The 72089-nt window shown below is 44.6% G+C and overlaps 2 protein-coding genes across 2 annotated transcripts; one reads left to right on the top strand and one right to left on the bottom strand.

The window, feature by feature from the left end:
- Nucleotides 1–13030: 13030 nt before the first annotated feature.
- On the bottom strand, nucleotides 13031–27836 carry LOC137325650 (di-N-acetylchitobiase-like). Its single transcript, XM_067990915.1, has 8 exons — nucleotides 27705–27836; nucleotides 23776–23958; nucleotides 22991–23129; nucleotides 19309–19517; nucleotides 17593–17764; nucleotides 17407–17504; nucleotides 16085–16246; nucleotides 13031–13444 (listed from the first exon to the last, which is right to left on the bottom strand). Exons 1-8 carry the CDS (start codon nucleotides 27834–27836, stop codon nucleotides 13259–13261), a joined length of 1281 nt encoding a protein of 426 aa, XP_067847016.1. The 3' UTR covers nucleotides 13031–13258.
- A 22936-nt stretch (nucleotides 27837–50772) lies between these two features.
- On the top strand, nucleotides 50773–67021 carry LOC137325649 (di-N-acetylchitobiase-like). Its single transcript, XM_067990913.1, has 8 exons — nucleotides 50773–50904; nucleotides 55419–55557; nucleotides 59247–59455; nucleotides 60991–61162; nucleotides 61251–61348; nucleotides 62509–62670; nucleotides 65238–65419; nucleotides 66943–67021. Exons 1-8 carry the CDS (start codon nucleotides 50773–50775, stop codon nucleotides 67019–67021), a joined length of 1173 nt encoding a protein of 390 aa, XP_067847014.1.
- Nucleotides 67022–72089: the final 5068 nt, after the last annotated feature.

The raw sequence follows: 72089 nt of genomic DNA, 5'->3' as shown, positions 1-72089 counted from the left end.
GTTCCATTCACCAATCACACCTGTGCTCGCTGACCTACATTGGCTCCCAGTCCACCAACACCTCGAATTTAAAATCTATATCTCAACCAACAACGAAATGTAAACAGATTATTTGGTCATTTATTTTATTGCTGTTTGCGGGAGCTTACTGTGCGCAAATTGGCTGCCGCGTTTCCTACCTTTACAATCATCCTTGTTTCAAATCCCTCCATGGCCTCTCCCCTCCCTATCTCTGTAACTGCCTCCAGCTGTACAACCCTCCGATAACTCTGAGTTCCTCCAATTCTGGACTCTTGCGCATCCCCGATTTTAATCGATCCACCACAGGCGGCCATGCCTTCAGCTGCCTCGGCCTTAAGCTCTGGAATTCCCTCCCTCAGCCTTTTTGCCTCTCTACCTCTCTCTCCTCCTTGAAGACACTCCAGCGAGTGACTCACCTTCTGACTCCCCAAAGCCTTTCCACCATCTACAAGACACGAGTCAGGAGTGTGATGGAATAATCTCCACTTGCCTGGATGAGTGTAGCTCCAACAACACTCAAGAAGCTCGACACCATCCTGGACAAAGCAACCCGTTTGATTGCCACCCCATCCACCACCCTAAACATTCACTCCCTTCATCACTGTGGCTGCAGTGTGCACCATCTACTGGATGCACTGCAGCAACTCCCCAAGGCTTCTTCGACATCACCTCCCAAACCCCCGAACTCTACCATCTGGAAGGAAAAGGGCATCAGGCACATGGGAACAACACCACCTGCACGTTCCCCTTCAAGTCACACAACATCCCGACTTGGAAATATATCACCGTGACTTCATCGTCGCTGGGTCAAAATCATGGAACTCCCCACCTAACAGCACTGTGAGAGAACCTTCACCACACGGACTGCAGCGGTTCAAGAAGGCGGCTCACCACCACCTTCTCAAGGGCAATTAGGGATGGGCAATAAATGCTGGCCTTGCCAGCGATGCCCACATCGAATGAACGAATAAAAAAAACCGACGTCTTTGACCGAGCTTTTAGTTACCTGTCCTAATATCTCCTTGTGTGGCTCAATGTCAGATTTTGTTTGATAATCGCTCTTGTGAAGCATCCTGGGTCGTTTTACGACATTAAAGGCGCTATTTCAATGCAAGTTGTTATTGTTGTTCACAGCCAATGAAGTGCTCATGAAGCTTAATCACTGTTGTAAAGGTAGGAAAAGCGACAGCCAATTTGCACACGGTCAGCTCGCGCAAACAGCAATAAAATAAATGACCAGATAATCTGGTTTTTGTTTCGGTGTTGGTTGAGGGATAGAATTTGACCAGGACACATTTATAACTGGTTATTTATCTCATTTGCTGTTTGTTGGACCTCGGCGGTGAACAAAATAGGTGGCTGCATTTTGCCGACAAAAAGACAGTGACTCCACTTCAAAAAGTTATTCATTGGCTGCAAATTGACTTGAGATGTCCTGAGGGCATGAAAGGTGCTATATAAATGCAAGTTCTTTCTTGAAGGTATTTCGCTCTGTTTTAACTCAGGCACAAAATAAGTGGGTTAATATCACAGTTGACTGATGCTCAGAGGAATTCAAGACAAATGTGAAGCAGTCGTACAATGTTATCAAATTTAATGTACACACAAAATAATTACAGATGAGGGAGGCCACTCGGCCCATCCAGAAAACTCCCAAATCTCCACCCCATTGTTGCATTCAGTTGCTATTTAAATGATTCCTCGGATTTTCGTCCCATCGACCGGATCTGGGAACTTATTCCATCTGTTGATCACTCTTTGAACTCCCTGATATCAGTGGCAAATTTGCCTTTTACTTTACCTTTCATCACTAAGACTGCAGATATGCTGCAGCTACCAGTCTCTGCCGAGTGCGGTACAGAGTCGCCAGACCAAAGTTATACTGATATCAGCTGTAAAGGAGTACTGTGCATGTCTGGATGGATGCTGGTGCAGAGCTCCACTTTCTCCCAGTTAATTTTTAATGATAGGGAGGGAGTGAATGGGAGTGTTTGCTTCCTCCTAATATTAAAAAGATTCCACAGAATGTTTAAAAAGATCTCGGATGTTTTAAAATGCTGTTTTGCATCAGGTGGAAATGATAGCAGCCGGTACAAACTCAAGCTGGTGCGGAACAGATTCCTGGACTGAGGGAGAGGGGAACGGAGAGGGTCTCACTTTACTGGTACGAACTTAAGCTGGTGCAGGACAGACTCCTGGATAGAGGGAGAGGGGACGGAGGGTCATTGCTTTACTTGATTTTAGTACCGTTGGGAGTCAGATTGCTGCCCTGACATCTGTCACTTCTGTGGAATTTGCTCCTACAAGGAATAGTTGGGGCAAAGTAAGCTGTGAGGAGGGCACAAAAAGGGATAGAGAGAGGTTAAGTGAGTGGGCAAGAAGGTGGCAGATGGATTATAATGTGGAGAAATGTGAGGTTATTCACTTTGATCGGAAGAATAGAAAAACAGAATATTTTTGAAATGGAGAGAAACTATAAAATGTTGGTGTTCAGAGATAATTGGGTGTCCTGGTACACAAAACACAGGAAGTCAACATGCAGGTACAGAAAGCAATTAGGAAGGCAAATGGTCTGTTGGCCTTTATTGCAAGGGGGTTGGAGTCCAAGAGTAAGGAAGTCTTGCTACAATTGTAAGATTCTCAAAATTCACAGATCTCCCAAAACTCGGAGAAAAACCCTAAAGAAAAGGACTTTGGAATTTACCTTTTCCCTGAGTATGGAAAACTTTGACCAGTGACTGAAATCCTAAGATGGAAGGATAGGTGAGAGGTCACCAGACGAATCCACAATACACACTGTGGAATGTGGGAGAATTACTGCTTCAGACATGTCTCTGTTTTAATGCAAAACCTACAGCAGGTGGTCAACACTCACTGCCATTGAAAGAGACAACTGCTCCAGACATGATGGGACCACATCTTTGTTTGAAAGCAAAACCGATCAACACCTTGGACGTTGGATACAAAAGGAAGCCTTGAGTGACAAGCTCGAAAAATTGGAATTAACAATGACCCATCGGGAGAAGCAATTGCAACATGATGAGGGACCATCAAAAAGCCATCAAAGATTCTTAAGGACTTTGTAAGAACTGTTTAAACAGGCATGAAGTGTTTTTTTTAAAGTGACGAAGACCGTTGTAAGAGAGGGATATAGAAGTGGAAACTCGAAACCTCTCTCGCTCTCTCTCTGGTTCTTGCTGGCGCTTGTGTGCTGCTTGTCTTGTTCTGGCTGTCTCTGGAAGGAAGAGCAGCTTCAGCGAACAACAAGGCGAGGGGGCAACAGGAAAGCAGTTCAACAGGGAAGGTCAGTAGCTCCAGAAGCAGGCTGACACACAAGAAGAAACCAGAGCAACAGCCCCAGTGACCATCAGACACCTTGCGGCAACAAGGTTCCTTACGAAACAACCAACCGAATATTGCCACCAACCATTAACTCTGGCCCTTTAGAGTCCAACTTAGCTAATATAGTGGGATTAGGAGGGGTGAGGTATCATTCCACTGTAATTTCCCTCGTGTGTACCGAAGTGTTCCCCATTTTATTAGAGTGTTAAGATTGTTGTGTTGTATTTTCTCTCTTGAATAAAGGTCAAAGTTTCTTGCACCAAAACCAGTTGTCTGCTGCACTTTGTCACAACTAAGTCCAAGGTTGAGAACCCAGGGAGTGGGAGCGATTCAAACCACTCAGAAGTCAGAGGCGAAGCTGACACACACCACCACCCCCTACAAATTGTACAGGGGCTTATGGAGACCACACCTGGAATACTGTGTGCAGTTTTGGCCTCCTTACCTGAGGAAGGATATACTTGACCCCTGGGGACGGTGCAGCGAAGGTTCACCAGATTGATCCCTGGGATGAGAGGGTTGTCCAATGATGAGAGATTGAGTACAATGGGCCTATACTCTCTGGAGTTTAGAGGAATGAGAGATTATCTCATTGAAACATATAAGATGCAGAGAGGGCTTGACAAGGTAGATGCTCAGAGGCTGCTTCCCCTGGCTGACGAGTCAAGAGCTTGAGGGCACAATATCGGGATAAGGGGTCAGCCATTAAGGACCGAGATGAGGAGCAATTTCTTCGCTCTGAGGGTTGTGAATCTTTGGAATTCTCTACCCCAGAGGACTGTGGATGCTCAGTCGTTGAGTACATTCAAGGCTGAGATGGATAGATTTTTGAATCGAGGGGAATCAAGGGATATGGGGATCGGGCCGGAAAGTGCAGTTGAGGTCGAAGATCAGCCATGATCTTATTGAATGGTGGAGCAGGATCGAGGGGCTGTATGGCCTCGTCCTGCTCCTATTTCTTATGTTCTTATGTTCAAATAGCATAGATGCATTTAATGGGAAGCTGGATAAACGCATGGGGGAAAGCACTAGAAGGATGTACTGATAGGGTTAGATGAAGAGGGGTGGGAGGAGGCATCGATCATTTGGGCCGAATGGCCTGTTTTGGTGCTGTCCATTCTATGTGTGTAATTCTATGTAAAACCTTGTTGATATGCAACTGAAAGTGGTTCACATTGTTACAAAATGGCAACAGATACTGAATCCACAGTTTACGGGGAAATTTTGTATCGAGCATAATGAATGAAATGTTTGTGAAAAACTCCAATGACGGCAGCAGAGAAGAGCTTCACTCCCTTAGTGACCTCATCAACCATCAAACCAATAAAGAACAGTGCTCTACTCACACTGACACAACAGTCTTTAAGAAACTCGATAATTTTTTTTCTATTTCAAAATACACTTTATTTCATCATATTTAAAGATACACACAGTTCAACGTAAAAAGACACAATTTCAATCAATGTAGTTCGAACCAATACAATGCAGATCGTACACACTATGATCTCATTATTACAATTCAAAACACAGTACATATCATCGAATACATTTTGTACAATACAAAGTGGGATGGCCTTACTCGGTGGCCTTTCCCCATAGAGCCTTTGCTTGGGCTGCACTTGCTTCAGTGCATCCCGCAGCATCTACTCCTGGACCTTGGAATGTGCCTGTCAGAAACATTCGGTCGTGGACAGCTCCTCCAGCTGGAAGACCAACAGATTTCGGGCCAACCAAAGGGCCTCCTTCACCGAGTTGATAGTTTTCCAGCAGCAGTTGATATCTGTCTCGGTGTGTGTCCCTGGGAACAGGCCATAGAGCACAGCGTCCTGTATTACCCAGCTGTTGGGGATGAATCGGGACAGATACCAACGCATCTCTCTCCATACCTTCTGCGCGAAGGAGGAAGTCCATCAGGAGGTTGACGACGGTCTTGTCCCCGCTGCATCCTCGAGGGCAGCTCGCGGTGGCACGGAGATTTCGTGCGTGTTGGAAGGACCGCACTCGGAGGCCCCTTCTCACCACCATCCAGGCTACATCTTGGTGCATGTTGGTCAGTTCTGGTGACAAGGGGTTCTGCCAAATGGTATCGACCATCTGGTCAGGGACTACCCGATCGGATCCACCCTCTCCTTTCCCTGCAGGACTCCCAGAAAGTTCCATGACAACCACCAATAAAGAACAGTGCTCTTCTCACACTGACACAACAGACTGTATGAAGCTCACCAATTATGGTACAGAGGCAGGACACAGGGATTCAACCTTTGTGGGATTCTACTCGTAGGAACACAGGAATGTACAGGAGAGAAAAAGCCTATTTTGGACCATCTGGTCATTTCTCGAGTTTAAAAAGTAGAATACACAGATCCCTCAATTGAATTACCCACCATCTGACCTGCTCTTGTAGCCACGGCATTTATGTGTTATTTGTGACTTTGATTAGAGCAGATTCTGTGCTGTGGCAGGAGTGGAAACCTGATTGAAGGGATTAAACCATGGAGTTGCGTGAAAGGTGAGTTGAGATTTGAGAGGCAACAACACGCTCAAGGAATTTGGAGATCAAGCAGGGGTTGGAGATGGGGTGGTAGTTTGCAAGGACGGAGGGGTCGAGGGTGAGTTTTTGAGAAGGAGGAGTGATGATGTTGGTTTTGATAGGGAGCGGGGTGGGGGCAGTAAACTGAGGAGAGGGAACCATTTACAATGTCAGCTTGCATGGGGGCCATGAAGTAAAATTGGGTGGTCAGCAGTTTAGGGGTAAATGGAGCAGGAGGTGGGTCTCGTTGACAAGATGGGCTCAGAAAGGGCTTGAGGGAAGACAAGGGAGAAACTAGAAAAAGATCCGGGGTCATATTCAGTTGCTGACAGAATACTTTCAGTAATTGTTTATTCCTATCGACATAAATGATTCACAAACAATTTGTTGCTAAGAAATAAAAACTTATTGGCCTATTTGAAAGAACATTTCAGAATGTTGAATTTACTGGACAGTTAGTCCATCTTGTTATGAACACTGTAGTTCAGAATTTTCACATTATTCTAAATTCACAAATGAATATAAAGTTAATGTATACACTTTGCATCCTCCTTAAAGACAAGGTAGCCGTATATCTTTATGCTTCAGTACACCTGCACAAACAATCACTCTGGGAATCTACTGAGCGACTGAGGTCCACAGAATTCTTATTGAAGATCGTAACGTCAGGCACGGTGAAATCTGTAAATAGAAAAATATGGGATTAATGACAGAACCACGATGGAAAATGGAGATATTTTTAAAAGTGATGATTTTCCCCTCTGCATTTCAATACCATTGTTATGATTTTCACCTCGAAAGTATCTGGACAGATCTGTACATTGAGTGATGTATGGAGGAAAAAACTCAGACTCACAGATTGCAGTGATGTGTCAGCAGGTGATGACTGTCTATTATGCTGTGCTTTTAAAAAAATGTTTGTTCAGAAAACTTTCCACAGTCAAAGTGGACAGTTGTTTACTTTGGCATTGACTTGAAAGAAATGCAAGGAGAGAGGCTCAAAGACATCTGCCATGGCTCTGACTGAATGCTTTGCGTCTGTCTTCACAAAAGAGGGGGACGATGCAGACATTGTAGTTAAGGAGGAGTGTGAAATATTGGACGGGATAAGCATCGTGAGAGAGGAAATATTAAGGGGTTTAGCATCCTTGAAAGTAGATAAATCACAAGGCCAGCATGAAATGTATCCCAGGCTGTTACGTGAAGCAAGGGAGGAAATAGCGGAGACTCTGACCATCATTTTCCAATCCTGTCTGGTTCCAGGCCTGGTGCTGGAGGATTGGAGGACTGCTAACGTTGTAACATTGTTTAAAACGGGAGAAAGGGATAGACCGAGTAATTACAGACCAGTCAGCCTTACCTCATTTAGAAAGGCACGGATTAATCGAGGACAGTCAGCATGGATTTGTTCAGGGAAGGTCGTGTCAGACCAACTTGATCGAATTTTTTGAGGAGGTAACAAAGAGGGTCTATGAGGGTAGCATGTTTGATATCGTCCACATGGATTTTATCAAGGCTGTTGACAAGATCTCACATGGCAAACTGGTCAGAAAAGTAAAAGCCCATGGGATCCAAGGGACAGTGGCAAGTTGGATCCAGAATTGGCTTTTTTTTTATTCGTTCATGGGATGTGGGCATCGCTGGCAAAGCCAGCATTTATTGCCCATCCCTAATTGCCCTTGAGAAGGTGGTGGTGAGCCACCTTCTTTAACCGCTGCAGTCCGAGGGGTGAAGTTTCTCCCACAGTGGTGTTAGGTAGGGAGTTCCAGGATTTTGACCCAGCGACGATGATGGAACGACGATATATTTCCATGTCGGGATGGTGTGTGACTTGGAAGAGAACGTGCAGGTGGTGTTGTTCCCATGTGCCTGCTGCTCTTGTCCTTCTCGGTAGTAGAGATCGCGGGTTTGGGAGGTGCTGTCGAAGAAGCCTTGGTGAGTTACAAAGAGTAATGGTCGACGGGTGTTTTTGTGACTGGAAGGCTCTTTCCAGTGGGGTTCCGTAGGACTCAGCACTAGGACCATTGCTTTTTCTGGTATATATCAATGATTTTGACTGAAATGTAGGGGGTATGATTGAGAAGTTTGCAGATGACACAAACGTTGGCCGTGTGGTTGATGGTGAGGAAGAAAGCTGTAGACTGCAGGAAGATATCAATGGACCAGTCAGGTTCACAAAGAAGTGTCAAATGGCATTCAATCCGGAGAAGTGTGAGGTAATGCATTTGTGGAGGGCAAACAAGGCAAGGGAATACACAATAAATGGGAGGATACTGAGAAGTGTAGAGGAACAGAGGGGCCTTGGAGTGCATGTCTACAGATCCCTGAAGGTAGGTCAGGTAGATAAGGTGGTTAGAATCAGAGAATCACAGCATCATAGAAAGGTTATAGCATGGAAGAGGCCATTCAGCCCATTGAGTCCGTGCCGGCTCTACATAAGAACAATCCAGTTCGTCCCACTCCCACGCCTTATCCCCGTAGCCCTGCAAACATTTTCCTTTCAAGTACTTTTCCAATTCCCTTTTGAAGACCATAATTGAATCTGCCTCCACCACCCCCTCGGGCAGTGCATTCCCGATCCTAACCACTCGCTGTGTGAAAAAGCTTTTCCTCATGTCACCTTTGGTTCTTTTCCAATCACCTTAAATATATGTCCTCTGGTTCTTGACCCTTCTGCCAACCCTATCTACTCTGTCGAGACCCTTCATGATTTTGAATACCTCTATCAAATCTCCTCTCAACCTTCTTTGTTCCAAAGAGAACAACCCCAGCTTCCCCAGTCTATCCACGTAACTAAAGTCCCTCATCCCTGGAATCATTCCAGTAAATCTCTTCTGCACCCTCTCTAAGGCTTTCACATCTTTCCAAAAGTGCGGTGCCCAGAACTGGACACAATACTCCAGCTGTGGCCGAACCAGGGTTTTATAAAGGTTCATCATGACTTCCTTGCTTTTGTACTCCATGCCTCTATTTATAAAGCCCAGGACTCCATATGGTTTTTAACCACTTTCTCAACCTGCCCTGCCACCTTCAAAGATTTGTGTGCACACTCCCCCAGATCTCTCTGTTCATGCACCCCTTTTACAATTGTGTCCTTTGGTTTATATTGCCGCTCCTCGTTCTTCTTACCAAAATGTATCACCTTGCATTTTTCTGCATTAAATTTCATCTGCCACGTGTCCGCCCATTCCACCAGCCTGTCTATATCCTCTTGATGTCTATAACTATCCTCCTCACTGTTCACTACGTTTCCAAGTTTTGTATCATCTGCAAATTTTTTAACTGTGCCCTCTATACCCAAGTCCAAGTCATTAATATAATCAAGAAAAGCAGTGGTCCTCGTACCAACCCCTGGGGAACACCACTGTATACCTCCCTCCCATCCGAAAAATAAACGTTCACCACTATCCTCTGTTTCCTGTCACTTCGCCAATTCTGTATCCATGCTGCTACTGCCCCTTTTATTCCATGGGCTTCAATTTTGATGACGAGCCTGTTATGTGGCACTTTATCAAACGCCTTTTGAAAGTCCATATACACCACATCAACTGCATTGCCCTCATCTATCCTCTCTATTACCTCATCAAAAAACTCGATCAAGTTAGTTAAACACGATTTGCCTTGAACAAATCTGTGCTGGCTTCCCCTCATCAATCCACACTTGTCCAAGTGACTGCTAATTCTGTCCCAGATTATCGTTTCTAAAAGTTTCCCCACCACCGAGGTTAAACTGACTGGCCTATAGTTGCTGGGTTTATCCTTCCACCCTTTTTTGAACAAGGGTGAACATTTACAATTCTCCAGTCCTCTGGCAACACCACCGTATCTAACGATGTTTGGAAGATTATGGCCAGTACCTCCGCAATTTCCACCCTTACTTCCCTCAGCAACGTAGGGTGCATCCCATCCAGACCGGGTGACTTATTTACTTTAAGTTTCACTAGCTTCTCTGGTACCTCTTCTTCATCAATTTTTAATCCATCTGGTATCTCAACTATGTCTTCCATTACTGAGACCCTGGCAGCATCTTCTTCCTCGGTAAAGGCAGATGCAAAGTATTCATTTAGTACCTCAGCCATGCCCTCTACCTCCATGAGTGGTTCTCCTTCATGGTCCTTAATGGCCCCACCCCTCCTCTTACTACCCCTTTACTGTTCACATGCCTATAGAAGACTTTTGCATTCCCATTTATGTTGGCCGCCCATCTATTCTCATATTCTCTCTTTGCCCCTCTTATTTCCTTTCTCACTTTCCCTCTGAACTTTCTATATTCAGCCTGGTTCTCGCAAAGAAGGCAAATGGGATACTTTCCTTTATTGGCCGAGGCATAGAATTTAAGAGCAAGGTGGTTATGCTTGAACTGTATAAAACACTAGTTAGGCCACAGCTGGAGTATTGCATACATTTCTGGTCATCACATTACAGGAAAGATGTAATTGCACTCGAGAGGGTACAGAGGAGATTTATGAGGATGTTGCCAGGACAGGAGAATTTTAGCTAAGAGGAAAAATTAGTTAGGCTGGGGTTGTTTTCTTTGGAACAGAGGAGGCTGAGGGAAGATTTAAATGAGGTGTATAAAATCATGAGGGGCCGAGCGAGAGTGGATAGGAAGGACCTCGTTCCCTCAGCAGAGGGATCAATGACCAGGTGGCATAGATTGAAAGTAATTGGTAGAGGGGAGTTGAAGAAAAATGTTTTCATCCAGAGGGTGGTGAGGGTCTGGAACTCACTGCCTGAAAGGGTGGTAGAGGCAGAAACCCTCATTGCATTTAAAGGGTACTTGGATATGCACTTGAAATGCCACAACCTACAGGGCTATGGACCAGGAACTGGAAAGTGGGATCAGGCGAGATGGCTCTTTATTGGTCGGCACAGACATGATGGGCCGAATGGCCTCCTTCTGTACCGTAAATTTCTATGATTCTATATTAGGGAATTCCACTGTCACATATTAACAAATTCTGAACTATATTTTGTTGCAGCAACTTTCAAAGTATGCCTGCAGTGAGTTGCACAATAATGAATCAAGGAATATCTTGCGATGATGCCGACTGCAGCATTCCCAGCGACCTGGATATTCCCACCCTCCCAACCTCCCATCACATCAGGGAAGGCCTCCAGCAGATCCTTGGCCGCACTGCCACTGGTAATGCAACCCACCTAGCACTGCTGACCACAGAGGTCACCAGGAGAGGGGTGGTGGTTATCCCTGGGCAGCAGCTGAAGACCTGATGAAGCCTCTTTTGGAGGGTCAGGGCCCCGGTAGTGGGCAACTCTCCCTCTGCCCAGACCCCAAGAATGTACCTTGCTTAGGCCTCAGCAACCTGCCCAACCCTCGTCGACAGAGGGAAATTCGGGAAACCGTGGTGTGATATCCTTTCCTCTTTCTCAGAAGTCGGATTTTCTCAGTATTCTCACATATATATATTGCGCTATTTTCTCAAATAAATACATTTGTAGAAAAGAAATGACTCTATTTGTGCAATTCACCACTCTAAAATGATACGAACATTTATCCTAAAGTAAGTAAAAGAAGAAATTCAAGATCTGAAGTCTTTATTGCTTGTTACCTGATAAGTAATGCAGAATAGGCAAGTTAACGGGTTTGCAGGAATGTGAAGAGGTTACTGAAATGTAAATCTGTCACCAATATCCCTTTAGGAGTGGAAAGGCCACTCATCACTTGGACTTGGAACTTGCTGGTTCAGAGGTCTTTCTACACCATTAACTAAGAGTCTTATTCCATTTTGGGTCGGAATTGCTTCAATGCTTTTGTTTTAAAGCAAACGTACAAATCCTATTGAAACAGCTGGAAATGCTCGAGAGCACAGGATAACGGAAACTAGAAGAAAGAAAAGAAAAAAGAGAACAGAAAAGAAAAAGAGAAAAGATCGAAAAAGAAAAAAGAGGAAAGGAAAGAAAGGAAAGAACTTGCCTTATCATTCTCAAGAAAAAAAGGGAAAAGAAAAAAAGAAAGTTTCCTTTTCTCACCCAGCCCATGATTAACTTGATAAGATGAAGTAATGTTTCCAGCTCTTTCAGCTTTAATGATGCTCACGGGTCCTATTGAGCAGTGTGATCTCCCTGACAGCTCTCTGCATTGCCAATTCAGTGCCTGCTCTAAACTGGTTCCTGTGCCCATTGGTACAATTGCCAGCGGGCTCCAGTCTGCTAACATGGAAAGATTAGATCAGTGGACTGATTCGCCGTCCCCCATTCTGACAACTTTGCTTCCTGTTCGACGAAACGATCACTTTACCTCGAGAAATCAGTTAAAGATATTAAAGATCAAGTATGGTCTTACTTACGTATTATTTAATGACAGCACCAATTTTATTGCCTTCTTTGTCTCATCATTTTCATCTATGAGATGGTTAGACCATAATCTCACGCACAGAGTTCGTCAAACAATATTGTGAATGAAGAAAACTGTGTCAGGAATAAAGACCAGGACAATTCTTGCTGGGTAATATTACAAAGTAAATAAAGATAAAATGGGACACAGACCTCCCTCCCCCCAACACTGAGTTTCACATGTTGGCAACGAGGAGGGCAAGTGATTAACTAAGGACTACTAAATATATGTGCCAAGATTAGACTTGAGGGGAATTTTTTTAACCGGTACCACAACTGTTTTATATTTACACAAACCCCACTTTCCTGGAGCAACACAACTAAAACACTTACTTTGGAAACATCACATTTTATTTTGTGAAATACGTGTTCCCGTAAAAATTTAAATTGCCTTTCAAGAATAGACAATTGTAAAGCACTCAGGTGGAATAAAATTCAAATAGTTACATTGTCTTGTAATATTACAATTAAATAAAAATACTAGCAGTACACAGGATACTATTATCTGGTCCGTTCACCCCCCCTTAATGGAGGAAAGTTGAAAATTAAAGTTATCTTGGTTCAAAATGATAACCAATCAAAATAAAATCATCAAAATCATTGTCAAGAATTAAGATGTGCATAAAACAGACAACACGCGTGTGCATATCAGAATTGGATTATTACCCAACGGGAAAGCTGACTTGTTTTCTAAATTGTAAATAATTAGCGGCGAGATGTTTTAACCTGCACTATCATTAAGCATTATGAAAGTCAATACAGATTTGATGCATTTTGTAAACAACTTGAGATGCCTGAAGTGACCAGATCTTGGAGTACAAATTGTATTCGTACATTTTCTTTTCATTGAATAGAAATTCGTGAGCTCGACAAAATGTTAAATCTGTTCCCTAGATCTGCATTATCTTTAATTTCTAATGTTGGAAGCCAGCTCACTTTTTGCTGAGTATACTTGCAAAATTAAATGATTACATTCTGTTAAGATGAGATGGTTCAACGTCGCCGTTTTCCTCACAAAGGGCAAAGAGCATTCCACATGTCTTCAGTTTGCTTTACTATGAAATGATCATCACTGTAGTTCAGCATATTTCCATTCCACATGCCTATGCCACGGAGTCTCAATTTCTTCATGATCGCTGACTTGATTGAAATGCTCTGTGGATCGTCATACCAGACCTCATGAAATGTATTATTAACCTGCCATAAAAAAATAAAGAGTTACACAGATAGGAGCGAGGGGTTTGGGTCAATGCTCAGTTCGAGACACTATGCTGAAAATCTTCATCAGCAGAAGACAGAATGGACTGAAATGTACGATGAGAAAATGCACAATGACAAATGAGCAAAACAATCTCAAAAATTAGGGACTTACGGCTACGGCCGGCAATTTCCTCAGGGCTTCTCCTACTCCGTCCCCTGACCATCGGCAGAAACTCCATTTCCGTGCACAAACGCGGTTTTCCGCTGCACGTCCACACAAGTAACGGGAACGGAGCAGGAGCAGCTCCAAGTCTATCTTTTTTAACACCCAAACCAATTAAATCATCTGGATGCTGTGCAACATATGAACATAAGGCACACATTGAAAGCACAGATGGGACCTCAGTTTAACGTGTCATCTGAAGGACGGCACCTCCGACAGTGCAGCACTCCCTCAGTACAGCAACTTAGAAAAATCCACATGAACAGCCCAGATGTCAATTCGGATGCAACAAGTCAAAAGATTATGGTGTTTGATTGGGAAAAAAATGATTTGGGGGAAATAGAAAGAGATAGATGACTTGCAAGTCAGAGTTAGCATGGGCCTCCAGAGAAAATGATTTAAAAAAATAAATCGAATTATCCAAGGTCTGATTTAACTCAATGTGGAACATTCTATCATTTCAAAATAATCTTTTCAAATTGCTCAAAGTAACAAAATATTGCAATCGAAAGGTGGAAAACATGATTTCAATGTTACTGCTGAAAGCTCAAGCATCACAGCGTTTGACTGCAGTGCATCAAGTATCTCAGCAAACTTGGCCAACGTCAATTAGACATGTGACTAGGTATTTTTTTATATTCGTTCATGGGATGTGGGCGTCGCTGGTGAGGCCGGCATTTATTGCCCATCCCTCATTGCCCTTGAGAAGGTGGTGGTGAGCCGCCTTCTTGAACTGCTGCAGTCCGTGTGGTGACGGTTCTCCCACAGTGTTGTTAGGAAGGGAGTTCCAGGATTTTGACCCAGCGACGATGAAGGAACGGCGATATATTTCCAAGTCGGGATGGTATGTGACTTGGAAGGGAACATACAGGTGGTGTTGTTTCCATGTGCCTGCTGCTCTTGTCCTTCTAGATGGTAGAGGTCGCGGGTTTGGGAGGTGCTGTCGAAGAAGCCTTGGCGAGTGGCTGCAGTGCATCCTGTGGATAGTACGCACTGCAGCCACTGTGCGCCGGTGGTGAAGGGAGTGAATGTTTAGGGTGGTGGAACCAATCAAGCGGCTGCTTTATCTTGGATGGTGTCGAGCTTCCTGAGTGTTGTTGGAGCTGCACTCATCCAAGCAAGTGGAGAGTATTCCATCACACTCCTGACTTGTGCCTTGTAGATGGTGGAAAGGCTTTGGAGAGTCAGGAGGTGAGTCACTCGCCACAGAATACCCAGCCTCTGACCTGCTCTCGTAGCCACAGTATTTATATGGCTGGTCCAGTTAAGTTTCTGGTCAATGGTGACCCCCAGGATGTTGATGGTGGGGGATTTGGTGATGGTAATGCCGTTGAATGTCAAGGGGAGGTGGTTGGACCCTCTCTTGTTGGAGATGGGCATTGCCTGTCACTTATCTGGCGCGAATGTTACTTGCCACTTATGAGCCCAAGCCTGGATGTTGTCCAGGTCTTGCTGCGTGCGGGATCAGACTGCTTCATTATTTGAGGGGTTGCGAATGGAACTGAACACTGTGCAATCATCAGCGAACATCCCCATTTCTGACCTTATGATGGAGGGAAGGTCATTGATGAAGACAGGACATACCCAGGGATGGTGATGGAAGAGTCTGGGAAGTTGGTTGAAAGATATGTGCGTATGGCTGTGTCAGGCTGTTGCTTGACTAGTCTGTGGGACAGCGCTCCCAATTTTGGCACAAGTCCCCAGATGTGAGTGAGGAGGACTTTGCAGGGTCGACTGGGCTTGGTTTGCCGTTGTCGTGTCCGGTGCCCAGTGGTCCGATGCCGGGTGGTCCATCCGGTTTTATTCTCATTATGACTTTTCGTATCTGGATTTTACAACTGAGTGGTTTGCGAGGCCATTTCAGAGGGCAATTAAGAATCAACCACATTGCTGTGGGTCTGGAGTCACATATAGGCCAGACCGGGTAAGGACGGCAGGTTTCCTTTCCTGAAGGACATTAGAACGCAGTAGGTCGAGAGTGTGTGGTATTTGCTACTGTGCAGTTTTCTTATGTACAGGGCACGCTACCGTCAATCTTTTGTGCTAAATTGATCATCAAATGGGAGACAGGGGCACACATTTCACAAACCAAACAATCGCTAATTTTCACAGGAGGGTCAATATGGGTTGTGCAAAGTGATCGATTTGAAAAGACCACAGCTCATCTCATTTTTTGCAACTGGTCATACACAATGTCTTAACAAACGGAACTGGGTTTGGTGCTTTGTCTGTCAACTCCCATTTTCTTGGCTATTCTCCAACTACACACATTTTCTACTGTATAAACTGTACATTCTGAACTGTGCTGAATCCTGTACACAGGGAATATTGAATCATGAAATACTGCAAGGTTTGCATTCTGCAAAGAATGGACAATGCACAACTCTCCATTGTGTTTTGATTGACAGTCTTACCATGTAGATATAAGACGGGACTTTCTGCTCATCATCCCAATATCTGCCAGTAATTGATTTGTGCACATGCTGTACGATCTCTTTGTATGGGACCTGACGTCCAGCTGCATTACTGCAAGGGGCACCTCGGAAAGGAATCTTTTCCAATACACACCTACCAGTCTGAAAATACAAAAGGATGAAAATATAGTTACTTTGGGAACTTCAAAAATGCAGTAACAACATGACTGATCTCTAAGTGTAAAGAGGAACAATTGGAGAAAAATAAGTTTTAAAATTTGGACAGGAGGGTCTCTCACTGAAATATATAAAATTAAATAGTACATTTATAGACAAGGACAAGGTTGTAATTTCAAATAGACAGCAACAAGACTGAATATAGAAAATTACGGAGTGATGTAATTGACGTGTTTAAGATGATCAAAGCAGTTGATAGGGTAGATAGAGAGAAAGTATATCCTCTGGTGGGAGAGTCCAGAACAAGGGGACATAACCTGAAAATTAGAGCAAGGCTGTTCAGGGGTGATGTCAGGAAGCACTTCTTCACGAAAAGGGCCGTGGAAATCTGGAATTCTCTCCCCCAAAAAGCTGTTGAGGCTCGGTCAATTGAAAACTTCAAAACTGAAATTGATAGATTTTTGTTAGGGAAGGGTATTAAGGGTTATGGAACCAAGGTGTGTAGATGGAATGAAGATACAGATCAGACATGATCTAATTGAATGGCGGAACAGCTTGAGAGGCTGAATGGCCTCCTCCTGTTCCTATGTTCTTATGATCCCTTGTGTTAAAAGGATGAGCTTTGAGAAAAGATTAGAGAAGCTTAAGATTTACAGCCGAGAAGAATGCAGTTAAGGGGAGGCCTCAGTGGAATAAAATGTTAAATAGCACAGATAAGGTAAGCCCAGAGAGCAAGCACTGCAAACAAATAATTTCTCCAGAACAGTGAATCAATGGGATATTTTGCACAGCAACAAGACAATCATAACATCATAGTATCATAGTAAGTACAGCAAGGGAGGAGGTCATTCGGCCCATCATGCCTGTGCTGGCTCGTCACAAGAACTATCCAATTAGTCCCATTCCTCTGCTCTTTCCCCATCGCCCTGTAAATTTTTCCCCTCAAGTATTTATCCAATTCCCTTTTGAAAGTGAATATTAAATCTGCTTCCACCACCCTTTCAGGCAGTGCATTCCAGATCATAACAACTCGCTGCGTAAAAAAAATGTTTCCCCAGATCACCTCTGGCTCTTTTGTAATGGTTTACAATAGTCTATTCTAAATAATTCGGATTACTGAAAGCCAGATAATGACAAAACCTTACCTCAAAAAACTGTGTGCAAGGATAGTCATAACCATACCATGGAACTCCCAACACGAGCTTTCTGGAATCAATTCCCAGATTGATATAAGCGGAGTAACCTAAATGGGGAAAATAATAATGAGGGTCTTAGATTCACATTGATATCGGGCAGGTAGACCCTGAACCAGATGGTCTTATTGTACATACCTGATAAAGTCTGGTAATAGGGAGCATTTGCCTTTGCAAAGCAATTGTCCCACATTTGACTCTGCATATCATAGGACATCACAAATAAAAAGTCACAGGAATTTGCAATTCTCAAAAAGTCATAGCATCGGCCATCAATGCAGTCTGGAGACCAAGGCACGTTAAATGTGACCTAAGGGCCAAAGAGTAACAAGAAGAAGTTAGTTTCATCTCATACCTTATGTTGGATATCACTAGTAGTTATATGGTTTTTATATGCACTCGCACATGGTCCATGGGAACTGTGAATTTAACAGGTTAGGAGTTCGACAGTGTTCATGAATGTATAAAAAGGAACAGGATAAAGTTGGGGCAAATTGTGAGTTAGAATTAATAGGATCCTCGGTTATCAAATATTAATCAGGTTCAATTCCCCACTGCTCACTCACCTTCTTCCTCCAATTTTCTGTCAGTTTTCTCTCCTCCTCTCCAAAAGGCATTAAGTTGTAACCAAATTGTAGTCCCAAAAGGGCCAGCCACACTCCAATACCGAGTCAAAGTGGCCAAAGTTCTTTTACGCGAGGCCAGACATTGAGTGCTGGCAGGCAATTTTAACATGGGTGGGGGGACTAACCCAATTGGTGGCCATCTGCACGGTCACACTTCCAGTGGGAGGTTTCCAGATAATGATCAGATGGTTCATTTGACCTTCCCCGACCCAGTGGCACTCGGGGTAAATTGTGCCCTCCAACATCCCAGCTGAAATCAGATAACTCAGCACGAACCAGGATTTGCATGGCTCATGTAGTCACTGCCTGAACAAGAAGGCATTCGGGAGCCGAAGGTCAAGAATTAAATCACTGTAATCTGAGTTAGCAAAGTCCGTTATGTGCAAACTTCTCAGCAGTAAAAGTCTGCTTCAAACTTTACCCAATAAAAATGCAGCGAGTGATTTCCTTTTTTGCCTACTTAATGGTCCCTTTATTTCAAAGTAACTCATTAGATATAAACTGTGGGACATTTCTGAAGGGTGTTATAGGGCTTGACATTAAGACAAACATTTCTTCCTTTGAAGAAGTGTTTTGACGGAGTAAATAAGGAGAAAATGTTCCCAGTGGCAGGAGGGTTGATAGCCAGAGGACACAGCTTTCAGGAGATTGGCAAAAGAATGAGAGGGGAGATGAGGAGAATTTTTTTTACACAGAGAGTTGTTATGATCTGGAATATAAAACCAGAAATGGTGGTGGAAGCAGATTCAACAGTAACTTTCAAAAGGGAATTGGATAAATACTTGAAGGGGAAAAAATTCCAGGGCTATGTTCTTATGTTCTTATGAACAGGGGAGTGGGATTAATTGGATAGCTCTTTCAAAGAGCCAACACAGGCACGCTGGGCCGAACGGCCTCCTACTGTGCTGGAACCTTCTGAGAACCTATGTGAAAATTACAGTTCGAACTATGCCATCCATGGAAGCTGGAACTCAAGTCACTTGTATCATTCTGGGCTACAAGTGATGCAGCATCAAGTTTGCTGTATATCCAGCTTAAACTGATTCAATCTAAAATTTCTAACCTCAGCAATTGTCAAAGCAGCTTTGTAACAAGATGATGCACTGATAAACAGCAGCGAAAAATCATGATTTCAATTCACTTATCCAGAAAAATATCAATCTTCCTTTATGATTAAGTAGAAAGTAAATTGCTTATCCCCATTTAATTTAAAAAATGGCTTCTTTACCTGAGACCCAGGTATTTCACGGTGGAACACATCCATGGTTTCGGAAACCAGTTGAGGGATCTTGAAATAACCTATAGATGGTTTTTTATCAGCAATGTTCACATCCAAATTGATTCCATCCATAAATTGTCTTTTTGCCAACTGCAATTGCTTATCGACCCACTTTTCTCGGCGTTGTTTGTATACAGTGTTCCATAGTGAAAAAACTCCTGGTGAAGGGTGAAGAAACAACTTCCAATTATAGAGCATCATTCGCACAACATTGTGTCCCAAGACACTTTGCAGGACAGAATTGCCAACATCAGGTAGGAAGTAGTAGAGGAAAATTTAGCTCGAATTTGTATTTACATAGTGCCTGACACATCCTCAGGATGTCCTTAAATGCTTCATCGCCAATTAATTATTTTTGAAGCATAATCACTGTTGCTTTGTAAGCAGATGTGGTCGCTAATTTGTACCCAGAGAGGCCCCACAAATAGGAAATTAGATAAATGGCCAGTTCATCTGATTTGGTGATGTAGGTTGAGGGATGAATGTTGTCCAGGACACCAGGAGAACTCCCTGTTCTTTGAATTGTGCCAATGGGATCTTTTACATCCAACAGAATAGGCAGGTGGAGCCCTTGTTTAAGGTCTCATCTGAATCACAGCACCTCTGAAACATTCACCTGAGGAAGGAGGAAGCCTCCGAAAGCTTGTGATTTTCAAATAAAATCGTTGGACTTGGTTCCAATTTTCACTTGGTGTTGTAAAATTGTTTACAACAGCACCTCTGGCAATGCAGCATTCCCTCAGTACTGCACTTATGTGTCAAGTCCTGGAGTAAACCCAAAACCTTCTGACCCAGGAGGAGAGACACAGTGCTAAAGCTGAGCCATGCTGACACGTGAGGGAAGAGACCAAAGGCGCAGTCAAACAGGTCGGTTTTGATGAGGCTTTCGAAGATAGGAAGAGAAATAGCAAGACAAAGAGGTTGAAGAAGAAGAATCTGGAGTTCAAGAGGGTAACAGCTGAAGGTTCTGCCATTGATGGAGGAAGAGGAGAAATCTCAGCGGCCCAGAGTCGGAAGAATGGAGTGTGTGTGCTGGGCTCTGGACACAATTGGGTCGGGCTTTCATTAAACTGCATTCTTCATTCTAAATCCTGGCATCAGTGGCAGACTGCTGCTATGCCAGGGAATAAAAGTTCCACCTATCTATTTATAGGTTATTAAAAACAGTATGTCCTGTCATCTTTCTGTTCAAAAATTCTTTGTCAACAGTATCTTTTGTTTTTCTATTTTAATTGTGTTCACATCTGGTGACGCCTGTCCTGTCACCTTTGTAATTGGATTTTGCCTATAATGTGGCCTGTGGTTATATAGTTCCACACGACGGCCATCAAGTGATGGTGTGAACAGTTTTTATTTGAAGGCCTCAGCCTGTCTCCAAAGCCTGGACATATCCTTCTCCCTCATATACTTCTGCAGCTTCCCCTTAAATGCATCTATGTCATTTGCATCAGCCACTCCATGTGGTTGCAAGTTCCACATTCTTACCACTCACTGACGAAAGAAGTTTTTCCTGAATTCCCTATTGGATTTATTTGTGACTATCTTATAGTTTTGGATGACCTCTAGTTTTCGACTTGCCCACAAATGGAAAATTATGAAAATATGAACATACGAGAGCTGGGGTAGGCCATTCGGCTCCTCGAGCCTGCTCTGCTATTTGGTAAGATCATGATTGATCTGATTGTGACCTCAACCCCACTTACCTGTCTACCGACTATAACCTTTGACTCCCTTGTTAATCAGGAGTCTATCTAACTCAGCCTTAGAAATATTCAATGACCCTGCCTCCACCACTCCCTGGCAAGGGAGTTCGACAGACTCACGACCCTCTGAGAGAAAAAATTCCTCCACACCTCCGTCTTAAATGGGAGACCCATTATTTTTAAACTGGTGGCCCCTAGTTCTAGTATCTCCCACAAAGGGAAACCTCCTCTCATCATCTACCCTTCTAGTCCCCTCAGGATCTCATATGTTTCAATAAGATAACCTCTCGTTCTTCTAAATTCCAGTGTATGCAGGCCCAACTTATCCAACCTTTCCTCAAAAGATAACCCCCTCATCTGAGGAATCAGTCGAGTGAACCTTCTCTGAACTACCTCCAAGCAATTATTTCCTTTCTTAAATAAGAAGACCAAAACTGCACACAGTATTTGAGATGTGGTCTCACCAATGCCCTGTACAACTGCAGCAAAACATCTCTACTTTTATATTCCATTCCCCTTGCAATAAATGACAATATTCCATTTGCCTTCCTAATCACTTGCTGTACCTGCATACTAACTTTTTGTGATTCATGTACGAGGACACTGATTCCTGTGGCACTCGTTACATCTTGCCAATTCATAATTTTAAAGACCTCTATCAGATCACCACTCAGTCTTCCCTTTTCTAGAGAAAAGAGCCCCAGCCTGTTCAGTCTTTCCTGATAGTTATACTCTCTCAGTTCTGATATCATCCTTGTAAATCCTTTTTGCACTTTCTCCAGTACTTCTGTATCTTTTTGTAGTATGGAGACCAGAACTGTGCACAGTACTCTCAGTGTTTTCTAACCAAGGACCTATACATGATTAACATAACTTCTCTGCTGTGAATTATTTTCCTCCAGAAATGAATCCCAATGATTTGTTTGTGCTTTTTACGGCTTTCTTAACCAAGCATTTCTGCTGAAATGCTCCAGGCAAGTACAGAAGATCGGAATAGGGCGACGATGAGGGAAGCGGTGGTTCGGGCACCTAACTTGCAGGAACATGTGAGGGGTGAGGGACTGATGCTTCCAAAGATGTCAATAGCAGTTTGGTCGCATTCCATTAGACCACCCTCCTCCCCAACAAGACATGTTAGACCCTCCATTCCCCGATCTCCCCAATACTGCCAGATCCCAGCAATCCCTGACCATCTCCTGAGTCCTTGCTGGATCCCACAATCTCCCTCCTCAGAATTCTCCCCCTCCCCTACTCCTAGATCAGAAGACTCCCACTCAGTGCTCACGAATCCAGCAAGTTTGGGAGGTGAAAAGTAGAATAAAAATACATCACCAGTCAATCTCCCATGGCAATGGACAAAGAGAGTCCTGACTTGTGTAGTATTCAGACGAAGCAGGATTGGAGTGTGGGGGATAATTCAACCAGGGTGTTCAGATGTAACTCAGTCCCCATTGTGAAATCATGAATTTTGTCCTGATATTTAATATAATACTTTGATCAATTGTAATTTTTATTTAAATGGCAATTTGAGCTGAAAGATGCAAAACAGAGGTGCTACAGTGCCACCACTGGTGGGGAGGATGTAATTACAGTGCATCAAGTTTACGGAGACAGTTCCCATTATAAATGTGGACAGAGGAATTTATAAATGGAAAAAGTTGCAACAAAAGTGTGAAAAACTTGAGAACAGAAAGTAAGGTTTTGTTGACAGGAGGTGTGTGTGGATATAAGATTTTTCACATGCAATAGATGGAATGTAGAATAATTTGCGAGAGCTGTACCGGAGCTGGAGGGGAATTTCAGCACTGTAATGTCAAAAATAGCAATTCAAGGCTGTGCACTGAATGTCCTTTTATGTGGTTTTCAATAATACAGCTTGCATTGGAAGACAGAAGGACATTTGTTTTTTCTGTGATAAAATTACTTACCTCTCAGGACAACTCGAACTTGATTCGCATGAGCATAACACAAAAGCTCAGGATCGTATGGTCCAAAGGCTGCAATAGTCGTGACCTTAAACCAGTCATAATACTTCCAATCCTTTCCTCCAACATCAAAGACAAAGACCTAGTACAAAATAAAGCAGTCAATTGCAGTAATGAAGGGCAGAAAACTGCCATTTAAAAATAGATATTTTCACAATCAATGGCCCAGATTTTGTTGACAAAATAACGGTGAGGCGAATGGGGCTCGTTTTATTTATGTGTAAATGGTACAGCAACTTCAGGCGAGGGGCAGATACGCAGTTAAACTCAAACAACCACAAGTTGCTGACCGAGTTGGGCTGCTCCGCTGTTAGCTTCACGAAAACAGCATCCAGCTATCTTGCTCAACCTTAAAATGCATTGAACGACGTGAAGTTCATGTATTTGTGCAGGAGATTCAAACTGAACTCGCCATGGAAAGTTACGTCTTTTCCATTCCAGTCTAAGTAACTTTTTAACGACGGTGAATGTGTTCATTATCGGCAATCAAGATCTCTGGCACTGATAATTAACTATTACAAGAGTGGAGTCTCATTCCTTCAGGATTTAATTGCTGTTGGAGATTTTTAAAATGTCAATTTTAAAATTAAAACTTTTTTTCACTTCCCCTTTCACTCACTTCTCAATCCTTGCACTGTTAATTTCACAATCCTTCAATCTCATTGGTTAAGGAACTACCCTGTTTCTTGGCCTGTTCACTCAGCTCCCAAATGCCCTGTTTCACTCACTGCCCCGTTATCAGTTCGCACTTTCAGCAACTTGCCACTCAAAAACGTGCAAGGGCAGGTCCAAGTAACGGCAAGCACCGTTAGATGCCCTGTTAGAGCAAAATTTGGCCCATTATCATTTCCCCAGGTTACGGGGTAAGGAACGGCTGGTGAACTGATTCTCAGGTTGCCACCAATGTCGATCTAAATGCAGCCACCAGAAAAAAAGAATATGCTAAAGAGCAACAACCTCTCAGAACTTCCATCTCCACAATAGTGCAGGTGAGAGGAACTGAACAACATGAGGAAACGGAGCTCACATCCCAATACTCCATTCCAAGTGTTGGTGCTCAATACACTTCAAAAGGACAACTTAAACTAAATAAACTCTTTATACAAGGGATTTTAGTGTTCCAGTTTTAAAAATTTTGCATTCAAGGTACCTGGTGTCAAATCAAGCATTTCTACCATGAGACCAGCAAGACTAGATCAGAATATAGTTCCCGAGAAAGAGAAACAGCGCATACTGCACCAGTGTGACATTTTTCCATTTCCCACACCAACCATCCTGTGTTCTCAAATGAGACTGCCTGTTTAGTGCTGCAGTTTAGTTCATCACAGTTTTGTGATTTGGGCCCTTTGAGTTGGACTGAGACTATCAAACATGCATCATCTGAGCTGACACTTTTGTGCAGTAATGAGAGAGTGCTGCATTGTTGGAGGGGTTGTCTTTTGGATGAGATGTTAAAGTGGATCTAATAGAACGCTGGCAATATTGAAGAGCAGGGAGTTCTCTTGGTGTCCTGGCCAACAATTATCTCTCAACCAACATCAGCAGAAACACATTAACTGTTCATTCATGCAACTTGCTGTTTGTGGGACCTTGCTCTGCACATATCAGCAGAATTGTATTCCAGCACAATCTGTAACCTCATAGCCCGGCATATTCCACTCTCTACCATTATCAAAAAGCCAGGGGATCAACCCTGATTCATTGAGGAGTGCAGAAGAGCATGTCAGGAGCAGCACCAGGCGTACCTAAAAATGAGGTGCCAACTGGGTGCAGCTGCAACACAGGACTACATGCATGCTAAACAGCGGAAGCAACATGCTATACACATAGATAAGAGATTCCACAACAACCAACGGTTCAGATCAAAGCTCTGCAGTCTTGCCACACCCAGTCATGAAATGTGGTGGACAATTGAACAACTAACGGGAGGAGGAGGCTCTGTAAACATGCCCATCTTCAATGATGGCGGAGTCCAACACGTGAGTGCAAAAGACAAGGCTGAAGAATTTGCAACCATCTTCAGCAAAAAGTGCCAAGTAGATGATCCATCTCAACCTCCTCCTGACATCCCCACCATCACAGAAGACAGTCTTCAGCCAATTCGATTCACTCCACGTGATATCAAGAAACAGCTGAGTGCATTGCATACATCAAAGGTTATGGGCCCCGGCAACATCCCGACTGTAGTGCTGAAGACTCGTGCTCCAGGACTCGCGACGCCTCCAGCCAAACTGTTCCAGTGAAACTACAACACTGGCATCTATCCAACAATGTGGAAAATTGTCCAGGTACGTCCTGTCCACAAAAAGCAGGACAAATCCAATCCGGCCAATTACTGCCCCATCAGTCTACTCTCAATCATTAGCAAAGTGATGGAAGGTGACATCGACAATGCTATCAAACGACATTTACTCACCATTAACCTGCTCACCGATGCTCAGTTTGGTTCCCGCCTCCAGACCTCATTACAGCCTAGGTCCAAACATGGACAAAAGAGCTGAATTCCAGAGGTGAGGTGAGAGTGACAGCCCTTGAAATCAAGGCAGTATTTGACCGAGTGTGGCACCAAGGAGCCCGAGTAAAATTGAAGTCAATGGGAATCAGGGGGAAATCTCTCCAGTGGCTAGAGTCATACCTAGCACAAAGGAAGATGGTAGTGCTTGTTGGAGGACAATCATCTCAGCCCCAAGACATTGCTGCAGGAGTTCCTCAGGGCAGTGACCAAGGCCCAACCATCTTCAGCTGCTTCATCAATGATCTTCCCTCCATCATATGGTCAGAAATGGGGATGTTCACTGAATATTGCACAGTGTTCAGTTCCATTCTCAACCCCTCAGATAATGAAGCAGTCCGAGCCCCAATGCAGCAAGACCTGGACAACATCCAGGTTTGGGCTGAATAGTGGCAAGTAACATTCACGCCAGACAAGTGCCAGGCAATGACCACCTCCAACAAGAGAGAGTCTAACCACCTCCCCTTGACATTCAACGGCATTATCATCAACATCCTGGGGGTCACCATTGACCAGAAACTGAACTGGACCAGCCATATAAATTCGGTGGCTACAAGAGCAAGTCAGAGGTTGGGTATTCTGTGGTGATTGACTCACCTCCTGACTCCCAAAACCTTTCCACCATCTACAAGGCACGAGTCAGGAGTGTGATGGAATACTCTCCACTTGCCTGGATGAGTGCAGCTCCAACAACACTCAAGAACTCCACACCATCCAGGACAATGCAGCCCGCTTGATTGCTACCCCATCCACCACCCTAAACATTCACTCCCTTCACCACCGGCGCACAGTGGCTGCAGTGTGTACCATCCACGGGATGCATTGTCGCAACTGTCCAAGGCTTCTTCGACAGCACCTCCCAAACCCGCCACCTCTACCACCTAGAAGGACAAGGGCAGCAGTCACATGGGAACAACACCACATGCACGTTCCCCTCCAAGTCACACACCATCCCAACTTGGAATTATATCGCCATTCCTTCATCGTCGCTGGATCAAAATCATGAACTCCCTACCTAACAGCACTGTGGGAGAACCTTCACCACACGGACTGCAGCGGTTCAAGAAGGCGGCTCACCACCACCTTCTCAAGGGCAATTCGGGATGGGCAATAAATGCTGGCATTGCCAGCGACGCCCACATCCCATGAACAAATTTTTAAAAATTGCCGCTGAGTTTGCCGACAACACTTCAAAAAGTGATTCATTTCATGTGAAGTTCTTTGGGACATCCTGAGGACATGAGGTGCGACATAAATTCAAATTTATTCATTCTTGGAAGCAACAGACAGAGGAGACTTTTATCCCACCCATCTGTCAGAAGAATGTTTTGTTGGTGGGAAGGTGGGGGAAGTGGGATAAAAGCAGAATGAACACATCGAGCCTGCAGGTTATATTGGTGGTGCTCTTGTTGCTGCCACACTGCCCACTTAGTAACATTGCTCTGAAGTAAATACTGACCTCATCAATACAGTCAGCAGTTACAGAGTCATTTTGCAACCAATGTATTTTTTAAAGATCTGTTATGTTGTATTCAGTTTAATCGTGGCCAAGGTCCCAGTTTTACAATGAGTGAAAAAGTCAAATGTCATTTTTATGACATGAGATTCCAGGATTTTCAATATTCTGTGGAAACCACAAACCGGTGACCTTAACCATGGTATTAGACAGACACACTGCAGGAGTTAGATCACACATCATTTAAGACTCTGCACATTGGAGAAATATATTTAAAAAACACATTTTATGGAAGCTGCACTTGTTAAAATATCTTTGCACTGCTCAATACTACTGTTCGTCCTATTTTATACAAACTGTAACTGTACCAATATTAACACTTTAACATACGGATTATAATATGAGACACTTTGCATTTCAACAATAATCGGACATTCCCCCCCCCGACTCTACCCCCATCCCAATAGCTCCACCTGTCCCTCACCCTGACCCACACCCCTCAGACTGTTCCGAACACCCACCCACGACCCACGAACACCCACCCTCGGCCCCCAAACACCATCCCCCAGCCCCCGAACACCCACCCCCGGCCCCCGAACACCCACCCCCAGCCCACGAACACCCACCCCCGGCCCCCAAACACCCACCCCCAAGCCCCGAACACCCACCCCCAAGCCCCGAACACCCACCTCGAACTCATGCTCCACGGTCACGGGTTCGCACAGAGCCCGATCCGAACATGGACAGCCGGTCCCGGAGCCGGAGCAGACCCACAGCACGAGCACGACCAGGGCCTGCACCAATTCCAAACTCCAGCGCATCCTCTCCGCCTGAGCTCTGCCCGATATGAAGATCCACCAGATGCAGCAAGATCATTTATTGAAATCCACCCGGATGTGACTGATGATGACACCTCCTGAGTCTCTCTCTCTCTCTCTGTGTTGGTGGATGTGGCAATCGTGAAATGTTGAAACAATCTTCATACTCTGAAATGCAACATTTAAAGGGACGTTCTCTTCTCCCCCTTCCTCCAAATCTTGGCCAACAGCAAACAGAGTAACAAATAAAGGAAAAAGAAAGAACTTGCATTTGTATACCGCCTTTCATGACCTCAGAATGTCTCAAAGTGCTTCATCCCTCTCCATGACCACAGTTTGAGGCTGAACCAGACCGTTTGCAAACTTGGAGTCCTATTTGACCCTGATATGAGCTTCTGACCACAAATCCTCTCCATCACCAAGACTGCCTACATCCACCTCCATAACATTGCCTTCTCCGACCCTGCCTCAGCTCATCTGCTGCTGAAATCCTCATCCATGCCTTTGATACCTCAAGACTTGACTATTCCAATGCTCCCCCACCGGCCTCTCATCTTCCACCCTCCAAAACCTTGAGCTCATCCAGAACTCTGCTGCCCATATCCTAACTCACACCAATTCCCATTCACCAATCACACCTGTGCTCGCTGACCTACATTGGTTCCCAGTCCACCGACACCTCGAATTTAAAATCTATCCCTCAACCAACAACGAAATGTAAACCAGATTATTTGGTCATTAATTTTATTGCTGTTTGCGGGATCTTACTGTGCGCGAATTGGCTGCCGCGTTTCTAACCTTTACAATCATCCTTGTTTCAAATCCCACCATGGCCTCTCCCCTCCCTATCTCTGCAAATGCCTCCAGCTATACAACCCTCCGACAACTCTGCGTTCCTCCAATTCTGGACTCTTGCGCATCGCCGATTTTAATCGCTCCACCACTGGCGGCCATGCCTTCAGCTGCCTCGGCCTTAAGCTCTGGAATTCCCTCCCTCAGCCTTTTTGCCTCTCTCCCTCTCTCTCCTCCTTGAAGACACTCCAGCGAGTGACTCACCTTCTGACTCCCTAAAGCCTTTCCACCATCTACAAGACACGAGTCAGGAGTGTGATGGAATAATCTCCACTTGCCTGGATGAGTGTAGCTCCAACAACACTCAAGAAGCTCGACACCATCCAGGACACAGCAACCTGTTTGACTGCCACCCCATCCACCACCCTAAACATTCACTCCCTTCATCACTGTGGCTGCAGTATGTACCATCTACAGGATGCACTGCAGCAACTCACCAAGGCTTCATCGACAGCACCTCCCAAACCCGCGAACTCTACCACCTAGAAGGACAAGGGCATCAGGCAGATGGGAACAACACCACCTGCACGTTCCCCTTCAAGTCACACACCATCCCGACTTGGAAATATATCACCGTGCCGTCATCATCGCTGGGTCAAAATCCTGGAACTTCCCACCTGACAGCACTGTGGGAGTACCTTCACCACACGGACTGCAGCGGTTCAAGAAGGCGGCTCACCACCACCTTCTCAAGGGCAATTAGGGATGGGCAATAAATGCTGACCTTGCCAGCGACGCCCACACCGAACGAACGAATCAAAAAAACTACCTCATTGACCGAGCTTTTAGTTACCTGTCCTAATATCTCCTTATGTGGCTCAATGTCAAATTTTGTTTGATAATCGCTCTTGTGAAGCGTCCTGGGATGTTTTACAACATTAAAGGCGCTATATAAATGCAAGTTGTTATTGTTGTTCACAGCCAATGAAGTACTCTTGAAGCGTAATCACTGTTGTAAATGTAGGAAAAGCGACAGCCAATTTGCACACGGTAAGTTCGCGCAAACAGCAATAAAATAAATGACCAGATAATCTGGTTTTTGTTTTGGTGTTGGTTGAGGGATAGAATTTGACCAGGACACATTTATAACTGGTTATTTATCTCATTTTCTGTTTTTTGGACCTCGGCGGTGAACAAAATAGGTGGCTGCATTTTGCCGACAAAAAGACAGTGACTCCACTTCAAAAAGTTATTCATTGTCTGCAAATTGCCTTGAGATGTCCTGAGGGCATGAAAGGTGCTATATAAATGCAAGTTCTTTCTTGAATGTATTTTGCTCTATTTTAACTCAGGCACGAAATCCCCTTAAAATAAGTGGGTTAATATCACAGTTGACTGATGCTCAGAGGAATTCAAGACAAATGTGACGCAGTCGTACAATGTTATCAAATTTAATGTACACACAAGTTAATTACGAGGGAGGCCACTCGGCCCATCCAGAAAACTCCCAAATCCCCACCCCATTGTTGCATCCAGTTGCTATTTAAATGATTCCTCGGATTTTCGTCCCATCGACCGGATCTGGGAATTTATTCCATCTGTTGATCACTCTTTGAACTCCCTGATATCAGTGGTAAATTTGCCTTTTACTTTAACTTTCATCACTAAGACTGCAGATATGCTGCAGCTGCCAGTCTCTGCCGAGTGCGGTACAGAGTCGCCAGACCAAAGTTATACTGATATCAGCTGTAAAGGAGTACTGTGCATGTCTGGATGGATGCTGGTGCAGAGCTCCACTTTCTCCCAGTTAATTTTTAACGATAGGGAGGGAGTGAATGAGAGTGTTTGCTTCCTCCTAAAATTAAAAAGATTCCACAGAATGTTTAAAAAGATCTCGGATGTTTTAAAATGCTGTTTTGCATCAGGTGGAAATGATAGCAGCCGGTACAAACTCAAGCTGGTGCGGAACAGATTCCTGGACTGAGGGAGAGAGGAACGGGCAGGGTCTCACTTTGCCGGTACGAACTTAAGCTGGTGCAGGACAGACTCCTGGATAGAGGGAGAGGGGAACGGAGGGTCGTTGCTTTACTTGATTTTAGTACCGTTGGGAGTCAGATTGCTGCCCTGACATCTGTTACTTCTGTGGAATTTGCTCCCACAAGGAGTAGTTGGGGCAAAGTCAGCTGTGAGGAGGGCACAAAAAGGGATATAGAGAGGTTAAGTGAGTGGGCAAGAAGGTGGCAGATGGATTATAATGTGGAGAAATGTGAGGTTATTCACTTTGGTCGGAAGAATAGAAAAACAGAAAATTTTTAAATGGAGAGAAACTATTAAATGTTGATGTTCAGAGAGAATTGGGTGTCCTGGTATACAAAACACAGGAAGTTAACATGCCGGTACAACAAGCAATTCGGAAGACAAATGGTATGTTGGCCTTTATTGCAAAGGGGGTTGGAGTCCAAGAGTGAGGAAGTCTTGCTACAATTGTACAAGGGCTTATGGAGACCTCACCTGGAATACTGTGTGCAGTTTTGGCCTCCTGACCTAAGGAAGGATATACTTGCCCTGGGGATGGTGCAGCGAAGGTTCACTAGATTGATTCCTGGGATGAGAGGGTTGTCCAATGATGAGAGATTGAGTACAATGGGCCGATACTCTCTGGAGTTTAGAGGAATGAGAGATGATCTCATTGAAACATATAAGATTCTGAAAGGGCTTGACAAGGTAAATGCTAAAAAGGCTGCTTCCCCTGGCTGAAGAGTCCAGAGCTAGAGGGCACAATATAGGAACATAGGAACAGGAGTAGGCCATTCAGCCCCTCATGCTTGCTCCACAATTTGATAAGATCATGGCTGATCTGTGATCCAGCTTCAGAGACCTGCCTTTGGACCATATCCCTTAATACCTTTGGTTGACAAAAAGCTATCCATCTCACATTTACATTTAGCAATTGAGCTAGTATCAATTGCCGTTTGTGGAAGAGAGTTCCAAACTTCTACGACCCTTTGTGTGTCGAAATGTTTTCCAATCTCACTCCTGAAAGGTCTGGCTCTGATATCGGGATAAAGGGTCAGCCATTTCGGACTGAGATGAGGAGCAATTTCTTCACTCTGAGGGTTGTGAATCTTTGGATTTCTCTACCCCAGAGGACTGTGGATGCTCAGTCGTTGAGTACATTCAAGGCTGATATGGATAGATTTTTGGAATCTCGGGGAATCAAGGGATATGGGGATCAGGCGGGAAAGTGGAGTTGAGGTCGAAGATCAGCCATGATCTTATTGAATGGCGGAGCAGGATCGAGGGGCCGTCTGGCCTAGTCCTGCTCCTATTTCTTATGTTCTTATGTTCAAATAGCATAGATGCATTTAAGGGGAAGCTGGATCAACGCATGGGGGAGAAAGCACGAGAAAGATATACTGATAGGGTTAGATGAAGAGGGGTGCGAGGAGGCAGAGATCATTTGGGCCGAATGGCCTGTTTCTGTGCTGTACATTCTCTGTTTGTCATTCTATGTAAAACCTTGTTAATATGCAACTGAAAGTGGTTCACGTTGTTACAAAATGGCAACAGATACTGAATCCACAGTTTACGGGTATATTTTGTATCGAGCATAATGAATGAAATGTTTGTGAAAAACTCCAATGACGGCAGCAGATAAGAGCTCGAATTATTGGCCGCTCAAGACCTTGAGCCACGTGAGTAAGTCCCTCTCGTCCCCCCTCCCCGTTCACTCCCTTAGTGACCTCATCAACCATCAAACCAATAAAGAACAGTGCTCCACTCACACTGACTCGAAGAAAGTTTCCAATCATTTTTTTAAAATACAAAATGTACTTTATTTCATCAAGTTTAAAGATACACACAGTTCAATGTGAAAATCACAATGCATCGAATCATCGAAAATTAAGGCATAGAATGAGGCCATTCGAACCATCGTGTCTGTGCAGTCTGAAAAAGAGCTATCCAGCCTAATCCCACTTTCCAGCTCTTGGTCTGTGGCCTTGTAGGTTACGGTACTTCAAGTGCATATCCAAGTACTTTTTAAATGCGATGAGGGTTTCTGCCTCTACCACCCTTTCAGGAAGTGAGTTCCAGACCCCCACCACCCTCTGGGTGAAAAGATTTCTCCTCATCTCCCCTCTAATTCTTCTACCAATTACTTTAAATCTATGTCTCCTGGTTATTGACCTCTCTGCTAAGGGAAACAGATCCTTCCTGTACACTCTATACTCTTCCCTGTACACAGGGAACCCCCAGCTTCTGTCGCGACACTGCAGACTTCCTACAAAAACTCAGTACCCACGGACCAGTTGAACCAGGAACACTTCTCACCACGATGGACGTCTCGGCACTCTACACCAGTATCCCCCACGATGACAGCATCGCTGCGACAGCATCAATACTCAACACCAACAACAGCCAATCTCCAAACGCCATCCTACAACTCATCCTCTTCATCCTGGATCACAATGTCTTCACCTTCGACAACCAGTTCTTTACCCAAACACACGGAACAGCCATGGGGACCAAATTTGCACCCCAATACGCCAACATTTTCATGCACAATTTCGAGCAGGACTTCTTCACTGCACAGGACCTCCAACCAACGCTATACACCAGATACATCGACGACATTTTCTTTCTATGGACCCACGGCGAAGAATCACTAAAGAGACTACACGATAACATCAACAAGTTCCATCCCACCATCAAGCTCACCATGGACTACTCCTCAGAATCAGTTTCTTTCTTGGACACACGAATCTCCATCAAAGACGGGCACCTCAGCACCTCAATCTACCGCAAGCCCACGGACAAGCTCACGATGCTCCACTTTTCCAGCTTCCACCCTAACCACGTCAAAGAGACCATCCCCTATGGACAGGCCCTGCGAATACACAGGGTCTGCTCAGACGAGGAGGAACGGGATGGACACCTACAGACTCTGAAAGACGCCCTGGTAAGAACGGGATATGACGCTCGACTCATCGATCGACAGTTCCGACGGGCCACAGCGAAAAATCGCATAGACCTCCTCAGAAGACTAACACGGGATGCAACCAACAGAGTACCCTTCGTCGTCCAGTACTTCCCCGGAGCGGAGAAACGACGCCATGTTCTCCGCAGCCTTCAACATGTCATCAATGACGACGAACACCTCGCTCTGGCCATCCCCACACCTCCACGACACGCCTTTAAACAGCCACCCAACCTCAAACAGACTATCGTTCGCAGCACATCACCCAGCTTTCAGGAGAACAGCGTCCACGACACCACACAACCCTGCCACGGTAACCTCTGCAAGACATGCCAGATCATCGACACAGATACCACCATCACACGAGAGGACACCACCCACCAGGTGCATGGTTCATACTCCTGTGACTCAGCCAACGTTGTCTACCTCATACGCTGCAGGAAAGGATGCCCCGGAGCATGGTACATTGGCGAGACCATGCAGACACTGCGACAACGGATGAACAGACACCGCGCAACAATCGCCAGACAGGAGGGTTCCCTCCCAGTCGGAGAACACTTCAGCAGTCAGGGACATTCAGCCACCGATCTTCGGGTAAGCGTTCTCCAAGGCGGCCTTCGAGACACACGACAACGCAAAATCGTCGAGCAGAAATTGATAGCCAAGTTCCGCACACATGAGGACGGCCTCAACCGGGATCTTGGGTTCATGTCACGCTACACATTACCCCACTAGCGAACAAAAGCTATCTGTTTTTAATATAATGGGTCATTTGCTGGCTTTCTCTGCCTTCCGGATGTTTCTGCCTCTCTCTCTCTGTTTTTTTTTCCTGTTTGTTTTTTTGTTGAATGTGTATTCGGGGGTTCTGTAGGTGACACCTCTCTGTCTGAACACGGTGATTGCATTGGCAACGGGCAGTTGCAGGGGCAGTCTGTAAACACCATGTATTGTTCTGTGATGTATAAATGCGTAGGCTTCAAGGAGCTCCTGAACATTTACCTGAGGAAGGAGGAAACCTCCGAAAGCTTGTAGATTTCAAATAAAAATCGTTGGACTATAACTTGGTGTTGTAAAATTGTTTACAATTGTCACTCTATCTAGGCCACTCAAAATTTTATACACCTCAATTAAATCACCCCTCAGCCTTCTCTGTTCCAAAGAAAACAACCCCAGCCTATCCAATCTTTCCTCATGGCTAAAATTCTCCAGTCCTGGCAATATCCTCATAAATCTCCTCTGTACCCTCTCCAATGCAATCAGATCTTTCCTGTAATGTGGTGACCAGAACTGCATGCAGTACTCAAGTTGTGGACTAACCAATGTTTTATGGAGTTTGAGCAGAACCTCCCTGCTCCTATATTCTGTGCCTTGGCTAATAAAGGAAAGTATCTCTTATGCCTTTTTAACCACCTTATCTACCTGTCCTGCTATCATCAGGGATCTGTGGACATGCACTCCAAGGTCCCTCTGTTTCTCTACACTTCTTAGTATCCTACCATTTATTGTGTACTCCCTTGCCTTGCTTGTCCTCCCCAAATGCATTACCTCACACTTCTCTGGATTGAATTCCATTTGACACTTTTCTGCCCACCTGACCAGTCCATTGATATCTTCCTGCAGTCTATCACTTTCCTCCTTACCATCAACCACACGGCCAATTTTTGTATCATCTGCAAACTTCTTAATCACGTCCCCTACATTTAAGTCTAAATCATTGATATGTACCAGAAAAAGCAAGAGACCTCGTACTGAGACCTACTGACCTAGTACTGACTCCACTGGAAACAGCCTTCCAGTCACAAAAACACCCGTTGACCATTACCCTTTGCTTCCTGCCACTGAGCCAATTTTGGATCCAACTTGCCACTTTCCCTTGGATCCCATGGGCTTTTACTTTTCTGAGCAGTCTGCCATGTGCGAACTTGTCAAAAGCCTTGCTAAAATCCATGCAGACGACATCAAATGCGTTACCCTCATCAAACTCCTTGTTGCCTTCTCAAAAATTTCAATCAAGTTAGTCAGACACGACTTTCCCTTCACAAATCCATGCTGACTGTCCTTGATTAATCCGTGCCTTTCTAAATGACGATTAAAGCTGTCCTTCAGAATTGTTTCCAGTAATTTGCCCACCACCGAGGTCAGACTGACTGGCTTGTAATGACTCGGTCTATCCTTTTCTCCCTTGTTAAACAACCGTACAACATTAAAAGTCCGCCAATCCTCCGGCACCACACTTGTAGCTTCCTGACATCACCCCTGAACGGCCCAGCTCTAATTTTAAGGTTATGCCCCCTTGTTCTGGACTCTCCAACCAGAGGAATTACTTTCTCTCCATCCACCCTATCAATTCCATTAATCATTTTAAACACATCAATTAGATCACCCCTTAATCTTTTATATTCAGTCTTGTTGCTGTCTGTTTGAAGTTACAACCTTGTCCTTACCTGTAAATGTACTATTTAATTTATATATTTCAGTGAGAGATCCTCCTCTCTAAATTGTAAAGCTTATGTTTCTTCAGCCTTGACTCTTCGAGATCAGTCATGCTGTGACTGCAATTTTGAAGTTGCCAATGTAACTATATTCACAAGTACGATATTTTCATCCTTTTGTATTTTTCAGGCTGGTCGATGTGCATTGCCAAAGATTCCTTTCAGAGGTGCCCCTTGCAGTGATGCAGCTGGACATCAGGTCCCAGACAAAGAGATCATACAGCAAGTGCACAAATCAATTACTGGCAGATCTTGGGATGATGATCAGAAAGCCCCGTATTATATCTACATGGTAAGACTATCAATCAAAACACAATGGAGAGCTGTGCATTGTCCATTCTTTGTAGAATGCAAACTTTGCAGTGTTTCATGATTCAATATTCTCTGTGTACAGGATTCAGCAAAGTTCAGAACATAGAAACATCGAAAATAAGAGCAGGAGTAGGCCATTCGGCCCTTCGAGCCTGCTCCAACATTCAATATGATCATGGCTGATCCTCTATCTCAATAGCATATTCCCGCTCTCTCCCCATACCCCTTGATGCCTTTTGTGTCTAGAAATCTATCTAGCTCCATCTTAAATATATTCAGTGACTTGGCCTCCACAGCCTTCTGTGGCAGAGAATTCCACAGGTTCACCACCCTCTGAGTGAAGAAATTTCTCCTCATCTCAGTCCTAAATATCCTACCCCGTACCCTGAGACTGTGACCCCTCGTTCTCGACCCCCCAGCCAAGGGAAACATCCTCCCTGCATCCAGTCTGTCTAGCCCTGTCAGAATTTTATATGTTTCCATGAGATCCCCTCTTATTCTTCTAAACTCGAGTGAATACAGGCCGAGTCGACCCAATCTCTCCTCATACGACAGTCCTGCCATCCCAGGAATCAATCTGGTGAACCTTCACTGCACTCCCTCTATGGCAAGCATATCCTTTCGAAGGTAAGGAGACCAAAACTGAACACAATACTCCAGGTGTGGTCTCACCAAGGCGCCGTATAACTGCAGTCGGTTTGTCCGGTTTGGATGGTAGAAAATGTGTGGAGTTGGAGAATTGCCAAAAAATGGGAGCTGACACACAAAGCACCAAACCCAGTTCCGTTTGTTAAAACATTGTGCATGAACATTTGCAGAAAAATGAGATGAGCTGTGAACTTTTCAAATCGGTCACTTTACACAAACCATATTGACCCTCCTGTGAACCATAAGAGATAGGAGCAGGAGTAGGCCATTCGGCCCCTCGTACCTGCTCCGCCATTTTATGAGATCATGGCTGATCTGATTTTTACCTCAACTCACTTTCCCACCCTTTGCCCATATCCTTTGACTCCCTTGCTGATCAAAAATTTGTCTAACACAGTCTTGAATGTATTCAATGACTCATCCTCAGCTTTTTGGTGTAAAGAATTCCAAAGATTAACGACCCTCTGGGAGAAGAAATTCCTCCTCATTTCCATCTTAAACTGGCGACCCGTTATTCTGAGACTATGCCCCCTAGTTTTAGATTCCCCCTTGAGGGGTAACATCCTCTCAGCATCTACCCGATCGAGTCCCCTCAGAATCTTGTATGTTTCAATAAGATCTCCTCTCATTCTTCTAAACTCCAATGAGTATAGACCCAACCTGTTCAAGCTTTCCTCATAAGACAATCCTTTCATGCCCTGAATCAACCTAGTTAACCTTCTCTGAACTGCCTCCAACGCAAGTATGTCTTTCCTTAATTAAGGGCACCAGAACTGTACTCAGTACTCCAGGTGTGGTCTCACCAGCACCCTGTACAGTTGAAGCATGACTTCCCTGCTTTTATACTCCATCCCCCTGGAAAGAAAGGCCAATATTCCGTTTGCTTTCCGGATTACCTGCTGCACCTGTATGTTGACTTTTTGTGTTTCATGTACGAGGACACCCAGATCCCTCTGTACCGCAGCATTTTGTGGTATTTCACCATTCAAATAATATTTTGCTTTTTTATTTTTCCTCCCAAAGTGGATGACTTCACATTTTCCCACATTATATTCCATCTGCCAAATTTTTGCTCATTCACTTAACCTGTCAATATCCCTTTGCAGACACTTTGTGTCCTCATCGCAACTTGCTTTTCCACCTATCTTTGTATCGTCAGCAAATTTGGCCACAAGACACTCTGTTCCTTCATCCCACACCATGAGCTCTTATCTTGTGCAGTAATCTTTTATGTGGCACCTTCTCGAATGCCTTTTGGAAATCCAAATATACTGCATCCATTGGTTCCCCTTTATCCACCCTGCCCATTACTTCCTCAAAGAACTCGAATAAATTTGTCAGACATGATTTCCCCTTCATAAAACCATGTTGACTCTCCTTGATTGTATTCTGAGTCTCCAAATGTCCTGCTAGTACTTCCTTAATAATGGATTCTAGCATTTTCCCAATGACAGATTTTAGGCTAACTTGTCGATAGTTACCTACGTTCTGTCTCACTCCCTTCTTGAATTGGGGTGTTACATTTGCGAATGTTTAGATCATGGAATCATAGAATGGTTAGAACACAGAAGGAGGCCATTCGGCCCATCGAGCCCGCGCTGACTCTTTGTAAGAGCAATCCAGTTAGTCCCATTCTTCCACTCTTTCCCCGTAGCCCTGCAAATTTTTTCTCTTCTGGTATTCATCCAATTCCTTTGTGAAAGCCACAATTGAATCTGCTTCTCCCACCCTTTCAGGCAGCGCATTCCAGATCATATCTATTCGCTGCATCAAAAAGTTTTTCCTCATGTTGCCGTTGGTTCTTTTGCCAATCACCTTAAATCTGTGTTCTCTTGTTCTCGACCCTTCTACCAATTGGAACAGTTTCTCTTTATTAACTTTACCGAAACCCTTCATGATTTGAACACTTCTATCAAATCTCCTCTCAACCTTCTCTGCTCTAAAGAGAACAATACCAGCTTCTCCAGTCTATCCACGTAACCGAAGTCCCTCATCCCTGGAACCATTCTAATAAATCTTTTCTGCACCCTCTCTGTGGTCTTCACATCCTTCCTTAAGTGCGGTGCCCAGAATTGGACACAACACTCCTGTTGTAGCCGAACCATAGTTTGATAATGGTTCATCATAACTTCCTTGCTTTTGTACTCTATGCCTCTATTTATAAAGCCCAGAATCCCATATGCTTTTTCAACCGTTTTCTCAACCTGTCCTGCCACCTTCAAAGATTTGTGCACATATACCACCAGGTCACTCTGTTCCTGCACCCCCTTTAGAATCGAACCATTTAGCATATCCTCGCCTCGTTCTTCCTGCCAAAATGTATCACTTCACACTTCTCTGCGTTAAATTTCATCTGCCACGTATCAGCCCATTCCTCCAGCCTGTCTATATCCTCTTGAAGTCTATCACTATCCTCCTCACTGTTCACTGCACTTCCAAGTTTTGTGTCATCTGCAAATTTTGAAATTGTGCCCTGTATGCGTCTGTCTTCACAAAGGAGGGGGACGATGCAGAGATTGTAGTTAAGGAGGAGAAATGTGAAATATTGGATCGGATAATCTCGCTCCTGAAAGGTCTGGCTCTAATGTTTAGAGCCAGACCTGTCTTGGATCTGTCTTGGGGCCTCAATTATTCTCAATATTTATGAACGACTTAGATGAAGGCATAGAAAGTCTCATATCTAAGTTTGCCAATGACACAAAGATTGGTGGCATTGTAAGCAGTGTAGATGGAAACATAAAATTACAAGGTGATCTTGACAGATAAGGTGAATGGGCAAAACTGTGGCAAATGGAATTCAATGTAGACAAATATGAGGTCATCCACTTTGGATCAAAAAAGGATAGAAAAGGGTACTTTCTGAATGGTAAAAAGTTAAAAACAGTGGATGTCCAAAGGGACCGAAGGGTTCAGGTACATCGATCATTGAAGTGTCATGAACAGGTGCCGAAAATAATCAATAAGGCAAATGGAATGCTGGCCTTTATATCTGGAGGACTGGAGTAAAGGGGTCAGAAGTTATGCTGCAGCGATACAAAACCCTGGTTAGACCGCACCTGGAGTACTGTGAGCAGTTCTGGGCACCGCACCTTCGGAAGGACATATTGGCCTTGGAGGGAGTGCAGCGTAGGTTTACTAGAATGATACCTGGACTTCAAGGGTTAAGTTACGAGAAGAGATTACACAAATTGGGGTTGTATTCTCTGGAGTTTCGAAGGTTAAGGGGTGATCTGATCGAAGTTTATAAGATATTAAGGAGAACAGATCGGGTGGATAGAGAGAAACTATTTCCGCTGGTTGGGGATTCTAGGAGTAGGGGGCACAGTCTAAAATTTAGAGCCAGACCTTTCAGGAGTGAGATTAGAAAACATTTCTACACACAAAGGATGGTAGAAGTTTGGAACTCTCTTCTGCAAACGGCAATTGATACTAGCTCAATTGCTAAATTTAAATCTGAGATAGATAGCTTTTTGGCAACCAAAGGTATTAAGGGATATGGGCCAAAGGCAGGTTTATGGAGTTAGATCACAGATCAGCCATGATCTTATCAAATGGCGGAGCAGGCACGAGGGGCTGAATGGCCTACTCCTGTTCCGAAGTTCCTATGTTCCTATGTTAGGGACAGACTCCTGGACTGAGGGAGAGGGGAACGGAGGGGGTCTCACTTTACTTGATTTTAGTCCCGTTGGGAGTCAGATTGCTGGCCTGGCATCTGAGTTATCATCATAGAATCATAGAAGTTACAACATGGAAACAGGCCCTTCGGCCCAACATGTCCATGTCTCCCAGTTTATACCACTGAGCTAGTCCCAATTGCCTGCACTTGGCCCATATCCCTCTACACCCATCTTACCCATGTAACTGTCCAAATGCTTTTTAAAAGACAAAATTGTACCCGCCTCTACTACTGCCTCTGGCAGCTCGTTCCAGACACTCACCACCCTTTGAGTGAAAAAATTGCCCCTCTGGACCCTTTTGTATCTCTCCCCTCTCACCTTAAATCTATGCCCCCTCGTTATAGACTCCCCTACCTTTGGGAAAAGATTTTGACTATCTACCTTATCTATTCCCCTCATTATTTTATAGACTTCTATAAGATCACCCCTTAACCTCCTACTCTCCAGGGAAAAAAGTCCCAGTCTGTCTAACCTCTCCCTATAAGTCAAACCATCAAGTCCCGGTAGCATCCTAGTAAATCTTTTCTGCACTCTTTCTAGTTTAATAATATCCTTTCTATAATAGGGTGACCAGAACTGTACACAGTATTCCAAGTGTGGCCTCACCAATGCCCTGTACAACTTCAACAAGACATCCCAACTCCTGCATTCAATGTTCTGACCAATGAAACCAAGCATGCCGAATGCCTTCTTCACCACCCTATCCACCTGTGACTCCACTTTCAAGGAGCTATGAACCTGTACTCCTAGATCTCTTTGTTCTATAACTCTCCCCAACGCCCTACCATTAATGGAGTAGGTCCTGGCCCGATTCGATCTCCCAAATTGCATCACCTCACATTTATCTAAATTAAACTCCATCTGCCATTCATCGGCCCACTGGCCCAATTTATCAAGAACCCGTTGCAATCCTAGATAACCTTCTTCACTGTCCACAATGCCACCAATCTTGGTGTCATCTGCAAACTTACTAACTATGCCTCCTAAATTCTCATCCAAATCATTAATATAAATAACAAATAACAGCGGACCCAGCACCGATCCCTGAGGCACACCGCTGGACACAGGCATCCAGTTTGAAAAACAACCCTCTACAACCACCCTCTGTCTTCTGTCGTCAAGCCAATTTTGTATCCAATTGGCTACCTCACCTTGGATCCCATGAGATTTAACCTTATGTAATAACCAACCATGCGGTACCTTGTCAAAGGCTTTGCTGAAGTCCATGTAGACCACGTCTACTGCACAGCCCTCATCTATCTTCTTGGTTACCCCTTCAAAAAACTCAATCAAATTCGTGAGACATGATTTTCCTCTCACAAAACCATGCTGACTGTTCCTAATCAGTCCCTGCCTCTCCAAATGCCTGCAGATCCTGTCCCTCAGAATACCCTCCAACAACTTACCCACTACAGATGTCAGGCTCACCGGTCTGTAGTTCCCAGGCTTTTCCCTGCCGCCCTTCTTAAACAAAGGCACAACATTTGCTACCCTCCAATCTTCAGGCACCTCACCTGTAGCGGTGGATGATTCAAATATCTCTGCTTGGGGACCGGCAATTTCCTCGCTAACCTCCCATAACGTCCTGGGATACATTTCATCAGGTCCCGGAGATTTATCTACCTTGATGCGCGTTAAGACTTCCAGCACCTCCCTCTCTGTAATATGTACACTCCTCAAGCCATCACTATTTATTTCCCCAAGTTCCCTCACATCCATGCCTTTCTCAACCGTAAATACCGATGTGAAATATTCATTCAGGATCTCACCCATCTCTTGTGGTTCTGCACATAGATGACCTTGTTGATCCTTAAGAGGCCCTACTCTCTCCCTAGTTACTCTTTTGCCCTTTATGTATTTGTATTATGCGGCTACTACTGTGGAACTCGCTGTCACATGGAGTCGTTGAGGTGAATATCATCGAAGCATTTAAGGGGAAGCTGGATAAACACATGAGGGAGAAAGGAATAGAAGGAAATGCTGATTGGATTGGATGAAGAGGGTTGGGAGGAGGTTCGTGTGGAGCAGAAACACCGGCACGGACCAGATGGGCCGAATGGCCTGGTCCGGTGCTGTACATTCTATGCATGTAATTCTATGTAATACCTTGTTGATATTCACCCGAAAGTGGTTCACTTTGTTACAAAATGGCATCAGATATCGAATCCATAGTTTACGGGTATATTTTGTATCTAGCACAATGAATGAAACGTTTGTGAAAAACTCCAATGACGGCAGCAGATAAGAGCTCGAATTATTGGCCGCTCAAGACCTTGAGCCACGTGAGTAAGTTCCTCTCGTCCCCCCTCCCCTTCACTCCCTTGGTGACCTCATCAACCATCAAACCAATAAAGAACAGTGCTCTACTCACACTGACACAACAGACTGGAAGAAACTTACCAATTATGGTACAGAGACAGGACACAGGGATACAACCTTTGTGGGACTCAACTCGTAGAAACACAGGAATGTACAGGAGAGAAAAAGCCCATGTTGATCCTTCTGGACATTTCTAGAGTTTAAAAAGTAGAATACGCAGATCCCTCAATTGGATTTCTCACCATCTGCCTCTCCAACCTCCTCTTAAAATTGATCATGTTACCAGTCTTGGGCAGTCCATTCCAAACATTTATCACTCGATGTGTGGAATTGTTCAATCCAATCTATCCATGTATTTTCTCTTTTGAGCTCCATCCCGTAAGAAAGAAAGAACAAATGAACATTAACATCGTGCCTTTCACATCCTCAGGACTTCCCAGAGCACTTCACAGCCAGAGAATTACTCTTGAAATGCACTCACTAATGTTATGGAGACAAATACAGCAGCCAATGTCGTCACAGCAAAGTCCTACAAACTGCAGTGAGATAAATTATCAGCGAATGGCCCTGGAAATTGCACATGAAATAACGGCGAGGGTAACAGGTCTCACCGTAATTTCAGGCCAAGTAGAAGAGCAAGTTCCGGCGAGCGTACATGCGCAGTTAACCGCGGAAATCTGGAAATTGCTCTCCCGTTTGCCCTGTTCGCTTGAAAGCTGCGCGGGAGGGACAGCTCGTCGGCTGAATAAATGGACCAGCGTGAACTTGCTGCACTGCCCAACTGGAAACAAACTAATCTCTCCATAAAAAAGGTACGCTGTGTTTTTTTAGGCCTAAACTAACTTTTAGCAGTGTGGTAAGTCTTAATGTCTGCCAACAAATCTCTCTGGCACTGAAAATTAATGTTTAAAAATGAGGAGTTTCATTACTTCCGATTTTAATTGTTGTTGGACATTTATAATGTTTGAAACTTTTTCTGTCTGTCTCTTTTATCTCTGGCTTTTAATTCGATATATCTTACCCTCTCTTTATCTCGCTCTCTCTAACTGATTTTAAAATTAATTCACTGTTGGAGCTTTCACTCTCTGGTTCTGACTGCGCAGCTTGTCAAGGACGCTTCAAACTGATAGGTTGGTGGAAAAATAGATCCTTTCCCCACTCTCACACCTCAAAGAAGCCCGGGAAAGCCCACTGCACTTTTTGCAGCTCACCGTTAAAGCAAGTGGGCGAATTTATAACTAACGAGCAGTGGGCGAGGTTCACTCTCCACTCATTGCAATTTCTGGGCCAGTTTCTTTTGGTGGTTGAAGGGTTCTCAAAATTCCCACATTTTTCATATCATCAACAAGGATATGACTTTTGGACTTTCATGGCAGAGGACCCAACTGCTGGGTTAAATGTGGAACCCTGCAGACAGGAGGTTAGGCCCATGAGGGCCTGGGACTTGACATGCCCGGGCTTGTTGGGTGCAGTGTGGATTGTTGCCTGAAACCAGACAACGAGAGGAGACAGAATATGCATTCGTCCCTTTAAAACAATCAACCCAGAGAAAGACTTCATCTTACACGAAACTAAAGCCCATCAAAACCTTGCATAAATAATCACTAAGGCAGGAAGGCAACAATGGAGCAATTATGCAAGCCCATCAAGACTTCACATATACAATGGCTTTCAGTTCAAGACTAGTTCCGGGGGCAGGAAGGCAACGATAAACATTATGAGAGCCCATTAAAAACAACGAGACAACTGCCCCAAAATCAGTTAAGGTGAAAAAATATAATCACCTCAAGAAGCCCACCTAAATCAGACAAAGAACGAACCTTGATTTGGCGCTCAGATAAGAAATTTTTAAAAAACAGAATAAATGGGCCACCAGTTACGAAGGGGGCAGGTTTTAAGCAGGTTTTAAGCAGTTTTAAGCAGAGTTTAAGCAGGGAGAGATAGCTGAGCTGAGCGGAGGAAGGAGATCCAGAGGTTCGCAGGCCTGCAGGCAACATCACGGCGAGGGGCACGGTGTGGCAGGCTCAACCGAAGACAACAAGGCCGCAACCGCAGCCCTCCACGAAGATCGACCACCCACAACCGCGCCTTACCGCATCAGCGAACTCCACCCAACTGAAGAACCTTCGCAGATTCCACAGACCAGGACCACGTGGGGACGGCAGGCCCCAAAGGACACAAAGAGCGTATCCCAAAACTGCAACCGGCTTACCTGGCTGGATTTCGAACTGTCAAGGAACCCTGGTTGGTGAGCATGATCCCTGACCTCTCCTAGTTCAATTTAGTTAGGTTTTGGGGGTGGGACAAGGGTAAGGGGATTAGTAGCGTGATTTTCCCTCATTATGCCGTGTGTTCCCCATTCTTAACTAAGTGTACTTTTGTAGTTCTGTATAATCTCAGTGTAAACCGAATGTTACAAGTTTGTGACTTCAATAAACCCAGTTTTTCGTGCACCAAAACCAGTTGTCTGCTGCACTTTGTCGCAACCACCAAATAAGTCCAAGGTCTCGAACCCAGGGAGTGGGAGCGATTCGGACCGCTCAGAAGTCAGAGGTGAAGCTGACACACTGTAATGGAAGAGAGGATTTCAGATGATGTGTTCAGTAAGGAGAATATGGAAAAAAAATGGGTCACTGATCTGTTAAAGGCTGGGCGCCCGGTAGATGCTGCAGCGAAATGGACAGAAGGGAAGGATCATAAAAAATCCATAGAAAAGGCAGTCTGGCTGATGTGCTTCAAGAAACAGATCCAGCTTTTGGACAGGCTCGTTGAAGCACAGGCAGCTGAGATTCGGAAGTCAGCCCTGGAAGTCCAAACAAAGGCCCTCGTAGGGGAGAAGTTACTGTTCGCATTGCAGGCTCTGAACCAGGAAAGGGTGCAGTTAGTGGGGGAGCATAAGACCCGGCAGGAATATTTACAGTGTCAGGTCACCGAGTCCAAGAACAATGAGCTGAGGTTGCGGGAAAAGAATGCCCGCCTAGCAAGACAAGTAAGAGAGCAGGAGGAGAAAGTAAAAGCCTTACAGGCAGCCTATAAGATAGTGAGCGCACAGGGGTTTGAGGATGCAGACCATGGCCCCTGCCAGAAGCAGATAGAGAGTCTGAACCTTGCTCGAAGGACGGGAAAAGGCATGGTGTGCTTCATAAGCCCGAAGGCAGCCCAGGTCAACTTCACAGGGAACCTGGGGAGAACGGTTCAGACACCACAGGTAGTGCCAAAGGGACTACCCGGTTGAGGAGCAGGAAGGCCCACGACCAACACCCGTAGCACCAAGCTTTAGCGAAATCTGGCAGGAGTGGGGGGTGGAATTAGGGGCAGAAGCTGAGGAGGAAAACCCCCAGCAAGAGAGGCTGGGACCGGGGCCGATGTGCCCGGCCCGGCAGCAAAGGTTCGGCCCGCCCGCTGATAACGGGGATGAGGGACCCCTCCAAAACCAGTTCTTAGTTCCCCACGGCACCCAACAGTTTCGGGCCATGGTAAGCCATTTAACTAAACTTGCGGAAATGGGGACCCCCTCGGTCCACTTCAGGGAAGTGGAACAAGCAGCAAGCATCAACGAGTGTAATGATGCTGAACAGGCCAAAATGCTGCTATTCTCCCTGGAGAGTAAGCTCTTCCAGTCCCTCTCTGACCAATGTAAGATGGGACAATGTAAGTTGTTTAAATCCGAGAGAAGGGAACAGACAGTTGGGGGAAGGTCTGAGATTAAAAGTCCTCAGCCTGCAGCAGGAGCAAACTCACAGACTGCACAAGCAGGTGCAGTGGCTTGTTTTAAGGGAAGGGCCATCCCACCCACCGATTGGGACACTCCCCCGCTCATCTGGGACTCAGACGAGGTGGGACTTGAGGGCAGAGAGTTACCTGCCTCTGACACAGGTTTAGAAGAGGTACAGCCTGAGGATAGAAATCCCCAGCCATCAGCAGTGGAGATTCCACAGACCGCACAAGAGGGGACAGTGGCTCGGGTTGAAGACCCACCAGCCAGAAAACCCCCACCAGCCAGAGTCCCTAGAAGGTCCCCACGAACGCCACGGCCAAAGAAACCGTGGTCACCGGCTCCCCAGTTTAACAGGGCAGCCCCTCAAGTCAGGGATCGATCTGAGGACAGAGGTCCCCAGCCAGCAGCCGCAGGCTGCGAGGGTCCAAAGGTAAAGGACAGGGCGGCCACACCGAAGGGAGTAGTGTGCTGCAGCCCGAACAGGGATAAGCCTGGCCCCCCGGGGACGGGCGGCGGATGTACATTGCTTCTGTTATTTAATTTTGAGATTGTTAAGTTTGGGTGTTTTAGTTACATTTTAAACAAGGTGGTTGGTAGTTTCAGTATTATTGTTGAAGAGTGTTTGTATTGAGTCGAGGTCGATAAAGTTTTGTGACCGTGTATTATTTTTCTATGTGTGTACCATATTTTCCAAGTGGTGCAGGGGTGTTGGACCCCCTCCGTGCTTGGTGATGAATGTTAATTCTTACCTGTGCCTGCATCTGAACACAACACCTAAAGGGGAATGAATGTTTTGGGTCTTAGATAGGTAAACTACAGGGGAAGGTTGACTCTCGAGGATCGAGAATTTTGCTCACCCAGTATGATTCTCTAGCAAGTAAAGTATCACAGTGGGGAGTGTAAGATTCTCAAAATTCACAGATCCCCCAAAAACTCGGAGGAAAAAAGAAACCCTAAAGAAAAGGACTTTGGACTCTTTTCTAACCATTTCAGGGTGATGAAATATTGGGACGACTCACACACGCGCCACACCAGGAAGCATCAACAGGGAAAAGTACTTTTTGAGGAATCCACGTCCTTTAAGGGACTCGCTTCCTCGTAGGGGCGACTGTAAGATTTCTGGGAATTCACCTTTTCCCTGAGTATGGAAAACTTTGGCCATTGACTAAAATCCTAAGATGGAAGGATAGGTGAGACGTCACCAGAGGAATCAACAACACATACTGTGGAATGTGGGAGAATTACTACTTCAGACATGTCTCTGTTTTAATGCAAAACCTACAGCAGGTGGTCAACACTCAGCACTAATTCGAAAGGCAGTAGGCCATTGAAAGAGGCAACTGCTCCAGACATGATGGGGCCATGTCTTTGTTTTGAAGCAAAACCGATCAACACCTAGGACGTTGGATACAAATTGAAGCCTGTATACCAGGTGATCAGAAAATCGGAATTAAAACAATGACCCATCGGGAGAAGCAATTGCAACATGATGAAGGACCATCAAAAGCCATCAAAGGTTGTTAAGGAATTTGTAAGAACTGTTTAAACAGACATGAAGTGCTTTCTTTTTAAGTGACGAGGACCATTGTAAGAGAGGGATATAGAAGTTGAAACTCGAAACCTCTCTCGCTCTCTCTGGCTCTTGCTGGCTCTTGTGTTCTGCTTCTCTTGTTCTGCCTGTCTCTGGAAGGAGAGCAGCTTCCAGTGAAACCAACGAACCCTACGTGAGAGAAACGCTCAGCCAGACCTTCCAGTGCAAAGGATTGTTCAGTTCAGTTCAGCCAGGAGTTCGACAGCTCGGGCGGCGACAGTTCAACTAGGCGAGGGGCAACAGAGAGAAGGTCAGCAGCTCTAGAAGCAGGCCGATACACAAGAAGAAACCAGAGTAACAGCCCCAGTGACCATCAGACACCTCGCGGCAACAAGGGCCTTACGAAACAACCAACCGAATATTACCACCAATCAACCGGGTAATATTGAGCCACCGCGACCAAAGAAAACCAACTCGGGAGATAATCGAAGATCCGCAAAGTTTCCACTCTACGATCTATTCCTGACTTACATCTGGGTGAATTACTGCCAAGGATTCATTTGGTGAGCATTATCTCTGGTCCTTTAGAAGTCCAACTTAGCTAGTAAAGTGGGATTTGGAGGGGTGAGGTATCTTTCGACTGTAATTTCCCTCGTGTGTACCGAAGTGTTCCCCATTTTATTAGTGTTAAGATTGTTGTGTTGTATTTTCTCTCTTGAATAAAGGTCAAAGTTTCTTGCACCAAAACCAGTTGTCTGCTGCACTTTGTCACAACCCCCAACTAAGTCCAAGGTCTCGAACCCAGGGAGTGGGAGCGATTCGTACCGCTCAGAAGTCAGAGGTGAAGCTGACAAACACCATCTCCTCTTTCAGGTGTCACTTGCAAGGTCAGCATTTATTGCCCATCCCTAATTGCCCTTGAGAAGATGATGGTGAGCCGCCTTCTTGAACCGCTGCAGTCCGTGTGGTGAAGATTCTCCGACAGTGTTGTTAGGTGGGGAGTTCCAGGATTTTGACCAGGCGACGATGAAGGCACGGTGATATATTTCCAAGTCGAGATGGTGCGTGACTTGGAGGGGAACGTGCAGGTGGTGTTGTTCCCATCTGCCTGCAGTCCTTGTCCTTCTAGGTGGTAGAGGTCGCGGGTTTGGGAGGTGCTGTCGAAGAAGCCTTGGCGAGTTGCTGCAGTGCATCCTGTAGATGGTACACACTGCAGCCAAGGTGCACCGGTGATGAAGGGAGTGAATGTTTAGGGTGGTGGATGGGGTGCCAATCAAACGGGCTGCTTTGTCCTGGATGGTGTTGAGTTTCTTGAGTGTTATTGGAGCTGCACTCATCCAGGCAAGTGGAGAGTATTCCATCACACTCCTGATTCGTGCCTTGTAGATGGTGGAAAGGCTTTGGGGAATCAGGAGGTGAGTCACTCGCCGGAGTGTCTTAAAGGAGGAGAGAGACGTAGAGCGTCAAAAAGACTTCGGGAGGGAATTCCAGAGCTTAAGGCCTAGGCAGCTGAAGGCACGGCCTCCAGTGGTGGAGTGATTAAAATCGGGGATGCGCAAGAGTCCAGTATTGGAGGAACTCAGAGTTGTCGGAGGGTTGTACAGCTGGAGGAAGTTACAGAGATAGCGGGGGGCGAGGCCATGGAGGGATTTGAAACAAGGATGATTGTAAAGGTAGGAAACGCGGCAGCCAATTTGCGCTCAGTGAGCTCCCGCAACCAGCAATAAAATAAATGACCAGATAATCTGATTTACATTTAGTTGTTGGTTGAGGGATAGATTTTAAATTCGAGGTGTCGGTGGACTGGGAGCCAATGTAGGTCAGCGAGCACAGGTGTGATTGGTGAATGGGACTTGGTGTGAGTTAGGATACGGGCAGCAGAGTTCTGGATGAGCTCAAGGTTTTGGAGGGTGGAAGATGAGAGGATGGTGGGGGAGCATTGGAATAGTCAAGTCTTGAGGTATCAAAGGCATGGATGAGGATTTCAGCAGCAGATGAGCTGAGGCATGGTCAGAGAAGGCAACGTTATGGAGGTGGATGTAGGCAGTCTTGGTGATGGAGAGGATTTGTGGTCAGAAGCTCATATCAGGGTCAAATAGGACTCCAAGTTTGCAAACGGTCTGGTTCATCCTCAAACAGTGGTCATGGAGAGGGATGAAGCACTTTGAGACATTCTGAGGTCATGAAAGGCGCAAAACAAAAGCAAGTTCTTTCTTTTTCCTTTATTAGTTTCTCTGTTTGCTGTTGGCCAAGATTTGGAGGAAGGGGGAGAAGAGAACGTCCCTGTTAATGTTGCATTTCAGAGTATGAAGATTGTAACAACATTTCACTATTGCCACATCCACCAACACAGAGAGAGAGAGAGAGAGAGACTCAGGAGGTGTCATCATCAGTTACATCCGGGTGGATGTCAATAAATGATCTTGCTGCATCTGGTGGATCTTCATATCGGGCAGAGCTCAGGCGGAGAGGATGCGCTGGAGTTTGGAATTGGCGCAGGCCCTGGTCGTGCTCGTGCTGTGGGTCTGCTGCGGCTCCGGGACCGGCTGTCCATGTTCGGATCGGGCTCTGTGCAAACCCGTGACCGTGGAGCATGAGTTCGAGGTGGGTGTTCGGGGCTTGGGGGTGGGTGTTCGTGGGCTGGGGGTGGGTGTTTGTGGGCCGGGGGTGGGTGTTCGGGGGCCGGGGGTGGGTGTTTGGGGGCCGGGGGTGGGTGTTCGTGGGTCGTGGGTGGGTGTTCGGAACAGTCTGAGGGGTGTGGGTCAGGGTGAGGGACAGGTGGAGCTATTGGGATGGGGGTAGAGTCGGGGGGGGAATGTCCGATTATTGTTGAAATGCAAAGTGTCTCATATTATAATTCGTATGTTAAAGTGTTAATATTGGTACAGTTACAGTTTGTATAAAATAGGACCAACCGTAGTATTGAGCAGTGCAAAGATATTTTAACAAGTGCAGCATCCATAAAATGTGTTTTAAAAAATATTTCTACAATGTGCAGAGTCTGAAATGATGTGTGATCTAACTCCTGCAGTGTGTCTGTCTAATACCATGGTTAAGGTCACCGGTTTGTGGTTTCCACAGAATATTGATCCCCAAAACACCAGTTAAAAATCCTGGAATCTCATGTCATAAAAATGACATTTTTCACTCATTGTAAAACTGGGACCTTGGCCACGATTAAACTGAATACAACGGAACAGATCTTTAAAAAATACATTGGTTGCAAAATGACTCTGTAACTGCTGACTGTATTGATGAGGTCAGTATTTACTTCAGAGCAATGTTACTAAGTGGGCAGTGTGGCAGCAACAAGAGCACCACCAATATAACCTGCAGGCTCGATGTGTTCATTCTGCTTTTATCCCACTTCCCCCACCTTCCCACCAACAAAACATTCTTCTGACAGATGGGTGGGATAAAAGTTTCCTCTGCCTGTTGGTTCCAAGAATGAATAAACTTGAATTTATGGAGCACCTCATGTCCTCAGGATGTCCCAAAGAACTTCACATGAAATGAATTACTTTTTGAAGTGTTGTCGGCAAACTCAACAGCAATTTTTAAAAATTCGTTCATGGGATGTGGGCGTCGCTGGCAAGGCCAGCATTTATTGCCCATCCCTAATTGCCCTTGAGAAGGTGGTGGTGAGCCGCCTTCTTGAACCGCTGCAGTCCGTGTGGGGAAGGTTCTCCCACAGTGCTGTTCGGTAAGGAGTTCCATGATTTTGACAAGCGACGATGAAGGAACGTTGATATATTTCCAAGTTGAGATGGTGTGTGACTTGGAGGGGAACGTGCATATGGTGTTGTTCCGATGTGCCTGCTGCCCTTGTCCTTCGAGTTGGTAGAGTTTGCGGGTTTGTGTGGCGCTGTCGAAGAAGCCTTGGTGAGTTGCGACAATGCATCCCATGGATGGTACACACTGCAGCCACTGTGCTCCGGTGGTGAAGGGATTGAATGTTTCAGGTGGTGGATGGGGTAGCAATCAAGCGGGCTGCTTTGTCCTGGATGGTGTGGATTTCTTGAGTGTTGTTGGAGCTGCACTCATCCAGGCAAGTGGAGAGTATTCCATCACACTCTCCTGACTCGTGCCTTGTAGATGGTGGAAAGGCTTTGGGGAGTCAGGAGGTGAGTCAGTCGCCACAGAATACCCAGCCTCTGACTTGCTCTTGTAGCCACAGAATTTATATGGCTGGTCCAGTTAAGTTTCTGGTCAATGGTGACCCCCAGGATGTTGATGATAATGCCGTTGAATGTCAAGGGGAGGTGGTTAGACTCTCTCACATTGGAAATGGACATTGCCTGGCACTTGGCGTGAATGTTACTTGCCACTTATCAGCCCAAACCTGGATGTTGTCCAGGTCGTGTTACATACGGGCACGGACTGCTTCATTATTTGAGGGGTTGCGAATGGAACTGAATACTGTGCAATATTCAGTGAAAATCACCATTTCTGACCTTATGATGGAGGGAAGGTCATTGATGAAGCAGCTGAAGATGGTTGGGCCTTGGACACTACCCTGAGGAACTCCTGCAGCAATGTCTTGGGGCTGAGGTGATTGTCCTCCAACAAGCACTACCATCTTCCTTTGTGCTAGGTATGACTCCAGCCACTGGAGAGTTTTCCCCCTGATTCCCATTGACTTCAATTTTACTCGGGCTCCTTGGTGCCACACTCGGTCAAATACTGCCTTGATTTCAAGGGCTGTCACTCTCACCTCACCTCTGGAATTCAGCTCTTTTGTCCATGTTTGGACCAAGGCTGTAATGAGGTCTGGAGGAGGGAACCAAACTGAGCATCGGTGAGCAGGTTATTGGTGAGTAAGTGTCGTTTGATAGCATTGTCGATGACACCTTCCATCACTTTGCTAATGATTGAGAGTAGACTGATGGGGCAGTAATTGGCCGGATTGGATTTGTCCTGCTTTTTGTAGACAGGACATACCTGAGCAATTTTCCACATTGTTGGATAGATGCCAGTGTTGTTGCTGCACTGGAACAGTTTGGCTGGAGGCATTGCTAGTCCTGGAGCACGAATCAGCACTACAGTCGGGATGTTGTCGGGGCCCATAACTTGGCACTTCTTGCTGAAGATGGTTGCAAACACATCAGCCTTGTCTTTAGCACTTACGTGCTGGACTCTGCCATCATTGAGGATGAGCATCTATACAGAGCCTCCTCCTCCCGTTAGTTGTTTAATTGTCCACCACCATTCACGACTGGGTGTGGCAAGACTGCAGAGCTTTGATCTGATCCGTTGGTTGTGGAATCATTTCGCTCTGTGTATGGCATGTTGCTTCCGCTGTTTAGCATGCATGTCGTCCTGTGTTGTAGCTTGACCTGGTTGGCACCTCATTTATTGGTACGCCTGGTGCTGCTCCTGGCATGCTCTTCTGCACTCCTCAATCAACCAGGGTTGATCCCCTGGCTTGTTGGTAATGGTAGAGAGAGGAATATGCCGGGCTATGAGGTTACAGATTGTGCTGGAATACAATTCTGCTGATATGTTCAGAGCAAGGTCCCACAAACAGCAAGTTGCGTGAATGAACAGTTAATGTGTTTCTGCTGATGTTGGTTGAGAGAAAAGTGTTGGCCAGGACACCAAGAGAACTCCCTGCTCTTCAATATTGCCAGTGGTCTATTAGATCCCCTTTAACATCTCATCCAAAAGACAACCCCTCCAACAATGCAGCACTCTCTCATTACTGCACAAAAGTGCCAGCTTGGATGATGCATGTTTGATAGTCTCAGTCCAAATCAAAGGGCCCAAATCACAAAACTGTGATGAACTAAACTGCAGCACTAAATAGGCAGTCTCATTTGAGAACACAGGATGGTTGGTGTGGGAAATGGAAAAATGTCACACTGGTGCAGTATGAGCTGTTTCTCTTTCTCGGGAACTATATTCTGATCTAGTCTTGCTGGTCTCATGGTAGAAATGCTTGATTTGACACCAGGTAGCTTAAATGGAAAAGTTTTTAAACTGTAACTCTAAAGTTGCTTGTAAAATGAGTTTATTTAGTTTAAGTTGTCCTTTTGAATTGTATTGAGCACCAACACTTGGAATGGAGTATTGGGATGTGAGCTCCTTTTCCTCATGTTGTTCAGTTCCTCTCACCTGCACTATTGTGGAGATGGAAGCTCTGAGAGGTTGTTCCTCTTTAGCATATTCTTTTCTCTGGTGGCTGCATTTAGATCGACAATGGTGGTAACCTGAGAATCAGTTCACCAGCCGTTCCTTACCCCGTAACCTGGGGAATTGATAATGGGCCAAATTTTGCTCTACAGGGCATCTCACAGTGCTTGCCGTTACTTGGACCTGCCCTTGCACGTTTTTGAGTGGCAAGTTGCTGAAAGTGCGAACTGATAACGGGGCAGCGAGTGAAACAGGGCATTTGGGAGCTGAGTGAACAGGACAAGCAACAGGGTATCTCCTTAACCAATGAGATTGAAGGATTGTGAAATTAACAGCGCAAGGATTGAGAAGGAAGTGTAAATTAGAGTGGGCGAATTCAATGTCAAATCAGGTACAGAAAGAGAAATAAAGAGAGGAAAAGAAAGATTGGATTAAAAGAGGGGGAAAAAAGCGAGTGAAAGGGGAAGTAAAAAAAAGTTTGAATTTTAAATTTCCATTTTTAAATCTCCAACAGCAATTAAATCCTGAAGGAATGAGACTCCACTCTTGTAATAGTTAATTTTCAGTGCCAGAGATCTTGATTGCCGATAATGAACACATTCACCGTCGTTAAAAAGGTACTTAGACTGGAATGGAAAAGACGTAACTTTCCATGGCGAGTTTAGTTTGAATCTCCTGCGCAAATACATGAACTTTACGTCGTTCAATGAATTTTAACGGTGAGCAAGATAGCGAGATGCTGTTTTCGTGAAGCTAACAGCGGAGCAGCCCAACTCGGTCATCAACTTGTGGATGTTTGAGTTTAACTGCGTATCTGCCCCTCGCCTGAAGTTGCTGTACCATTTACACATAAATAAAACGAGCGCCATTAGCCTCACCATTATTTTGTCAACAAAATCTGGGCCATTGATTGTGAAAATATATATTTTTTAAATGGCAGTTTTCTGCCCTTCATTACTGCAATTGACTGCTTTATTTTGTACTAGGTCTTTGTCTTTGATGTTGGAGGAAAGGATTGGAAGTATTATGACTGGTCGAAGGTTACGACTATTGCAGCCTTTGGACCTTACGATCCTGAGCTTTTGTGTTATGCTCATGCGAATCAAGTTCGAGTTGTCCTGAGAGGTAAGTAATTTTATCACAGAAAAAACAAATGTCCTTCTGTCTTCCAATGCAAGCTGTATTATTGAGAACCACATAAAAAGACATTCAGTGCACAGCCTTGAATTGCGACCTTACAGTGCTGAAATTCCTCTACAGCTCCTGCACAACTCGAGCTAATAATTCCACATTCCATCTATAATATTTTAAAATCTTACATCCACACACACACCTCCTGCCTACAAAACCTTACTTTCTATTTTCAAGTTTTTCACACTTTTGTGGCAACTTTTTCCATTTATAAATTCCTCTGTCCACATTTATAATGATGTGGAGATGCCGGTGATGGACTGGGGTTGACAATTGTAAACAATTTTACAACACCAAGTTATAGTCCAGCAATTTTATTTGAAATTACACATTTATAATGGGAACTGTCTCCGTAAACTTGATGCGCTGTAATTACATCCTCCCCACCAGTGGTGGCACTGTCGCACCTCTGTTTTGCATCTTTCAGCTCAAACTGCCATTTAAATAAAAATTACAATTGATCAAAGTATTATATTAAAAATTAGGACAAAAGTTATGATTTCACAATGGGGACTGAGTTACATCTGAACACCCTGGTTGAATTATCCCCCACACTCCAATCCTGCTTCGTCTGAATACGACACAAGTCTGGACTCTCTTTGTCCATTGCCATGGGAGATTGACTGGTGATGTATTTTTATTCTACTTTTCACCTCCCAAACTTGCTGGGTTCGTGAGCACTGAGCGGGAGTCTTCTGATCTAGGAGTAGGGGAGGGGAAGAATTCTGAGGAGGGAGATTGTGGGATCCAGCAAGGACTCAGGAGATGGTCAGGGATTGCTGGGATCTGGCAGTATTGGGGAGATGAGGGAATGGAGGGTCTAACATGTCTTGTTGGGGAGGAGTGGGTTCTAATGGAATGGGACCCAAACTGCTATTGACATCTTTGGAAGCATCAGTCCCTCACCCCTCACATGTTCCTGCAAGTTAGGTGCCCGAACCACCGCTTCCCTCATCGTCGCCCTATCTTCTGTACTTGCCTTGAGCATTTAAGCAGAAATGCTTGGTTAAGAAAGCCTTAAAAAGCGCAAACAAATCACTGGGGTTCATTTCTAGAGGAAAATAATTCACAGCAGAGAAGTTATGTTAATCTTGTATAGGTCCTTGGTTAGAAAACACTGAGAGTACTGTGCACAGTTCTGGTCTCCATACTACAAAAAGATACAGAAGTACTGGAGAAAGTGCAAAAAGGGTTTACAAGGATGATATCAGAACTGAGAGAGTATAACTATCAGGAAAGACTGAACAGGCTGGGGCTCTTTTCTCTGGAAAAGAGAAGGCTGGGACGTGATCTGATAGAGGTATTTAAAATTATGAATGGGTTCGATCGGGCATATGGAGAGAAGAATTGGCAAGATGTAACGAGTGCCACAGGAATCAGTGTCCTAGTACATGAATCACAAAAAGTTAGTATGCAGGTACAGCAAGTGATTAGGAAGGCAAATGGAATATTGTAATTTATTGCAAGGGGAATGGAATCTTAAAGTAGAGATGTTTTGCTCCAGTTGTGCAGGGCATTGGTGAGACCACATCTGGAATACTGTGTGCAGTTTTGGTCTTCTTATTTAAGAAAGGACATAATTGCTTTGGAGGGAGTTCAGAGAAGGTTCACTCAACTGATTCCTCAGAAGAGGGGGTATCTTGAGAGAAAAGGTTGAACAAGTTGGGCCTGTATACACTGGAGTTTAGAAGAACGAGAGGTTATCATATTGAAACATACAAGGTCCTGAGGGGACGAGAAGGGGTAGATGATGAGAGGAGGTTTCCCTTTGTGGGAGATACTAGAACTAGTGGCCACCAGTTTAAAAATTATGGGTCTCCCATTTAAGACGGAAATGAGGAGGAATTTTTTCTCTCACAGGGTCGTGAGTCTGTGGAACTCCCTTGCCAGAGAACGGTGGAGGCAGGGTCATTGAATATTTCTAAGGCTGAGTACGATAGATTCCTGATTAACAAGGGAGTCAAAGGTTGTAGTAGGTGGACAGGTAAGTAGGGTTGAGGTCACAATCAGATCAATCATGACCTTACCAAATAGCAGAGCAGGCTCGAGGGGCTGAATGGCCTACTCCAGCTCTCGTATGTTCATATGTTCGTATTTTTCCATTTGTGGGCGAGTCCAAAACTAGAGGTAATCCAAATCAATAAGATAGTCACAAATAAATCCAAAAGGGAATTCAGGAAAAACTTATTTCGTCAGTGAGTGGAAAGAATGTGGAACTTGCTACCACATGGAGTGGCTGATGCAAATGACATAGATGCATTTAAGGGGAAGCTGCAGAAGTATATGAGGGAGAAGGATATGTCCAGGCTTTGGAGACAGGCTGAGGCCTTCAAATAAAAACTTCACTTGTCTTTAAAGTCCTTGCTTCAAGCAAAGACACTAAAAGACACAAAAGAAAATTAGTTGGATAAATTTAAACATGTTATTGTGAAATGTCATTTTTTGAATTTGTATTTTATTTTAGAAACTCTTATTTTATAAATTAAATATTGCAGTTACTGAGGAAAAACATGGTCCATGAAAAACAGTTTCAGCTGCAGGTTGAGAAATCTGTTCCACACCATCACTTGGTGGCCGTAGTGTGGAACTGCATCACCACAGGCCACATTATGGGCAAAATCCTATTATAAAGGAGACAGGACGGGCGTCACTGGATGCGAACACAATTAAAATAGAAAAACAAAAGACACTGTTGACACAGAACTTTTGAATAGAAAGATGACAGGACATACTGTTTTTAACAACCTATAAATAGATAGGTGGAACTTTTATTCCCTGGCACAGCAGCAGTCTGCCACTGATGCCAGGATTTAGAATGAAGAAAGCAGTTTAATGAAAGCTCCACCCAATTGTGTCCAGAGCCCAGCACACACGCTCCATTCTTCCGACTCTGGGCGACTGAGATTTCTCCTCTTCCACCATCAATGGCAGAACCTTCAGCTGTTACTGTCTTGAACTCCAGATTCTACTTCTTCAACTTCTTTGTCTTGCTATTTCTCTTCCTATCTTCGAAAGCCTCATCAAAACCTACCTGTTTGACTGTGCCTTTGGTCACTTCCCTCACGTGTCAGCTTGGCTCAGTGGTAGCACTGTGTCTCTCCTCCTGGGTCAGAAGGTTTTGGGTTTACTCCAGGACTTGACACAGAAGTGCAGTACTGAGGGAATGCTGCATTGCCAGAGGTGCTGTGTTTCAGATGAGACCTGAAACAAAGGCTCCACCTGTCTGTTCAAGTGGATGTAAAAGACCCCATTGGCACAATTCAAAGAACAGGGAGTTCTCCTGGTGTCCTGGACAACATTCATCCCTCAACCGACATCACCAAAACAGATTAACTGGCCATTTATCTAATTTCCTGTTTGTGGGGCCTTTCTGGGCACAAATTAACTATCACATCTGCTTGCAAAGCAACAGTGATTACGCTTCAAAAATAATTAATTGGCTATGAAGCATTTAAGGACATCCTGAGGATGTGTCAGGCACTATGTCAATGCAAATTCGAGCTAAATCTCCCTCTACTACTTCCGACTTGATGTTGGCAGTTCTGTCCTGCAAAGTGTCTTGGGACACAATGTTGTGCGAAACATGCTCTATAATTGGAAGTTGTTTCTTCACCCTTCACCAGGAGTTTTTATACTATGGAACATTGTATACAGACAACGCCGAGCAAATTGGATCGATGAGCAATTGCAGTTGGCAAAAAGGCAATTTATGGATGGAATCAATTTGGATGTGAACATTGCTGCTGGAAATGCATCTGTCGGCTATTTCTTCATGCCTCAACTGGTTTCCGAAACCATGGGTGTGTTCCACCGTGAAATACCTGGGTCTCAGGTGAAGGAGCCATTTTTTTCATTGAATGGGGATAAGCAATTTACTTTCTACTTAATTATGAAGGAAGATTGATATTTTTCTGGATAAGTGAATTGAAATCATGATTTTTCGCTGCTGTTTATCAGTGCATCATCTTGTTACAAAGCTGCTTTGACAATTGCTGAGGTTAGAAATTTGAGATTGAATCAGTTTAAGCTGGATATGCAGCAAACTTGATGCTGCATCACTTGTAGCCCAGAATTATACAAGTGACTTGAGTTCCAGCTTCCATGGATGGCATAGTTCGAACTGTAATTTTCACATAGGTTCTCAGAAGGTTACAGCACAGTAGGAGGCCATTTGGCCCAGCGTGCCTGTTCTGGCTCTTTGAAAGAGCTAACTAATTAATCCCACTCCCCTGTTCTTTCCCAACGGCCCTGGAATTTTTTCCCCTTCAATTATTTATCCAATTCCCTTTTGAAAGTTACTGTTGAATCTGCTTCCACCGCCCTTTCTGGTTTTGCATTCCAGATCATAACAACTCTCTGTGTAAAAAAAATTCTCCTCATCTCCCCTCTCATTCTTTTGCCAATCTCCTTAAACCTGTGTCCTCTGGCTATCAACCCTCCTGCCACTGGGAGCATTTTCTCCTTATTTACTCCATCAAAACCCTTCTTCAAAGGAAGAAAAACTTGTCTTAATGGAGATCCCTTTGACATCCTTCAGAAATGTCCCACAGTTCATATCCAATGAGTTACTTTGAAATAAAGGGACTATTAAGGAGGCAAAAAAAGAAATCACTCGCTGCATTTTTATTGGGTAAAGTTTGAAGCAGACTTTTACTGCTGAGAAGTTTGCACATAACGGACTTTGATAACTCAGATTACAGTGATATAATTCTTGACCTGAGGCTCCCGAATGCCTTCTTGTTCAGGCAGTGACTACATGAGCCATGCAAATCCTGGTTCGTGCTGAGTTATCTGATTTCAGCTGGGATGTTGGAGGGCACAATTTACCCCGAGTGCCACTGGGTCGGGGAAGGTCAAATGAACCATCTGATCATTATCTGGAAACCTCCCACTGGAAGTGTGACCGTGCAGATGGCCACCAATTGGGTTAGTCCCCCCACCCATGTTAAAATAGCCTGCCAGCACTCAATGTCTGGCCTCACATAAAAGAACTTTGGCCAATTTGACTCGGTATTGGAGTGTGGCTGGCCCTTTTGGGACTACAATTTGGTCACAACTTAATGCCTTTTGGAGAGGAGGAGAGAAAATTGATGGAAAATTGGAGGAAGAAGGTGAGTGAGCAGTGGGGAATTGAACCTGATTAATATTTGATAACCGAGGATCCTATTAATTCTAGCTCACAATTTGCCCCAACTTTATCCTGTTCCTTTTTATACAGTCATGAACACTGTCGAACTCCTAACCTGTTAAATTTACAGTTCCCATGGACCATGTGCGAGTGCATGTAAAAACCATATAACTACTAGTGATATCCAACATAAGGTATGAGATGAAACTAACTTCTTCTTGTTACTCTTTGGCCCTTAGGTCACATTTAACGTGCCTTGGTCTCCAGACTGCATTGATGGCCGATGCTATGACTTTTTGAGAATTGCAAATTCCTGTGACTTTTTATTTGTGATGTCCTATGATATGCAGAGTCAAATGTGGGACAATTGCTTTGCAAAGGCAAATGCTCCCTATTACCAGACTTTATCAGGTATGTACAATAAGACCATCTGGTTCAGGGTCTACCTGCCCGATATCAATGTGAATCTAAGACCCTCATTATTATTTTCCCCATTTAGGTTACTCCGCTTATATCAATCTGGGAATTGATTCCAGAAAGCTCGTGTTGGGAGTTCCATGGTATGGTTATGACTATCCTTGCACACAGTTTTTTGAGGTAAGGTTTTGTCATTATCTGGCTTTCAGTAATCCGAATTATTTAGAATAGACTATTGTAAACCATTACAAAAGAGCCAGAGGTGATCTGGGGAAACATTTTTTTTACGCAGCGAGTTGTTATGATCTGGAATGCACTGCCTGAAAGGGTGGTGGAAGCAGATTTAATATTCACTTTCAAAAGGGAATTGGATAAATACTTGAGGGGAAAAATTTACAGGGCGATGGGGAAAGAGCAGAGGAATGGGACTGATTGGATAGTTCTTGTGACGAGCCAGCACAGGCATGATGGGCCGAATGACCTCCTCCCTTGCTGTACTTACTATGATACTATGATGTTATGATTGTCTTGTTGCTGTGCAAAATATCCCATTGATTCACTGTTCTGGAGAAATTATTTGTTTGCAGTGCTTGCTCTCTGGGCTTACCTTATCTGTGCTATTTAACATTTTATTCCACTGAGGCCTCCCCTTAACTGCATTCTTCTCGGCTGTAAATCTTAAGCTTCTCTAATCTTTTCTCAAAGCTCATCCCTTTAACACAAGGGATCATAAGAACATAGGAACAGGAGGAGGCCATTCAGCCTCTCAAGCTGTTCCACCATTCAATTAGATCATGTCTGATCTGTATCTTCATTCCATCTACACACGTTGGTTCCATAACCCTAAATACCCTTCCCGAACAAAAATCTATCAATTTCAGTTTTGAAGTTTTCAATTGACCGAGCCTCAACAGCTTTTTGGGGGAGAGAATTCCAGATTTCCACGGCCCTTTTCGTGAAGAAGTGCTTCCTGACATCACCCCTGAACAGCCTTGCTCTAATTTTCAGGTTATGTCCCCTTGTTCTGGACTCTCACACCAGAGGAAATACTTTCTCTCTATCTACCCTTTCAACTGCTTTGATCATCTCAAACACATCAATTACATCACTCCGTAATCTTCTATATTCAGTCTTGTTGCTGTCTATTTGAAATTAGAACCTTGTCCTTGTCTATAAATGTACTATTTAATTTTATATATTTCAGTGAGAGACCCTCCTGTCTAAATTGTAAAACTTATGTTTCTCTAATTGTTCCTCTTTACACTTAGAGATCAGTCATGTTGTTACTGCATTTTTGAAGTTCCCAAAGTAACTATATTTTCATCCTTTTGTATTTTCAGACTGGTAGGTGTGTATTGGAAAAGATTCCTTTCCGAGGTGCCCCTTGCAGTAATGCAGCTGGACGTCAGGTCCCATACAAAGAGATCGTACAGCATGTGCACAAATCAATTACTGGCAGATATTGGGATGATGAGCAGAAAGTCCCGTCTTATATCTACATGGTAAGACTGTCAATCAAAACACAATGGAGAGTTGTGCATTGTCCATTCTTTGCAGAATGCAAACCTTGCAGTATTTCATGATTCAATATTCCAAGAAAATGGGAGTTGACAGACAAAGCACCAAACCCAGTTCCGTTTGTTAAGACATTGTGTATGACCAGTTGCAAAAAATGAGATGAGCTGTGGTCTTTTCAAATCGATCACTTTGCACAACCCATATTGACCCTCCTGTGAAAATTAGCGATTGTTTGGTTTGTGAAATGTGTGCCCCTGTCTCCCATTTGATGATCAATTTAGCACAAAAGATTGACGGGAGCGTACCCTGTACATAAGAAAACTGCACAGTAGCAAATACCACACACTCTTGATCTACTGCATTCTAATGTCCTTCAGGGAAGGAAACCTGCCGTCCTTACCCGGTCTGGCCTATATGTGACTCCAGACCCACAGCAATGTGGTTGATTCTTAATTGCCCTCTGAAATGGCCTAGCAAACCACTCAGTTGTAAAATTCAGATACGAAAAGTCATAATAAGAATAAAACCGGATGGACCACCCGGCATCGGACCACTAGGCACCGGACACGACAACGGCAAACCAAGCCCAGTCGACCCTGCAAAGTCCTCCTCACTCACATCTGGGGACTTGTGCCAAAATTGGGAGCGCTGTCCCTCAGACTAGTCAAGCAACAGCCTGACACAGCCATACTCACAGATCTTTCAACCAACTTCCCAGACTCTTGCATCACCATCCCTGGGTATGTCCTGTCTTCATCAATGACCTTCCCTCCATCATAAGGTCAGAAATGGGGATGTTCGCTGATGATTGCACAGTGTTCAGTTCCATTCGCAACCCCTCAAATAATGAAGCAGTCTGATCCCGCACGCAGCAAGACCTGGACAACATCCAGGCTTGGGCTCATAAGTGGCAAGTAACATTCGCGCCAGATAAGTGACAGGCAATGCCCATCTCCAACAAGAGAGGGTCCAACCACCTCCCCTTGACATTCAACGGCATTACCATCACCAAATCCCCCACCATCAACATCCTGGGGGTCACCATTGACCAGAAACTTAACTGGACCAGCCATATAAATACTGTGGCTACGAGAGCAGGTCAGAGGCTGGGTATTCTGTGGCGAGTGACTCACCTCCTGACTCTCCAAAGCCTTTCCACCATCTACAAGGCACAAGTCAGGAGTGTGATGGAATACTCTCCACTTGCTTGGATGAGTGCAGCTCCAACAACGCTCAGGAAGCTCGACACCATCCAAGATAAAGCAGCCGCTTGATTGGTTCCACCACCCTAAACATTCACTCCCTTCACCACCGGCGCACAGTGGCTGCAGTGCGTATTATCCACAGGATGCACTGCAGCAACTCGCCAAGGCTTCTTCGACAGCACCTCCCAAACCCGCGACCTCTACCATCTCGAAGGACAAGAGCAGCAGGCACATGGAAACAACACCACCTGTATGTTCCCTTCCAAGTCACATACCATCCCAACTTGGAAATATAGCGCCGTTCCTTCATCGTCGCTGGGTCAAAATCCTGGAACTCCCTTCCTAACAACACTGTGGGAGAACCGTCACCACACGGACTGCAGCAGTTCAAGAAGGCGGCTCACCACCACCTTCTCAAGGGCAATGAGGGATGGGCAATAAATGCCGGCCTCGCCAGCGACGCCCACATCCCATGAACGAATAAAAAAAAATACCTAGTCACATGTCTAATTGACATTGGCCAAGTCTTGCTGAGATACTTGATGCACTGCAGTCAAACGCTGTGATGCTTGAGCTTTCAGCAGTAACATTGAAATCATGTTTTCCACCTTTCGATTGCAATATTTTGTTACTTTGAGCAATTTGAAAAGATTATTTTGAAATCATAGAATGTTCCACATTGAGTTAAATCAGACCTTGGATAATTCGATTTATTTTTTTAAATCATTTTCTCTGGAGGCCCATGCTAACTCTGACTTGCAAGTCATCTATCTCTTTCTATTTCCCCCAAATCATTTTTTTCCCAATCAAACACCATAATCTTTTGACTTGTTGCATCCGAATTGACATCTGGGCTGTTCATGTGGATTTTTCTAAGTTGCTGTACTGAGGGAGTGCTGCACTGTCGGAGGTGCCGTCCTTCAGATGACACGTTAAACTGAGGTCCCGTCTGTGCTTTCAATGTGTGCCTTATGTTCATATGTTGCACAGCATCCAGATGAGTTAATTGGTTTGGGTGTTAAAAAAGATAGACTTGGAGCTGCTCCTGCTCCGTTCCCTTTACTTGTGTGGACGTGCAGCGGAAAACCGCGTTTGTGCACGGAAATGGAGTTTCTGCCGACGGTCAGGGGACGGAGTGGGAGAAGCCCTGAGGAAATTGCCGGCCGTAGCCGTAAGTCCCTAATTTTTGAGTTTGTTTTGCTCATTTGTCATTGTGCATTTTCTCATCGTACATTTCAGTCCATTCTGTCTTCTGCTGATGAAGATTTTCAGCATAGTGTCTCGAACTGAGCATTGACCCAAACCCCTCGCTCCTATCTGTGTAACTCTTCATTTTTTTATGGCAGGTTAATAATACATTTCATGAGGTCTGGTATGACGATCCACAGAGCATTTCAATTAAGTCAGCGATCATGAAGAAATTGAGACTCCGTGGCATAGGCATGTGGAATGGAAATATGCTGAACTACAGTGATGATCATTTCATAGTAAAGCAAACTGAAGACATGTGGAATGCTCTTTGCCCTTTGTGAGGAAATCGGCGACGTTGAACCATCTCATCTTAACAGAATGTAATCATTTAATTTTGCAAGTAAACTCAGCAAAAAGTGAGCTAGCTTCCAACATGAGAAATTAAAGATAACGCAGATCTAGGGAACAGATTTAACATTTTGTCGAGCTAACGAATTTCTATTCAATGAAAAGAAAATGTACGAATACAATTTGTACTCCAAGATCTGGTCACTTCAGGCATCTCAAGTTGTTTACAAAATGCATCAAATCTGTATTGACTTTCATAATGCTTAATGATAGTGCAGGTTAAAACATCTTGCCGCTAATTATTTACAATTCAGAAAACAAGTCAGCTTTCCCGTTGGGTAATAATCCAATTCTGATATGCACACGCGTGTTGTCTGTTTTATGCACATCTTAATTCTTGACAATGATTTTGATGATTTTATTTTGATTGGTTATCATTTTGAACCGAGATAACTTTAATTTTCAACTTTCCTCCATTAAGGGGGGGTGAACGGACCAGATAATAGTATCCTGTGTACTGCTAGTATTTTTATTTAATTGTAATATTACAAGACAATGTAACCATTTGAATTTTATTCCACCTGAGTGCTTCACAATTGTCTATTCTTGAAAAGCAATTTAAATTTTTACGGGAACACGTATTTCACAAAATAAAATGTGATGTTTCCAAAGTAAGTGTTTCAGTTGTGTTGCTCCAGGAAAGTGGGGATTGTGTAAATATAAAACAATTGTGGTACCGGTTAAAAAAATTCCCCTCAAGTCTAATCTTGGCACATATATTTAGTAGTCCTTAGTTAATCACTTGCCCTCCCCGTTGCCAACATGTGAAACTCAGTGTTGGGGGGAGGGAGGTCTGTGTCCCATTTTATCTTTATTTACTTTGTAATATTACCCAGCAAGAATTGTCCTGCTCTTTATTCCTGACACAGTTTTCTTCATTCACAATATTGTTTGATGAACTCTGTGCGTGAGATTTTGGTCCAACCATCTCATGGATGAAAATGATGAGACAAAGAAGGCAATAAAATTGGTGCTGTCATTAAATAATACGTAAGTAAGACCATACTTGATCTTCAATATCTTTAACTGATTTCTCGAGGTAAAGTGATCGTTTCGTCGAACAGGAAGCAAAGTTGTCAGAATGGGGGACGGCGAATCAGTCCACTGATCTAATCTTTCCATGTTAGCAGACTGGAGCCCGCTGGCAATTGTACTAATGGGCACAGGAACCAGTTTAGAGCAGGCACTGAATTGGCAATGCAGAGAGCTGTCAGGGAGATCACACTGCTCAATAGGACCCGTGAGCATCATTAAAGCTGAAAGAGCTGGAAACATTACTTCATCTTATCAAGTTAATCATGGGCTGGGTGAGAAAAGGACACTTTTTTTCTTTTCCCTTTTTTTCTTGAGAATGATAAGGCAAGTTCTTTCCTTTCTTTGCTTTCCTCTTTTTTCTTTTTCGATCTTTTCTCTTTTTCTTTTCTGTTCTCCTTTTTCTTTTCTTTCTTCTAGTTTCCGTTATCCTGTGCTCTCGAGCATTTCCAGCTCTTTCAATAGGATTTGTACGTTTGCTATCAAACAAAAGCATTGAAGCAATTCCGACCCAAAATGGAATAAGACTCTTAGTTAATGGTGTAGAAAGACCTCTGAACCAGCAAGTTCCAAGTCCAAGTGATGAGTGGCCTTTCCACTCCTAAAGGGATATTGGTGACAGATTTACATTTCAGTAACCTCTTCACATTCCTGCAAACCTGTTAACTTGCCTATTCTGCATTACTTATCAGGTAACAAGCAATAAAGACTTCAGATCCTGAATTTCTTCTTTTACTTACTTTAGGATAAATGTTCGTATCATTTTAGAGTGGTGAATTGCACAAATAGAGTCATTTCTTTTCTACAAATGTATTTATTTGAGAAAATAGCGCAATATATATATGTGAGAATACTGAGAAAATCCGACTTCTGAGAAAGAGGAAAGGATATCACACCACGGTTTCCCGAATTTCCCTCTGTCGACGAGGGTTGGGCAGGTTGCTGAGGCCTAAGCAAGGTACATTCTAGGGGTCTGGGCAGAGGGAGAGTTGCCCACTACCGGGGCCCTGACCCTCCAAAAGAGGCTTCATCAGGTCTTCAGCTGCTGCCCAGGGATAACCACCACCCCTCTCCTGGTGACCTCTGTGGTCAGCAGTGCTAGGTGGGTTGCATTACCAGTGGCAGTGCGGCCAAGCATCTGCTGGAGGCCTTCCCTGATGTGATGGGAGGTGGAGAGGGTGGGAATATCCAGGTCGCTGGGAATGCTGCAGTCGGCATCATCGCAAGATATTCCTTGATTCATTATTGTGCAACTCACTGCAGGCAGACTTTGAAAGTTGCTGCAACAAAATATAGTTCAGAATTTGTTAATATGTGACAGTGGAATACCCTAATATAGAATCATAGAAATTTACGGTACAGAAGGAGGCCATTCGGCCCATCATGTCTGTGCCGACCAATAAAGAGCCATCTCGCCTGATCCCACTTTCCAGTTCCTGGTCCATAGCCCTGTAGGTTGTGGCATTTCAAGTGCATATCCAAGTACCCTTTAAATGCAATGAGGGTTTCTGCCTCTACCACCCTTTCAGGCAGTGAGTTCCAGACCCTCACCACCCTCTGGATGAAAACATTTTTCTTCAACTCCCCTCTACCAATTACTTTCAATCTATGCCACCTGGTCATTGATCCCTCTGCTGAGGGAACGAGGTCCTTCCTATCCACTCTCGCTCGGCCCCTCATGATTTTATACACCTCATTTAAATCTTCCCTCAGCCTCCTCTGTTCCAAAGAAAACAACCCCAGCCGAACTAATTTTTCCTCTTAGCTAAAATTCTCCTGTCCTGGCAACATCCTCATAAATCTCCTCTGTACCCTCTCTAGTGCAATTACATCTTTCCTGTAATGTGATGACCAGAAATGTATGCAATACTCCAGCTGTGGCCTAACTAGTGTTTTATACAGTTCAAGCATAACCACCTTGCTCTTAAATTCTATGCCTCGGCCAATAAAGGAAAGTATCCCATTTGCCTTCTTAGCGAGAACCAGGCTGAATATAGAAAGTTCAGAGGGAAAGTGAGAAAGGAAATAAGAGGGGCAAAGAGAGAATATGAGAATAGATGGGCGGCCAACATAAATGGGAATGCAAAAGTCTTCTATAGGCATGTGAACAGTAAAGGGGTAGTAAGAGGAGGGGTGGGGCCATTAAGGACCATGAAGGAGAACCACTCATGGAGGTAGAGGGCATGGCTGAGGTACTAAATGAATACTGTGCATCTGCCTTTACCGAGGAAGAAGATGCTGCCAGGGTCTCAGTAATGGAAGACATAGTTGAGATACCAGATGGATTAAAAATTGTTGAAGAAGAGGTACCAGAGAGGCTCGTTATACTTAAAGTAAATAAGTCACCCGGTCTGGATGGGATGCACCCTACGTTGCTGAGGGAAGTAAGGGTGGAAATTGCGGAGGTACTGGCCATAATCTTATGTAACAACCTACCATGCGGTACCTTGTCAAATGCTTTGCTGAAGTCCATGTAGACCACGTCTACTGCACAGCCCTCATCTATCTTCTTGGTTACCCCTTCAAAAAACTCAATCAAATTCGTGAGACATGATTTTCCTCTCACAAAACCATGCTGACTGTTCCTAATTGGTCCCTGCCTCTCCAAATGCCTGTAGATTCTGTCCCTCAGAATACCCTCTAACAACTTACCCACTACAGATGTCAGGCTCACTGGTCTGTAGTTCCCAGGCTTTTCCCTGCCGCCCTTCTTCAACAAAGGCACAACATTTGCTACCCTCCAATCTTCAGGCACCTCACCTGTAGCGGTGGATGATTCAAATATCTCTGCTAGGGGACCCGCAATTTCCTCCCTAACCTCCCATAACGTCCTGGGATACATTTCATCAGGTCCCGGAGATTTATCTACCTTGATGCGCGTTAAGACTTCCAGCACCTCCCTCTCTGTAATATGTACACTCCTCAAGACATCACTATTTATTTCCCCAAGTTCCCTAACATCCATGCCTTTCTCAACCGTAAATACCGATGTGAAATATTCATTCAGGATCTCACCCATCTCTTGTGGTTCCGCACATAGATGACCTTGTTGATCCTTAAGAGGCCCTACTCTCTCCCTAGTTACCCTTGTAAAAGGGGTGCATGAACAGAGAGATCTGGGGGTGTATGCACACAAATCTTTGAAGGTGGCAGGGCAGGTTGAGAAAGTGGTTAAAAACCATATGGAATCCTGGGCTTTATAAATAGAGGCATGGAGTACAAAAGCAAGGAAGTCATGATGAACCTTTATAAAACCCTGGTTCGGCCACAGCTGGAGTATTGTGTCCAGTTCTGGGCACCGCACTTTTGGAAAGATGTGAAAGCCTTCGAGAGGGAGCAGAAGAGATTTACTGGAATGATTCCAGGGATGAGGGACTTTAGTTACGTGGATAGACTGGAGAAGCTGGGGTTGTTCTCTTTGGAACAAAGAAGGTTGAGAGGAGATTTGATAGAGGTATTCAAAATCATGAAGGGTCTCGACAGAGTAGATAGGGTTGGCAGAAGGGTCAAGAACCAGAGGACATATATTTAAGGTGATTGGAAAAGAACCAAAGGTGACATGAGGAAAAGCTTTTTCACACAGCGAGTGGTTAGGATCGGGAATGCACTGCCCGAGGGGGTGGTGGAGGCAGATTCAATTATGGTCTTCGAAAGGGAATTGGAAAAGTACTTGAAAGGAAAATGTTTGCAGGGCTACGGGGATAAGGCGTGGGAGAGGGACGAACTGGATTGTTCTGATGCAGAGCCGGCACGGACTCAATGGGCTGAATGGCATCTTCCATGCTATAATCTTTCTATGATGCTGTGATTCTCTGATTCTAACCACCTTATCTACCTGACCTACCTTCAGGGATCTGTAGACATACACTCCAAGACCCCTCTGTTCCTCTACACTTCTCAGTATCCTCCCATTTATTGTGTATTCCCTTGCCTTGTTTGCCCTCCACAAATGCATTACCTCACACTTCTCCGGATTGAATGCCATTTGACACTTTTTTGTCCACCTGACTGGTCCATTGATATCTTCCTGCAGTCTACAGCTTTCTTCCTCACCATCAACCACACGGCCAACGTTTGTGTCATCTGCAAACTTCTCAATCATACCCCCTACATTTCAGTTAAAATCATTGATATATACCAGAAAAAGCAATGGTCCTAGTGCTGAGTCCTACGGAACCCCACTGGAAACAGCCTTCCAGTCATAAAAACACCCGTCGACCATTACCCTTTGCTTCGATGCACTGCAGCAACTCACCAAGGCTTCTTCGACAGCACCTCCCAAACCCGCGATCTCAACTGCCGAGAAGGACAAGGGCAGCAGGCACATGGGAACAACACCACCTGCACGTTCCCTTCCAAGTCACACACCATCTCGGCTTGGAAATATATCGCCGTTCCATCATCGTCGCTGGGTCAAAATCCTGGAACTCCCGACCTAACACCACTGTGGGAGAAACTTCACCCCTCGGACTGCAGCGGTTAAAGAAGGTGGCTCACCACCACCTTCTCAAGGGCAATTAGGGATGGGCAATAAATGCTGGCTTTGCCAGCGATGCCCACATCCCATGAACGAATATAAAAAAAGCCAATTCTGGATCCAACTTGCCACTGTCCCTTGGATCCCATGGGCTTTTACTTTTCTGACCAGTTTGCCATGTGAGATCTTGTCAAAAGCCTTGATAAAATCCATGTAGACGATATCAAACATGCTACCCTCATAGACCCTCCTTGTTACCTCCTCAAAAAATTCGATCAAGTTGGTCTGACACGACCTTCCCTGAACAAATCCATGCTGACTGTCCTCGATTAATCCGTGCCTTTCTAAATGAGGTTAGGCTGACTGGCCTGTAATTACTCGGTCTATCCCTTTCTCCCATTTTAAACAATGTTACAACGTTAGCAGTCCTCCAATCCTCCAGCACCAGGCCTGGAACCAGACAGGATTGGAAAATGATGGTCAGAGTCTCCGCTATTTCCTCCCTTGCTTCACGTAACAGCCTGGGATACATTTCATGCTGGCCTTGTGATTTATCTACTTTCAAGGATGCTAAACCCCTTAATATTTCCTCTCTCACTATGCTTATCCTGTCCAATATTTCACACTCCTCCTTAACTACAATGTCTGCATCGTCCCCCTCTTTTGTGAAGACAGACGCAAAGCATTCAGGAAGAGCCATGGCAGATGTCTTTGAGCCTCTCTCCTTGCATTTCTTTCAAGTCAATGCCAAAGTAAACAACTGTCCACTTTGACTGTGGAAAGTTTTCTGAACAAACATTTTTTTAAAAGCACAGCATAATAGACAGTCATCACCTGCTGACACATCACTGCAATCTGTGAGTCTGAGTTTTTTCCTCCATACATCACTCAATGTACAGATCTGTCCAGATACTTTCGAGGTTACAATCATAACAATGGTATTGAAATGCAGAGGGGAAAATCATCACTTTTAAAAATATCTCCATTTTCTATCGTGGTTCTGTCATTAATCCCATATTTTTCTATTTACAGATTTCACCGTGCCTGACGTTACGATCTTCAATAAGAATTCTGTGGACCTCAGTCGCTC

Source organism: Heptranchias perlo, chromosome 9 (assembly GCF_035084215.1).
Source record: "Heptranchias perlo isolate sHepPer1 chromosome 9, sHepPer1.hap1, whole genome shotgun sequence".
Classification (NCBI taxonomy): Eukaryota; Metazoa; Chordata; class Chondrichthyes; order Hexanchiformes; family Hexanchidae; genus Heptranchias; species Heptranchias perlo.
Note: the sequence above shows the minus strand (reverse complement) of the source record. Positions and strands in the feature narration are given on the sequence as shown.

What these genes read in the sequence shown, in the direction of transcription:
- LOC137325649 (XM_067990913.1), top strand. Translation starts at nt 50,773, where the DNA reads ATGCGCTGGAGTTTGGAATTGGCGCAGGCCCTGGTCGTGCTCGTGCTG. An exon ending in TCCCGTCTTATATCTACATG is followed by an intron (nt 62,671 to 65,237) that starts GTAAGACTGTCA and finishes TTTTTATGGCAG; the next exon opens with GTTAATAATACATTTCATGA. An exon ending in TGGAATGCTCTTTGCCCTTT is followed by an intron (nt 65,420 to 66,942) that starts GTGAGGAAATCG and finishes TCTTTCTTCTAG; the next exon opens with TTTCCGTTATCCTGTGCTCT.
- LOC137325650 (XM_067990915.1), bottom strand. Translation starts at nt 27,836, where the DNA reads ATGCGCTGGAGTTTGGAATTGGTGCAGGCCCTGGTCGTGCTCGTGCTG. An exon ending in CCGTGGAGCATGAGTTCGAG is followed by an intron (nt 23,959 to 27,704) that starts GTGGGTGTTCGG and finishes GGCTGCATTTAG; the next exon opens with ATCGACATTGGTGGCAACCT. An exon ending in GTGAAATACCTGGGTCTCAG is followed by an intron (nt 17,765 to 19,308) that starts GTAAAGAAGCCA and finishes TTTGGCCCTTAG; the next exon opens with GTCACATTTAACGTGCCTTG.